Below are 72,089 nucleotides of genomic sequence, written 5' to 3' on the forward strand. Positions count from 1 at the left end.
GGAAGTAAAAGAGAGGAGGAGTTGCATTGCTGGTCAGCTATTATATCACGGCTGGGCTCAAAGCAGTCACTATGGAGTGCTTAAGTAGTGGCCGTTATTGGAGCTGAGAAATAAAAAGGGTGCAGTTACATTGTTGGGGCTGTAGAACAGGCCTCCCAGCAGTGAACGGGAGGTAGAAGAACAATTAGGTAAATGGATTATGGAAAGGTGTAGAGGCAACAGGATTGTGGTGATGGGATATTTTAATTTTCCCAACATTGACTGGGATGCACTTTGTGTCAGAGGTCTGGACGGAGCAGAATTTGTAAGAAGCGTCCTGGAGAGTTTTCCAAAGCTGCATGTCAATAGTCTGACGAGGGAAGGGGCCATTTTATACCTGGTGTTGGGGACTGAGCCAGGCCAGGTTTTAGAAGCTGCGGTGGGGGATTTGAAGTGGGAAAAGTGACCATAATTCTGTAAGTTTTAGAATACTCTTAGACAACGATGAGAGCAATCCGAAGGGAAGTGTCCTAAACTGGCTCATTATATCAAAATTAGGCAGGAGTTGGGAAATGTGGATTTGACACAGCTATTTGAAGGAAGTCCAAATTTGATATGGTGGAAACTTTCAAAGACAGATAGAAGATAGTGCAGGATGTCCATGCACCTCTCACCCTCACAATGCGGATCCCTTCACTCCCTCTCCTTCAATCGAAACCTCCCCATCAAACCAGTGGATTAAGGAGCGCAGTGGTACTTTGGCGCACTAACCTCGACACTGCTGAAGCCAGCAGCCAACTCGAAGGCACCTCCTCTGACCGCCACTCGACTATTACCTCACCCCATCACCAAATCATCATCTCCCAGAGCATACTCAACCTCAAAACATCAGGAGATTTCAAACCGACAGCTTCTGACCTCATATTTCGGGAACGCACACCACCCGATTCTACCTCCCTCCCAAAATCCACAAGCCTGACCAGCATAGCCGACACATTGTTACACCCTTCTCCTGCCCCACAGAACTCATCCCCACCGGCCTCGACACTTTCATACTACCCACTAGTCCAGGAACTCCCCTATACATTCGAAACACCACCCACGGCCAGCACCTCCTCCAAGACTTGCATTTCACCGGCTCCCAAAGCCTTATCTTCACCATCTTATCTAATCCCTCCACACGTCCAGCCGCCATTACCATGGCCTCCAAGCCCTTCGTTTCTTCCTCTCCCAAAGTAAACTTCCACTGACACTCATTCGTTTGGCTGAACTGGTTCTCACCATTAACAATCTCTCATTCGAATCCTCCCACTTCCTTCAGACAACAAACGCTAGCCATGGGCACACGCATGCTCCCCACCTATGCCTTACACTGTTGGCTACGTAGAACGGTCCAACTTCTGTAATTTCATTTGCACCTCTATCCACCTCTACCTCCGCTAGATAGATGACAGCATCAATGTTGACTTGTGCTCCCGCGTGGAGATTGAGCAGTTTATCAACTTTACCAACACATTCCACCCCGACCTTAAATTCACCTGGACGATCTCTGACAACTCTCTCCCCTTCCAGGACCTGTCTGTCGCCATCAATGGCGACAGACTTAACACTAACATTATTTAGAAACACAGAAACTACCACAGCTACCTGGAGTACACCTCTTCCCACCCTACATTCTGCAAAAATGCTTTGACATATTCCCAATTACTCCCCCTCCACTGTATCTGCTACCAGGAGGACCAGTTCCACCACAGAACACACCAGATGGCTTCCTTCTTTAAATACCATAATTTCCCTTCACACGTGGTTGAAGATGCCCTCCAATGCAGCTCATCTACGTTCGCACTTCTGCCTTGAAACTCCACCCTTCTAACGGCAACAAGGACGGACACCCACCCCCACCCCATTCTTCAGCTTGGATCATACCAACCTCTGCATAATCCTCATCATCCGATATTTTCGCCACCTACAAACAGACCACACCAGCAGGGATTTATTTCCATCACCACCCCTATCCGCTTTCCGCAAAGACTATTCCTTCCGTGATTACTTGGTCAGGTGCACGGCCCCCCAACAACCCACTGTCTCCTCCTGGCACCTTCCCCTGCCACCGCAGGAAATGCAAAACCTGCACCCACACCTCCCTCCTCACCTCCATCTCTGGCCGCAAAGGAGCCTTGCACATCTATCAAAGTTTCACCTGCATATCCACACTGTCATTTAATGTATCCATCGCTCTCGATGTGGTCTCCTTGGTATTCTCGCAGAGCACTTTAGGGAACATCTCCAGGACACCCGCACCAATTCAAATAACACCGCCCCGTAGCCGATCATTTCGACTCCCCGGCCCAATCTGCTGAGGACATGCAGGCCCTTGGTCTCCTCCACCGCCACTCTCTAACCACCCGACACCTGGAGGAAGAAAAACTCATCTTCCACCTCATAATATTCCAACCACAGGTCATCAATGTGGACTTCACCAGTTTCCTCATTTCCCCTTCCTCCACCTCACTCCGGTTCCTATTTGCCTGCTCAGCACTATCCTCTGACCTATCCGACATGCCAATCTTCCTTCCCACTGATCCGCTCCACCCTCCTGTCAGATCTATCACCTTCATCTCCACCTCCATCAAACTATTGCACTCTTAGCTACATTCTCACCAGACCCACACCCTCCCATTTTTTCCCTCCACCCCAGCGGCTCCCTGCCTCATTCCTGATGAATGGCTTTTGCCTGAAACGTCGAGATTCCTGCTCCTCGGATGATGTCTGACCTGCTGGGCTTTTCCAGCACAATTCTAATCATGTCATGTTGAAAGCAAGGAATAGGAAAGGCAAAGTTTTTGAACCGTGGATGACAGGAGAAATCGTACGACTAGCCAAGAGGAAAAGGAAAGTACATTTAATGTCCAGGCAGCTAAGAAAAGAACGGGCACTGGTGGAATATCGGGAGACTAAGTCCAGTCTTAAAAGAGAAGTCAAGTGTGCTAAAAGGGGTCATGAAATAGCTTTAGTCGGCAGAATTAAATAAAATTTCATAACACTTTATTCATATATAAGAAGCAAGTGGGTAACGAAAGAACGCATTATCCCACTAAAGGATCGCGGGAAGGCTGTGTGTCAATCTGAGAAAATGGGCGAGATTCAGAATGATAATTTTGCATCAGTGTTCACTGAGGAGAGGGACATGAATGAATGTTGAGAATAGAGAGAGAAGTTTGATTACTCTGGATCACGTGGACCTAAGTAGGAAAGATGTCTTGGGTAAGCTGGATGTTATTAAGGTGAATAAGTCACCAGGACCGGATGGGATCTCTGCCAGGTTGCTCGGGGAGGCGAGAGAGGAAATAGGTATCTCCGCGACATGTACCATTGTAGCATCCTTAAACACAGGTGAGGTGCCGGAGAACTGGAGGATTTCTCAAGTTGGCCGCCTGTACAAGAAGGGTAGTCGTAATATTCCGGGTAACTGCATAGCGTAAACCTGAAGTCAGTGGTGGTCAAGTTCCTGGAGAAGGTTCTGAGCGATAAAGTCTATGTATATTTGAAAAAGACCTGGCTTATCAGTGATAGGCAATATGGTATTGTTCGGGGGAGATCGTGCCTTACCAACTTATTTGGGTTCTTTGATGATGTGAACAAGTTATAAGATGATGGAAAGGCTGTAGATGTCATACATGTGAACTTTAGTAAGGCGTTTGATTAGATGGCCATGGTAAGCTAATGGAGAAAGTGAAGTCACATGGTGCGCAGAGTGCTCCACTTAGGTGGATAAAGAACAGGTTGAGCAACAGGAGACAGAGAGTCGTAGTTGAAGGCAGTTTCTCAAAATGGAGAAAGGTGACTAGTGGTGTTCCAAAGAGATCAGTGCTGTTGTTTGTCATATACATAAATGAGCTGGCAGAGGGCACTGTTGGTATGATCAACAAGTTTGCAGATGACACGAAAAATAGTGGAGTAGCGGAAAGCACAGAGCACTGTCAAATAATACAGGAGAATATACATAGACTGGAGAGTTGGGTGGAGGCGCGGCAGATGGAGTTCATTCTAGGCAAACGTGAGGTGGTGAATTTTGGGAAGTCTCATTCTGAAAAAATATATACAGTAAACCGAAGAGCCTTGGAGAAGGTTGAAGAGGACAGTGCTCTGAGATTTCTGACCCATTGTACCCTTAAGGTGGCTGGCGAGACTAGTCAGTAAGGCAGATGGTATGCTTGCCTTCATCGGACGAGGTATTGAGTATAAGAGTTAGTAGGTCATGTTAATATTGTACAAGACTTTGGTTCGGCTGCATTTAGGTTACAGTATACAGTTCTTGTCACCACATTACCAAAAGAATGTGGATGCTTGGGAGAGGGTGCACTGAACCTTTAAGAGGATATTGCCTAGTATGGAATGTGCTAGCAATGAAGAGCGTTTGAGTAGGCTAGGACTGTTTTCATTAGTAAAAAAGGAGATTGGTGGGGTGTCCTGATTGAGGGTAGATAGTGATAAGCTTTTTCCAGGGTGAAGGATTCAATAACGAGAGGTCACACGTTCAAGTTGAGAGGTGAAACGTTTAACGGGGACAGACGTGGCAATTACATTTCACAGAGTGTGGTAGGTGGCTGGAACGCCTTGCCAGCATAGGTAGTAGAGACAGGTACAGTAGATTCATTGAAGATGCATCTGGACATATGCATGAGTTGGTGGGGAACAGAGGTATGCAGATGCTTAGGAATTGGGCGACAGCTTTAGACGGTGTATTTGGAACGGCTGAGGCTTGGAGGGAGGAAGGCCCTGTTCCAGGGCTGTAGATTTCCTTTGTTCCTTTGTTTTTTGTTCTAACTTTCAAGTGGTTGTCGGTGGGATTAGAATTAAAATGTTGAATCAGACACGATGGTCTAAAGTGCACCCTCAGTGCAATTTGACTCAATGCTCCTGTGTAATTATCAAATTGAGTATTCTACTATAATAACGACTTAAAAGTTTTGGCTTGTCAGAAAACGGTGAACAGAACATGGAAGCCATTGTGGGCCAGCTGTATCATTGGACAATTCTCCTTTTGTATTAAAACTGAATGTGAAGGTTTTATTTTCGTATCCCATCGCATCAGCTGCACATCATCTCTGGGGACAAAAGCTAGAGGAGGGAAGGAGAGGGAGGATTGAAGTCTGTGGGCAGGAGATGACACCGTAAAAAAGTTGGACCACAGTTCAAGAATCGTCTACTAGAATATTACAAAACTGATTCAGAATCTGACGACAATGAATTTGTCTGTTATAAAATTGGACAGAGCCTTATCTTATTTGATTTATATGGTCTCTGCAGATCATTGGTGTTTCACATTTCCAGATCGTTTCTAATGTGTATTTTAGATATTTCAGTAATTTAGCATTCCGATTTTGGTTGTAATTGTGGTCCCCAGTAAGGATCATTATTCAACTGTTTAATCAATTCAACAGATTAAGCTGTTCGGTTGAAGAGACGCCAGACTCGAAACATTAACTGTGTTTTTTTTTCCCGCAGATGCGGCCAGAGCTGCTGAGATTCACCAGCATTTTTATTTATGTTCTTTATATTTCATTTGACCAATTTGCTGCTGAAACACTGCATTTTTATTACTGAATGTCACAGTCAACTAAAGCAGTGAGCATTGTCATTCAAATGCTGCTCGATCCTTCTGGGGACGTTACTAATGAAATTTCTGGGCTCTGTCAGCCAGGTTAACTCTGTCACCCTTGATATCATTGAAGTGTTGGAAAATTGAAACCAATCCCTCTAGATTGACAGCACAAAATATCTTCTTTTTACTTTAGTTCCATTACAATCTCTCCCCAATGGATTATGGCACGATGAGCTAATTTCCAATCTCATTTGACTCCCTCACTCTATTCTTTACTCTGATGTGATGCTGTCAATATTGGAGCCATTGAATCTGGATAGGGCTGTTTGTGTTTGAGGAGGTAATTGGATGTTCTGAATTCTGCGCACGGTTTCATTATTTTGTGTTACCTACCTGATCAAACGTCTGTCCATTTAACCATTCAATAGCTTCTATTCATAAGTATGTTGTTGCTTTTGTTATTGTGTATTGTGTTATTGTTGCATTTTGATTCAATGACTCATTATGTAAAATGCCCTTGTGCACAGCATGAATCAAAATAACAGCGGTGCCAACAAAAAAAAAGTTTACAGTCTTTATGAACACATCCAAATGTAACGCAAAAAACGATTAAGTTTGCAATTAAATACTTGAATGTCTGCGGTGAAATTTGCAGTACCTGCATCAAAGTTTGATCCACACCCATTCACTACCATTGATCGCACGATGATACATATCATTCAGAGACATTGCAAAGGTTTAGGAGATTAGGAAGATTTTGTTCCAATTGTATCTCTCATTTGTGAAGTATGGGCGAGGGTACGCTGTATACTTATAGTTGTTGCTTTAATAGAGAGTATCCTAACATTGAAAACGCTTCGATATGCATTCACTTGGTTAATTTATGTTTTGAATATATTCTCTAATCATGCACATCGAACACCTTATGACTTATTCATTATAGTTCACTGAAAGTGGGTCAGGTGATTGAAACATACAAAGCTCTGAACAGATATGATGGGAGAGATGTTGAGAAGATGTTTCGACGAGTGCCGGAGTTTGAATGGGGAAACCTAGCTACAGAGCCATTGAATGTTCAGGTAAACAGCGACAGAAAGGACTTTCTACTCACAGATTCGGGCCAATATTTGATGCATCTGTCACCATTTTACAGGAAGGATGTGGAGGCTTTGTAGAGGGTGATGCTGCCTGCATTGAAGGTCACGAAGTGAAAGAAGAAGCGCCAAAAATTCGCCTTGTTTTCTTTGCGGCAGTGAGGGGAGCTTGATCAAAATTTGCGAACTTATGACACGCATAGAAAGTGTTGACAGTCCGATTTTTTGGTTCCCAGCGTTGAAATGTCTGCTATTAGAATGCATGCACTGATGGTGAGGGGGGAATGTTCAAAGGAGATGTGAGGGTCAAGATTTATACACAGCGGTCGGTGTCTGAAACATATGGGCAGGGGTCTTGTTGAATGCAGATAGGATAGGTGCACATCAGGAACTTTTACGTAGGCACATGGATATGCAAGGACTGGATGGATATATGGTATGTGTAGGAAGAGGGATTGGTTTAAGTTATGTCCACGTTTGGAACAACATCGTGGACCAAAGGTCCCTTGACTGTGCAGTATTGTTCTATTTCCGATATTGTCACGGAATTTAGTTCTCATTGGACGTAAAGTAAGAGAGGGGAGACAGATTTCCAAAATGTTGGTGAGTTGATGGTTATGATGAGCTTCTCCAAGACAAGACTGAAGACTTGAGTCAAATCAACCAGAATGCAAGAGACAAATATAACACCTTTTGTGGCTTTTCCACCCTTCAATTTGTTCCTCCTTGATGTTGTGTTCGCGGCTGCTCCCTTGCTTCTTGATGACATCATAACCTAAAAATAAATCTATGTCTTTTATGGTGGAGTATTCTAAAGTATCACTATCCTCCATTCAAAGCAACACAAGCCTATTTCATTCATAAATAGTTCACTCCATACCCGAAGATCGTGCCCATGCTCTGAAGTGGAACTTGTTTAGATCGTTGACTACATTTGCAAAGCATGTTGGGTGTGTTCTTTGAAATTTTGTGCAAGTTGTACGTTTGTACTGATGTTTTCTCAAGCCTGCAGGAGCAGAAAAAGAGTAAATCATGCAAAACCACAATCCCAAAATAACTGGTTCCTGTATTTGGATGACAGTCATGGTGCAGCTCGCTGACCGTCAGGGGGCATTCAGATTCCGAGACTGAAACTGCATACTTTGCGATAATTCAAAGATATAAAGGGCGTTGAATTTTGTAATCATGAGTCAGCTGGGTAAACCCCACGTTTTTGGTTTAAAAACACGTTGCAATGCGTAAAATCTTCAGTTCAATAAACTGTGTCTGAAATCACGTCTAAATTCGTATTGGTAATATTTTTACCTACAAGAAATTGCCGTTGCGAGCCGGTCCTTTCTACTTGACCAGGTAAGTGGTCATTGCCTGGGCATCAAATAATGACACCAAACAAGGTTGGCGGTACATAGACTACAGTAATTGCCAATAAAGGTTGGCGCTACCTGCAGTAATTGATGACCTGTCACGAGTGAATGTGAGAGTATCAGTCCCTTCGCATCTGCGTTCAGCACAAATGGACAAGATAGTATTCGTCTCGTGCACATAGCCTGGGCTATAGTTATGAGGGGTGATACCTCACGCAACATCCAGAATCTTGGAGACTGGAAAAAGAACGCCTGGGATATGATACTCAGATGTAAGTTTGTTGGGCTGGGCTGAGGAGTGGCAGATGGAGTTCAACCCTGCCAAGTGTGAGGTTGTCCATTTTGGAAGGACAAATAAGAATGCGGAATACAGGGTTAATGGTAGGGTTCTTAGTCAGGTGGAGGAACAGAGGGATCTTGGGGTCTATGTCCATAGATCTTTGAAGGTTGCCACTCAGGTGGATAGAGTTTGTAAGAAGGCCTATGGAGTATTATCGTTCATTAGCAGAGGGATTGAATTCAAGAGTCGTGAAGTGATGTTGCAGCTGTACAGGACTTTGGTGAGGCCACAGTTGGAGTACTGTGTGCAGTTCTGGTCGCCTCACTTTAGGAAAGATGTGGAAGCTTTGGAGAGGGTGCAGAGAAGATTTACCAGGATGTTGCCTTGAATGGAGAGTAGGTCGTACGAGGATAGGTTGAGAGTTCTCGGCCTTTTCTCGTTGGAACGGCGAAGGATGAGGGGTGACTTGATAGAGGTTTATAAGATGATCAGAGGAATAGATAGAGTAGACAGTCAGAAACTTTTTCCCCGGGTACAACAGAGTGTTACAAGGGGACATAAATTTAAGGTGAAGGGTGGAAGGTATAGGGGAGATGTCAGGGGTGGGTTCTTTACCCAGAGAGTGGTGGCGGCATGGAATGCGCTGCCCGTGGGAGTGGTAGAGTCAGAATAATTGGCGACCTTTAAGCGGCATTTGGATAGGTACATGGATGGGTGCTTAATCTAGGTTAGAAGTTCGGCACAACATCGTGGGCCGAAGGGCCTGTTCGGTGCTGTATTGTTCTATGTTCTATGTTCTATGTTCTATGTTGTGAGCCTGACTAATATAAATTAAAGTGGTATACGGGGAATTAGCCACTCTTCATTTATACATCGCTAAATTCGCCCAAGTGAGAGACAGGGCCAGTGCGAAAACTTGATTACAATGTGGCTAGGGGTTTAAACACAGTCGAGGGATTGGAGGAGATTGTGAGTGTAAACCGATCATTTGTTATGGTGGGACGGGAAGGGCAAAGAGTGCTGAACTGACACCTTCCTGTCGGTGATGTTCGTGCCCTTGTTTTTGCTTGGTGAACTTGATGATTGAGCCACTATACGAGGCACAGAGACTATACTTGGAGGGATAAGTAATATCTCAATTTTGTTGATAAGCTCATGTGGGATACAAGAATGCATGGCAGCCTTAGGTTACCAATGTAAGTGTGAAGAAGCAATTGTCACCTCGGAAGTAACGAGCATAGGTGAAGGCTTAGAAAAAAAGAGAAAAAAAATGTTGCACTGTAGATCTGGCCTTAGACATGTACACCTATTTGACAAATTGATTCGTGAGGCTTTGGAGATTACAAGACAGTGGTTTAGAAGATAAGACATTGACCCTTATCCCACAGAGAGTCTGGTTTTAGAAGAGTAATACTGAGCTGTGGTGATGTGATGGAAACAAGAGTGGGAATCCACACGTTTACAGAACCATCTGGCCCTTGACTACTTGGTAGTGGCACAGGGAGCAGCGGCCTTGTTATTGGTCACGAATGTTGCACATATATTCGGAACAGGGGCATCTATCTATCAACGACCTGCAAAAGATAAATCCCAAGAAGAAGAAAATGTCCATAGGACGATACCAAGAGAAGATTCACCAGCTACCTTGAAATTTGAATTATTGGGAAATATTAATCAGTCATTTTATCGGATGACTATTATAGATGGGAAAATAAACGATATGTTCGAGGATGGAGTTACAAATAATTGTTATTCAAACATGCTCTGTTACATTTCAAGAAATAAATCTGTTACTTTTCTTAATTTAACTAGTTTTTGGCCTCTTTAATTTTCATGGATTATTGCAAGGGATAAATCTTATCTATGTTGCTGATTTTCAATTAAAAGAAGGGGTTTACCAAGTGTTGTAATAGTTTGAGGGAATCTGGTTGTCCGGCATTTGAACGTGTTGGGGACATTTGACCACAACTTGATCGGATTGCGTCAGACAGAAGTGTTCAATCCTGAAAGGATAAGACAGTTGTGACAGCAAGACAAGATGATAGAAGTTACATATGTGGATGCGAACACTGAAAAGAACACAGTGAAAGTTCTGGAGGATTACTATCCGAAAGATAGATTCCGAAGGCAAAAATGAAGACTATGGGAGGTTGTTGCAGAGGAGAAATGATCCGACGTGCACCAGATTGTGTTTCTGGTACCATACACACAAGAGGTGTTCCAGTGTGGACATGACAAAACAAAACACTTTCACTGTCCTGGAATGGACACATGCGGCTACGTTTCACTAAACTTGTCTTACATGCAAAATCGTCGTTAAGCCACAACCGACAACAAAATCAAACCCCGTGATGCCAGTTCCAACATTCGAAGAAACTTTCACGGGAGTTATATTTGTTGTATAGATCCCCTTCTGAGAACAAAAATCGAGAACCAGTTCTTGTTGATATGGAATGCGTCTGCAGGATGTTCAAAGGCAATTTCATTATGGAGTATCAAGGCAAAGAAAGTGTTCGAGAAGGTCATATCTTTCTTTACATGACATGGGCTACATTCAGCGATTCAGTCAGGCAAAGGGACGCATTTTACTGCTCGGCTGTTGCAAGAGGTTATGCACAGCTTAGGTACTCAGCATTTTAAATCGAGTATCATCTATCCATCCATCAATCCATCCATCCATCCACCCATCCATCCATCCATCCATCCATCCATCAACCTTTCTATCTAACTATCTATCTATCTATCTATCTATCTATCTATCTATCTATCTATCTATCTATCTATCTATCTATCTATCTATCTATCTATCTATCTATCTATCTATCTATCTATCTATCTATCTATCTATCTATCTATCTGTCTATCTATCTGTCTATCTATCTGTCTATCTATCTATCTATCTATCTATCTATCTATCTATCCATCCATCTATCAATCTATCTTTCTATGTATCTATCTATCTAACTATCTATCTATCTATCTATCTATCTATCTATCTATCTATCTATCTATCTATCTATCTATCTATCTATCTATCTATCTATCTATCTATCTATCTATCTATCCATCCATCTATCTATCTATATTTCTATGTATCTATCTAACTATCTATCTATCTATCTATCTATCTATCTATCTATCTATCTATCTATCTATCTATCTATCTATCTATCTATCTATCTATCTATCTATCTATCTATCTATCTATCTATCCATCTATCTATCTATCCATCTATCTATCTATCCATCTATCTATCTATCCATCTATCTATCTATCCATCTATCTATCTATCCATCTATCTATCTATCTATCTATCTATCTATCTATCTATCTATCTATCTATCTATCTATCTATCTATCTATCTATCTATCTATCTATCTATCTATCTATCTATCTATCTATCTATCTATCTATCCATCTATCTATCGATCTATATATCTGTTGATCTCTCGATCATTCTAACCACCAGACTAACTGTCTTTATACCTATTAATTTATCTCTTTATTCAGTTGGAACATTAAAATGAATAAGTGAGTTTTGTGGACATTTGCAGCTCAGGTTGAGGTTATAGTTGTAGGTTTGCTCGCTGAGCTGAAAGGCGCTTTCCAGAGGTTTAATCACCCGACTCGTTAACATCTTCACTGGGTCGCAGGCGAACCATTGCTGATAATTTCTGCTTTCTATTTATGTGTTTGGGTCTTTTTGTGTTGGTGATGTAATTTCCTGTGGTGATGTCATTCCCTATAGCGATGTAACATTCTGTTCGTTTTCTCGAGGGGGTGGTAGATGGGGGCTACCTTGATGTGTTTGTTAATAGAGTACAAGTTGGAATGTAATGCTTCTAGAAATTCTCGTGCGTGTCTTTGATTGGCTTGTCCGAGGATGGATATGTTGCCCCAGTCGAAGGGATGTCCTTCCTTATCTGTATGTGAGGATACTAGTGAGAGAGGGTTATGCCGTTTTGTGGCTAGTTGGTGTTTAGGTATCCTGGTGTCCAATTTTCTGCCTGTTCGTTCAATGTAGTGTTTATTACAGTGCTTGCACGGCATTTTGTAAATTACATTAGTTTGGCTTATTGCCTGTATAGGATCTTTCAAGTCTATTTGCTGCTGTTTTAGTGTGTTGGTAGATTTGCGGGCAACCATGATACAAAGGGGTCTGAGTAGTCTGGCAGTCTTTTTCGAAATATCTTTCATGTAGTGAAGAGTGGCTACATTTTCTGGAAGTGTTTTGTCTGCTTGTTTGGGTTTGTTGCTGAGAAATCTGTGTACTGTGCTCATTGTGTTCCCATTCTTTTTTAATACATGGTAAGTGATTATCATCTGCTCTGTGTAGTTGCTCTGCGCTTCAGAGTGTGTTGAATAATTGAAATAATGTTCTGATGCACCTTCATATGTGTATGTTGGGATGATTGCTTCTTTCATTCAATATTTGGCCCGTATGTGTTGTTATCCTGCAGACACTGGTTTGAAGTTTCTGATTGGCTATTCACTATCCTGCGACATCTAGGAATGGCAACTTTACGTTGTTTTCCTCCACTGTAGCGAATTGTATGAAGTAAATTTATTATTGATTGCCATGAAGGTTTTCTTTAGTGTTATAAAAGGTATCATCCATATGTTGGATGCAAAGTTTGGATTTGATTTTTGGCAGAGCAGTTTGTTTGTGTCTCTGCATAACTGCCTCTGCTAAGAAAGCTGATATCGGAGCTCCCATGGGCGTTTCTTTAGTTTATCTGTCGGTTTTGTTGTAGAACATGAAGAGTGTGGTAAGGCATAGGTCCATGAGCTTGATGTTAATGTCCTTGTTGATGGAGTTAGTGGTGTTTGCTGTATGTGCCTTTGGGTCTTCTAATAATGTAGTCAGTGTATCCTTGGCCAGGTTATTGTTGATTAATGTAAACCCGGCCGTTACATCAAAGAAGGCCATTACTTCATCCTCTTCTATCTTAGTATCTTTGATGATCTTCAGGAATTCTTGGGTGGAGTGAACAGAGTGGCGAGAGACATAGTGAGGTCATATGATACATTAGTGAGGCCACTTCTGGAATGTTGTATCCATTTTTCATCGACCATTTATAAGAAGAATTTTAATGATCGGGAGAGGGTTCAGGCCACATTCACAGGATGTGTCAGGAGGTTTGAATGAAAAGCTATGACATTTTACATTGGAATGTAGGAGGTTGAGAACCTATGTGATAGTATTTCATGAATTCCTGAGAGTACAATTAGATTTATCTTTAACGGTGATTTTATTTCCTGTGATGAGGAATTTAAAAAGACATGAGGGAAAATGTCGTCTTTTGTACAGACTTGGTTTCACCTGAAGAATAAACTACCAGAGGAAGTGTTGGATGTCGGTACAAGCAAAACGTTTCAAGCAATTTTGGATAAGTGCATGGATAGGAAAAGTTTCCCGTTCAACATGGTATTAAACAGAAACAAAGAAGTGGGAACAATTTAGTTTGTTGGCATTATGTTCGGCAGTGACTAGTTGAATAGAGTTGTCAGATTCGTGCTTTATGCTTCGATGGCACTATGTCTGGGGACTGGTAAATACTGCCGAGGACCAGGCTCTGTCAAATCTGTTGCAGACCAGTGTCAGTCAAAACTGCTGCACCGCAGCCACAGGTTCAGACACAGAGGCCTCACTGCACGCCCCACACCACCTTTCTAATCAAACGCCATTCCTATAACAATCTGCCTTCCTGTTTTTGCTCGCAAAATGAATAAACACGCACTTACCTACATTAATCTGCATCTTCCATGCACTTGACTTGTCTAAATCACAGTGCAGCATCACAACATCCTTCCCACAGTTCACATTCTGAGTAAATTTTTGTTACCGATATACTTGGGGATATTACATTCTTTCCTCATTTTTCCTCTGTTGTGAAACATATATTAGCAAAAATATTAGTTTGTTCATGAGTTCTAAACATCTAATATGTAGTGTCAAAGCACAGTCCACGGTGCGACTAAACTTGCCATTGCTTGTGACTCACAAATGAGGCATTTGTACCTTCTCTTTCCCGTCATTCGCTCTGTTCTCTAACTGCAGCTCCGCACAACCACCAATCCCACGTGTACACAGAATTTCTCCCAATATCAACAAACACCCCAACTGAGAAACAAGCTTGATTCAACTATTCCTCCACTGGCATTGCCACAGAGTTGTGCTTCGCCCTGTTGTTAGTTTTAAAAGGGTTGACAAATGATTTGCAAGGATCTTGTCCAAGTTTCGACAGTTTGAACTGCAGGGTGAGTTCGTATCGCTTATGGGGCATTTTCCCCTGAGCATCAGAAGCTGTGGGGAAGCTTATGGATATTAACAAAGTCAAGCGGGGCCTGATTAAAGTGATCAGCCAAGATATGTTTTTCCAAGAGTAGGGGAATCAGAAACAATATGGCGTAGGTTCAAGGTGAGAGGAGAAAGATCGAAAACGCTTTTTGAAGTGTACCATACTTAAGTAGAGGATGGCGTGTATATGGGACAAGCTGTCAAAGGATGTTTCACGGGTGGGTACAAATACAACATTTAAAAAGCATCTAGATGAACAGGAAAGATTTAGAATGACATGGACAAGTTGCTGGCAAAGTGTCCAAGATCAGTGAAGCATATGCTGTCAACATGGCCGAGTCAGATTGAAGGGTCTGTTAACGGGCAGTATGACGCTATCATTATGAGGCAACAACTCGATGACTACACTCCTTGGGGTCTCGGTACTGAACAAAATTTCTGGTGTATGTCAAAGTGAGTATAAACACAGCGGCTCAGGGAATGGATACAAAAGAAATTCTTGGACAATTGAGCGTAACATTCAGATTTAATGCTTGGCAATGTTTAGTGCTTGAATTTTCTCAGTTGGTTAACAATTAGAATGAAAGGGAAGATCACCATATTCTTGAACTGTTCTCTGAACCTAGCCTGGGTCACAGCGTAGATCCCAGTGTTCGTGCAGCAACTCAACATCTGGAGAATGAAGCCAATTTCTTGGAAGTGCGGAAGGACAGGAAAAGTACCAGTCAGGTCACGTATCCGCTTAACTAAAGTGTTCACAGTGAACACTGCCCACAGCAGAATGAAATTGACAGAAATAGCAAAAAGTAAAAGTATGGATTGTCTTTGGCTCACCATCTCAGTGTCTCTGGGATTTTCCCCATTCATGTGAGCCCAGAGTCTCCTTCGGGCTCGGCTGCTCACTAAAATGTGTCTTACAGTGAAAATGTTAAGGAGCAGAATCACTGCAAATGGGACACAGGGTGCGAGAATATAATGAACAACTTCAATCGCAAACAATAGCATTAAATTAGGATCAGACACAGGCAAGCACATGAAAGGAGTGAACAGGAAACAGCGGTCCCTGCACAAGACACGATGGAGTTATCCAGAACGCAGGAATTATAAATTCGACTGTGTGGAAATAAGCCATTTTCGCCCAACAACTCCATATTTTCCATCCAAAGAGTAATCCACCCAGATCCATTCTCTGACCCTATTGCTCGACTTTTCCCTGACTAATGCACCTAACCTTCGTATTCTTGAACACAACAGGCAATTTAACATGACCAATTCATCTCACTTGTGCAATGTTGTACTGCGGAAGAGACAGGAGCACAGAAAGGAGACCCACGTGGTCACGGGAAGAATATGCAAACTCCCCGCAGAGGCCCAGGACTGGAATCTAACCCAGATCCTAGGTGCTCTGAGGCAGCACTGCTCGCCACTGAACCACCGTGTTGTCACAAGAGCGGGAAAAATAATCAAGAGGATAAGAAATGTTTGGAACACAATCTGGAGGATTGGCATCAGATGATGTCACTCACGAGGGACACTGACAGCAGCAAATACTGGGAAGTATATCCTCTCGATCTTCTTAAATGTGCGTTGTATGATGGCTCTCTCGTCATATATTGAAACTATAATCGCCAAAAACATGATGCCTATTCCGTCAATGGTTCAAAGGTATTTATGCATATTGCAGCTAGTATGCTTTCGTACCAGTAAAGGGGAATCTTTAAATAGAGCAGAAAGGACAGTTCCTAAGAGACATTTTTCTGGTTTTTGTTCTGAGCTGGCATCGAGTCATTATGAACACCTGAGCTGTGTTACAGAATTGTTCATTGCGTTTCCAGTCACTGTGCAAATAATTCAAAGTAACTTCGTTCATCCAGGTGTATTTTTCTTTTAATGAAGCTGAAATACTCTGATGAAAATTAATTCTGAAACTTGCAGGTGTATCAGTCACTGGTTTAACAAACACGAGTGTGGGAGGGCAGGTGCACAACGTATTTTTTTTAAAAGTGTACATTATTCTGTATATACCTCATATATTGGAATCGGGAGAAAACGAACTACTTTTAAAGACTAAAGATTGTTGAAGATACATTGAATAAATAAGTTACTTCGCACTCATAATAACTGTTGTCTGAACAGCGGCTGATTCAAGCAATGGAGGCTTAATTGCAGAGGAGCTGACGCCAACGGTTGCGGGAGCATTCTAAAATAATTCGAGCTTTGTCCAACAGATTGGATTAGTATCAGAAGGATATGCAATGCAGAAAAAAAGGCGATTAATGCCCAACCTCTATCGTGATCAAAGCTAACCAGCAAATGATATGAATCGTATTTTTCTGTACTGAGCCGTTGTGCTGCATGTCTTGCCCTTGTCCGTTAATACTTGTGAAAGATCTTAAGGATTTCTGCCTCGAACACTTGCAGGCAGTGCCTTCTAGTTCCCGACCACCATCTGGTTGTAACAATTTTGCATCCCATCTCCTCTAAATATCCTCACCCTGAACTTTAATGAATACCACATGTTCACTGACACTCCTTGGTGGAAGTCAATCTACCCTGTCTAGGCCCCTCGTATCTTTCTCATATCCCAATCATGTCCCCACCACCCCAATCTCGTCTGCCATCCAGTAAACAACGTCAGTCTGTCACATCTTACTTAACAACGACATTTCTCCAACACAGGCAATATCCTGATAAATGTCTTCTGAATCATACTCGTAAATAGAGAGTACATCACAGCTGCAGAAAAGGAGGCTGCTGAGGAAGGTTTGTCTACTGGGTGGAATCTAGTAACAGGAAAGGAGCAATCACTTTATTTTGTGTTTTCTATAGACGCCCCAATAACTGGAGAAGAATGGAAGAACAGAATGGACAGCAGATCTTTAAAGCTACAAATGTAACAGAAATGTTGTTATAGCTGACCTTAATTTCCCCAGTATTGTTTAGAACCACCAACGTGCAGATGACCTGAATGGAATCGATTTGTCAAATGTGTCAAGGCGGGATTGTTGACTCAGTATATAGGTAGGTTGACTGCGGTGGAGGCAATCTTGGATTGCGTGCTCGGCAACGAGCCAAGGCAGGTATCAGAACTCTCACTGGGCGTGCATTTCAGTGACAGGGACCACAACTTCCTCACCTTTACAAAGTCATGGAGGGGGATAGGAGCAGACAGGAGAGCAAGGTATTTAATTGCAGGAGTGTCAATATATTGCGATTATACAAGACCTGTAGAAGATAAATTGGGAACAGTTCCTCGACCAGAAAAACAGAACAGAAATGTGGAGGCTGTGTGTGGAGAATTTTTTGCGAGAGTGAAACATCTTTGTCCCACTGAGACAGGCAAAAAATGTTAAGTTGAAGAAGCCTTGGATGATAACGGCAGAGGAGATTTTCGTCAAAAGGAAGAAGGAACCCTACTTATATTTGAGGAAGCAAGGATCTGGCACAGCTCTATAGAATTACACGGAAGCTAGGAAAGAACTCAAAAATGGACTGAGGAGAAATGGAGGGGGTATGAAAAAGCCTTGGTGAAAGGATTAGCTAAAAGGCAAAACCATATGACACATTCATGATTATTGATAGTGCAGACCAATCAGTAATAACAGAGGTAACTTTTGCCTCGAGTCTGAACAGGTAGTGGAGGCCCTAAGTGAGTGTTTTGCTTCAATATTGAATAGAGAAATGGACCTTGCTGTTATGATGTTGGAGGTTTATAATGTATCTTTCAGAGAGAAGGAAAGCTGGCAAGCACTTGTCATGTGACTGACAATGGAAACATTTAACGGTAAGACATAACCTTTGCCTGTAACTTACAAACCACAATTGTTTTCACAGCATTTCTAATTGCACCAATTAATTTAAATTATGGCTCAAGATGAAAAAACCCAATCGAATTGAATTTTTGCTGCTTTGACAATATCGAACCAAAGACACGATCCAATGTTTGTGTTATAAAAAGCAGGTGTTTTGGTTGGTTCGCCAGAAAGAGCACGAGCCATCACCTGAAAGACTGCTATCACCATATTCTCTGTCAAAGGCAACTTTTTCATATGAAACTCCTATGCAGCAGATTTTAGAAGGCGACCCAGGAAGATACAAATAGAGGACGATGCACAGTGGAAATGACTGACATTGTCTGATTTTGAACATTGAATTTCGATAAATTTAATATGCGATTTATTGGAGCAGTATATTGTTACAGTTTGGGAAGTCGATAACATAACTTTAAGAGAAAAGAGATATATACTTTGAAATAGTTGTTGTTTAATGTTCATTTTTAGTGTTAAAGAATAAAATCGATACTTTTTATTAAATCGTGGAATGTTGTGCAGGTCTCTGTCATTGATACTTCAGCAGATTATGAGGCGAAGTGAGATTTTATGTGCATTTGCTTCAATTAGCAGAAGCGTTTACTACCGTGCTGCAACAGTGTAGGGTCTTGGTTACATGAATTGTGCAGATGTACAAAGATCCTGTCAGAGATTGTGACAGATTTGAACAGATTTTTGAGGGGAACGATCCCAGAAAATTTAAACATTTGCCAATTATTGTGCGAGATCTTTAAATGAAAGATAGGTGAGATAATTTCTCAAATTTCAGTTACTTGTGATTAATTAAATTAAAAATGCGAGAAATAGCTCTTAAAATTGCTGAAGAAGTTCTGAGTTTCAAAAATGGTTCCCAAGTTTGCAAAGGACATTTACATAGAGAGCATACTTTTACTATTAGTGAAGAGGGTAGAAATGGTTTTAATCAAGGATGAAAGTAAATCTGAAATTGTAAGGGAATGAATCAAACACTTAGATATGTCAGAGAAATACACAAGTGCAGTAAAGTTAGAAAACACTGAAGATACAATTGAGGAAAATAGATTTCGAAGATAAGTAAAGAGAGGGAGGGAAAAGAACAGAAAGAGAAGGTTATGAACTGAACAAAGAGAGAGAGAGAGTAGAAAGGGGTGGACAAAGTGAGAGAGAAGAAAGGGAAAAAGAAGGAGAATTTCAAATTCAGAAATTGCAACTTAGTCAAGAAAGTCAAGTTAACAGGATGGAGACAAAGTGAGAAGGTAGTGATCCACATAAGCATGTTAAAAAAAACTATGACATGTTGATGAGAAAGTTGTCAAAGCTTTCTTTATTTCATTTCAAACATTGGCAAGGCAAATGGAGTGGTCAGTGGAATTGTGGGTAATGCTGGTTCCGACTAAACTCGTCGGCAGACCCAGTGAGGTATTTGCTACGCTGTCAGATGAGGGGTCAAGAGATTATGAAGAGGTCAAATAGGTTGATTTGAGTGCTTGATACATTGGAACCAGAAGTGTATAGACACCGATACAGAAACATAATGAAGAAACCAGGTCAGACTTATTTTGGATTTGAAAGAATTAAACATAATAATATTGATGGATGGGTGCGGGACTTAAAAATAGAGAAGACCTATGAGGTTCTCAGAGAGATTATTCTGCTGAAAGAGTGTATAAGTATTCATATGGATGAACAGAAAGTTCAAGAAGTGAGAAGAGTAGCAGAGGTGGCAGATTGGTGCATAAGGTAACGTTTAGCTTCTGGAAGAGTTTCATCCTGTGAGCGATAGAAATTGGGAGAAGGGGCGATCCTATACTACGAACCAAAGAGATGAAAACACTAGTAATTGTTTTACCACAGGTTATAAAAAAGAAACCCAAGGGGATGGAAAGTAGATGAAAGGCCCCAGATTTTGTTTTCTATTGTTGTAAAGTGTTCCACGTAGTTACAGTGCTGTTCGTTAAAGCAAGGCACTATGGGAAAAGATGTGGTAAAAGAGGCGAAGCTAGTTACATTAGTGAATATAGTAAAGGAAACCCCAAGAAAGGTCGAGAAGCTGCAGGAGAGTGCACATCCCAGGAAGGGGCTTGGTATGGGGTTCATGCCTGATCTCTATCAAAGATTCGCCTCCACACATAAAGTTTGCTCAGAAAGAACAGAGCGAAAAAGGAAATAAGTTATAATTTTGAGAGATACAGAATCTAACCAGTTTCTAATAGTAAGAGCTGAACGTATTTGCATTATTCCTGACCTGTTACCTGAAAGAGTGGTAATTCTGGGATAGATGGGCACAAATTCAGCGTTGTAAGGTCAGGTTGCAGAGCACACTCAAGACTGGACAAGTAACCGTGGGAGTTATTGACAGATTGTCGGTTCCAGGAATTCAGTTTGTTCTTGGGAATAATTTGGCAGAATCCAAGGTGGGAGTGACACCACTTGTTTTGGAGAAGCTCCATGACGATCAGGAAACGGAGGAGTTAAAAGAAGAAAATGCCCTGGAATTTTCCCAGATTGCGTAGTAATCAACTCCCACTACGATAGACTGAAGCAAAACACCAAGATGAGAGATGATGGAATAGAGGTACCGTTAACAGACACCCGATAACAATTTGACATAATGCTGCAGGAAAATCCGAAACAGGCAGAGGGTCAGGCAGAAGTGCTCAGTCTTGAAAGTCTCTTGGGCTTACAAGAGACAGAGGAGACAATTTAAAAAATGGACACACACTCAGAAAATGTAGCAGAGAACATTCCTGAGTGCTATTACCTGAAAGATAGAATCCTAAGACGAAAATGGAGAAAACAGCAGGTTAGTGCAGAGGAGAAATGCGCAGAAGTGCACCAGATTGTGTTGATGGTAGACTACAGGCAGGCGATTTTTACGGGTACCACATAACCGACCGGCAGGATGTCACCTAGGGGTACGCAAGACTCAGGCTAAGGTACAAAAAAAAGTTGCCTGGAATGCACAAGGATGAGATTAGCTTTTGCCACACATGTCATACTTGTCAAATACTAGGTAAGCCACAGACAGTAATAAAATCAGTAGCTTTGTTGACAATTCCTGCTTTGAAAGAACCTTCCACGAGGGTTATAATTGAATGAGTAAGTCCCCTCCCAAAAACTAAACGTGGAAAACAGTACTTGCTCAACATAATGGATGCGTCTACCAGATTTCCAAAGGCAATTCAACGATGTAGTTTAAGGCAAAAAGAGTGTTCGAGGAGTAGGTAGTTTTCTTCACACGGTATGGGCTACCCAAAGAAATTCCATCAGTCCAAGTGTCTAATTTTATTGACATTCAGTTTAAGGAAGCCCTGGATAGTTTAGGCATACAACACTTTATATCAATGGCACTCCGTTGTGAATCCCAGGGAGCTTGAGAAAGCTGCCATCAGACACTGAAGACCATGTTAAGATCGTGCTGTCAGGATTATCCAAATGATTAGAATAAAGGTGCTCCATATGTATTGTTTGCCATTTGATATACCCCAAGTGGATCTACTCAGTTCACTCCCTGCATTTAGTGAGGGGCCATTTGAATTAATTAATCCGACATTGACAGGATCATAAATCAGAGATTTGACTCTTGGTTTATGTATCAGAAGTGATGGTGAGATTAAATCTCGTAGGAGACGTTGATAAATAACACCTAAGAAAGACACAGCTTAGAATGAAGCAACTGATACATAAAAATTGAAATTCGGACGTCTTCCTTGGGGCATGACGTATCAGTACTGTTACCGAGCGAAGGAGATGCGTTCAAGTCAGGTTTAGTTGTCCTATCAAATTGGGGAAAAGTGCATTCAGTTAAATTGTCTGATAGAGATGCCGTGTAGGAGAAAATAATCTGTATCGCGAATTTCAAGTGAATATGTTGAAAGCTTATTATAATCGAGAGAAGGAAAATGAAAAACAGGTGTTAATTACTGCCCCACTGAGTGAGGAATCAAATCCAGATGATATGGAGTTTTATGTGTCTTTAAATACGTTAAAGTGGAAGTCCTTAAGAAGTGGGATCAGTTTAAACTGACGGTCTTTGAAGTAATGAGCAGTGTTGGAAGATTGTCTTACAGCAATATGAGGACATGTTAAGGAATAAGATGGGGAGGACCTACGCTATTGCCCATGATCTCGACGTAGGAAATGGTGTTCCGATAAAATAACAATCTGACTCCTTGCAAAGCCACACATGTCCACAAGGAAGTGGATGCGATGCTCAATGAAGATAGCATTGAACGAAGTCAGAGCGAGTGGAGTTTGACTATCTTGTTGTTTCCCAAGCCTGATGGGGCTCAATGATTTTGTGTGGACTATCGGAAGGCTAACGCCATAACAAAATCGGACTCATACCCAATACCCAGCTTACAGGACTGCATAGAGAAAGTTGGACAAGACAATTAAATCACTAGGCTGGACTTACTACATGTTTATTGTAAGGTCCATTTATCAAAGAAAGCAAAATAAATTTCTGCGTTTGCCATACCAAATGGGCAATATCAAGACAAAGGAACATAAAGACAAAAGCCATTGAGAAAGAAAGGAGGAAGAGAGAATTATAGACAGGTTAGTCTGACTCAGTGGAGGGAACGATGCTGGTATCAATTATAAAGGATGAAATTACGACACATCTGTATAGCAGGAATAGGATACATCAGAGTCAGCATTGATTTATGAAGGGGAAATCATGCTTGACTAATCTTCTGGAAATTTTTGAGGATGTAACTCTGAAGATGGACAAGGCAGATCCAGTGGATGTAGTGTACCTGGGCTTTCAGAAAGCCTTTGATAAAGTCCCACAAAGGACGTTAGTGAGCAAAGTTAGGGTGCATGGTATTGGGGGCAAAATATTGACTTGGATTGAAAATTGGTTGGCTGACAGGAAACAAAGAGTAGTGATAAATGGCTCCCTTTCGGTTTGGAAGGCGGTGACCAGTGAGGTACCGCGAGGATCAGTGCTGTGACGGCATTTGTTTACAAAATACACTAATGATATAGATGATGTTTTTAAAAGTAATATTAGCAAATTTGCTGATGATACAAAGCTGGGTGGGGAGGATGTTAGGACATGACAGGGTGATCTGGACAGGCTAGGTGAGTGGACAGATGCATGGCAGATGCAGTTTATTGTGGATAAATGTGTGGATATCCACTTTGGTGGCAAGAACAGGAAGGCAGATTACTACCGAAATGGAGCCAAGTTAGATAAAGGGGCAGTACAAGGAGGTCTAGGTTTTCTTGTACATCAATCAATGAAAGCAAGCAAGAGTAGAGAACTTTCAACACAAAAGTAGATGAATCATTGCAATACCAGCTCGGCACTTGCTTTTCTGGACATCCATCTTGGACAGCCGGAGTCACCATCTCAGGCGTGCTGAAGGAACAAAAGCCATATTCACCCCGAGTCCCGAGTCTCTTGATACAGCCATCCAATATCTGACATGTGCCAACCTTTCTGCATGATCGTAAAACAGCAACAAGCTTCTTTTAATTCACGTTTGGACCGGCAGTTTTCTCGGAATTTTTGAGCAAAAGAACAGGTACCCAGTTCATAAGTTCAATACACCCACGGGTCTGCTTCTTTGTGAGAGTATGTAGATGCATGTGAGTGTGTTTCTGTGTATCTATGTGTACGTGTAAGTATGATTGTGTACATGTTTGTGAGTGAGAATGTTTGGTTGATTGAGCTGAAAATGTGTTGCCGGAAAAGCGGAGCAGGTCAGGCAGGATCCAAGGAGCAAGAGAATCGTCGTATCGGGCATAAGGCCTTCTTAAAGAATGAGGAAAGTGTGCCAAGCAGGTTAAGGTAAAAGGTAGGGAGGACGGACTTGGGGGAGGGGCGTTGGAAATGCGATAGGTGGAAGGAAAATAAGCTGAGGGTGATAGGCCAGAGTAGAGGTGGAAGCGGAGAGGTCAGGAAGAAGATTGCAGGTTAGGAAGGTGGTGCTGAGTTCGAGGGTTGGGACTGAGACAAGGTGGGGGGAGGGGAAATGTGGCAACTGGAGAAACCTGAGTTCATCCCTTGTGGTTGGAGGGTTCCTAAGCGGAAGATGAGGTGCTCTTCCTCCAGCTGTCATGTTGCTATGGTCTGGCGATGGAGGAGTCCAAGGACCTGCATGTCCTTGATGGAGTGTGAGGGGGAGTTGAAGTGTTGAGCCACGGGGTGGTTGGGTTGGTTGTTCTGGGTGTCCAAGAGGAGTTCTCTGAAATGTTCCATAAGTAGGCGGACGGTCTCCCCAATATAGGGGAGGCCACACCGGGTGCAGCGGATGCAGTAAATGATGTGCGTGGAGGAGCAGGTGAATTTGTGGCCGATATGGAAGGATCCCTTGTGACCTTGGAGAGATGTCAGGGGAGAGGTGAGGGCGCAAGTTTTGCATTTCTTGCAGTTGCAGGGGAAGGTGCCGGGAGTGGTGGTTGGGTTGCTGGGGGGTGTGGACCAGACGAGGGAGACACGGAGGCAGTAGTCTTTTCGGAACGCTGATAAGGGAGGGGAGGGAAATATATCCCTGGTGCTGGGGTCCGTTTGGAGGTTGGGGAAATGACGACGGATGATACGATGTATATGGAGGTTGGTGGGGTGGTAGGTGAGTACCAGTGGACTTCTGTCCTTGTGGCGATTGGAGGGGCGGGGCTAAAGGGCAGAGGGCCGGGAAGTGGAGGAGATGCAGTGGAGGGCATCGTCGATCACGTCTTGGGCGAGATTGCGGTCTTTGAAGAAGGAAGCCATCTGGGTTGTTCGGTATTGGAACTGGTCCTCCTGGGAGCAGGTGCGGCCGAGAGGAAGGAATTGGGAATATGGGATGGCGTTTTTACAGGGGGCAGGGTGGGAGGAGGTGTAGTCTGTGGCAGCTGTGGGAGTCGATCGGTGTAGAGTAAATGTCCGTGCTGATTCAGTCGCCTGAGATAGAAATGGAAAGGTCTTGGAAGGGGAGGGAGGTGTCTGAGACGGTCCAGGTAAACTTGTGTTCGGGGTGAAAACTGTTGGTAAAGTTCAACTTCCTCGTGGGAGCACGAGTCCTCGCCAATACAGTCATTAATGGAGCGGAAGAAAAGGTGGGGCGTGGTGCCAGTGCAGCTGTGGAAGATGGACTGTTCGACATATCTTACGAAGAGGCAGGCATAGCTGGGGTCCATGCGGGTGCCCAGGGCTACCCCCTTGGTTTGGGGGAAGTGGGAGGATTGGAAAGATAAGTTGTTCAGAGTGAGGACTAGTTCCGTGAGTCAAATGAGGATGTCAGTGGAAGGGTACTGGTTGGTACAGCGGGAAAGGAAGAAGCGAAGCGCTTTGAGTCCTTCGTGATGGGGGATGGAGGTGTATAGGGACTGGATGTCCATGGTGAAGATAAGGCATTGGGGACCGGGGAAGCGAAACTCATGGAGTAGGTGGAGTGCGTGGGTGGGGAGTTCTTGGACTAAGGGGGACAGGACCGTGTTGAGATATGCAGAGATGAGTTTGGTGGGGCAGGAGCAGGCTGAGACAAAGGGTCGGCCTTGGCAGTCGGGTTGGTGGATTTTTGGCAGGAGGTAGAAACAGGCGGTGCTGGGTTGTGAGACTATGAGGTTGGAGGCGGTGAATTGGAGGTCTCTTGAGTTGATAAGATTACGGATGGCCTGGGAGATGATGTTTCGGTAGTGGGAGGTGGGTTCATGGTCAAGGGGGCAGTAGGAGGAGGTGTCCGCGAGCTGGCGTTTAGCCTCAGTGGTGTAAAGGTCGGTGCGCCAAACTACTAAGGTGCCTCCCTTGTCTGCCAGTTTGATAGTGAGGTTGGGGTTGGGACGGAGTGAGTGGAGGGCAGCACATTCTGAGGGTGAGAGATTGGAGTGGGTGAGGGGGTGGAGAGATTAAGGTAGTTAATATCACGGCGGCAGTTGGCTATGAAGAGATCGTGGGCAGTTAAGAGACAGCACGGGGTGTGCAGATGGATGGACTGTGTTGAACGCGGGAGAAGGGGGTCCTCAGAGGTTTGGCGACAATCCTGGTTGAAGAAGTAGGCGCGGAGGCGAAGGCAGCGGAAGAATTGTTCAATGTCTCTCTGCGTATTGAACTCATTTATCCGAGAGCTTAGGGGAATGAAGGTTAGGCCTCTGCCAAGGACTGATCTTTCATCCTCAGAGAGGGGCAATTCTGGAGGGATCGTGAATATACGGCAGGGCTGGGAGCTAGGACCTGATGTGGGGCTGGAGCTGGGATTGGGGGCGGGGTTAGGCGTTGGGGAGGGGATCGGTGGCGGGATGGATATCAGTGCAGGGCTGGGGTTCTGCGTTGGGGCGGGGTTAGGCGTGCGAATGGAGATCGGCGTGGGGCAGAGACACATGCTGCGTCTTCGTCGGGCAGGTGACTGATGTCACTGTTGGTGGAAGTAGCTGCGGTGACGGCAACCCAGGGGGCTGAAGTGGCTGTGGCGACGGCAGAAACTGTATTATTCCCGATAGCCGTGCATCCTGCGGAGGCTACGAATCTATCGGCGATGTTCTTCCTGGCGATTGTGGAGGCGTTTGTCTGGGCGGCGATCGCGAGGCTGCAAGGTCGGTGTGGGCGGAAGTGACGTCATGGTTCGCGGCGGCGGTTGTTGCCGTGGGCGCTGCAGTGGTCACGTGGTTCATGGCACCGGACTGATTTCGGACGCTGACGGAAATTTCTGGGACAGTTGAGGAACGCAGAGAGTGGGGATAAGTACATGAAAGTTTTTGCTACTTACTGTCTTTAATTTCCGATATGTCTAGGAAGAACTGATTGTTTAGTGTCTGGATTCTTCTGTGGTTGATGAACAGTCGAGATCCTTTGCAGGTCTGTGCGAGTGATGTCCTGAGCTGGGGCAGGGCTGACTGTAGGGAATGTAGGTAGCGGCGCGTGGCTGCAAGCGTGGAGCGGAGGACCCAAACGGGAGTCTGTTGCTGGAGGCTTCGGATTTGTTGTAGGTACTGGTTGTCCTGGTTGGGTCCAAATTTCGTTGGTCTGAACATAGTCCAGAGTCCGTGTGGGGTCAGTCGGTTCCATAGGCAGGTGCTGTGGAAGGAGATGTGGCTGTGGTAGCGAGTCTGTTTGAGAACGTGGCTCAAGAGCTTCTGGGCTGAGGAGATGACCTGGTGGGTGCAGTGAGAGAGGGACTCACTGAAATCCTTGTAGTGGGAGGAAGGGAGCTTCTTCAAGGAAGGTGTCCTTGTGTGGTTGACTCTGTGGCTGTGTGTGTTGGTATGTGTGTGTGTGTGTGTGTGGGTGTGCGTGTGCGTGTGTGTGTGTGAGAGAGAGAGAGAGAGAAGGACACTGGCCGTGGCTGGAGCCTCGGCCTTTACTGCTCTGTTGTGTGAGTCCTAAGAGGTAAGTCTTACCAATCCCACTGAGGGGCAATGCATTGAGATCCATTTACGCAATGTGCTCATTGGAAGAGAAGCCACCATCTACTGGTTCTCTCCGACTCTTCATTCACCATCTGGACACACAGCATTGAATTGCAAACAAACAAATGGCAGCTCACTGAAGGCAACATGAATCCAAATTGACTAATTCTAAAACGCTGCGTGCACACAGAGAGAGAGAGAGAGAGACAGAGACAGAGACAGAGACAGAGACTGTGAAGTGTGACTATCAGCAGGGTGGCCAGAGAGAGAGATAACGTGCGTACAGAATTGGGAGAGAGATTGAGGGACAGAGCCAGAATGTGCGAGGAAAGAAAATCGCAGACAGATCGGACATAGATAGAGAGATATACGAGAAAGGCAGAAGGAAAACAAGCAAGGAGAGAAATTGAAGGTGAAGCTTGAGTGGAGTCGAGGTAAGAGAGTGCTGCAATAGAGACGCAGGCAAAGATAACATAACGTAAAGACATTAAGTCACAGAAACAGAAGGGCACAGAGAATGAGGGAAATGGAGACAATGTGGAAGAGAAAGAGAGAGAGAACAATGACGATAAATAAAGACGAATGTAATTGGACAAACACAAACAATTCAAAGACGATGAAATAACTGGAAGAAGCGCAGAGTGAGAGAAACCATGAGAATGTGGGGGACAGAGAAACAGAAGAAGATGGACACGTACAGACGGAGAGTGGCAGAGGAAAGCGTGGAATAGTTAATCCTCTAAATCACAGCCAGAATGTGACACTATCCACACAACCCAGGACACTGTAAGCATCCAGAGATTCATCTATTTCTGTTACAGTAGTTTGACTTCTGTAGCCTTTTGTGGAAGGGAATTCCACATCACCATGCTCTCAGTGAAGACAGTTTTCACCTCAGTTTTACATGGTCATACCTTATGAGATAACAAGACTAACAAGGCTCCTGCCGAAAGATCGTGCATTGACTATGATTATGAAATGTTTTTTGGTGTTTAAGGTTTACGTTCTCAACCAACTCCAGGAATTCTCAATCTGACACTCCATTCAACACAAATCTGGAGAATAAAGCACTGTGTTAACTGGACTTCTAGTCTTTGGATGGTTGCTCAAGCCTACGTACTCAATTTGTTAATTCCAACAAATTCTTCCTTTTTTGTGTACTGCTCCTTGTCCCTTCACCATTTGAAATACTAAACCACAGAAAATCGGGGAAGAGGTAAGTCATTCGGAGCTTCCAGTCTGCAGCACCATTCAACATGCTCACAACTGATCATCCAACTCGGTTCCCTGCTCCCACTTTCCCCCAAATCACTTGTAACCCAAAAAACAACATTCAACACGATCTTGAAAACATTCAATATTTTGGTTTCAGCGACCTTACGTGGCAGAAACTTCCACAGTTTCCCACTCTCTGGATGAAGAGATTTTTTCTCATCTCTGTCCTAATTGGCCCACCATCTATCTTTAGGCTGTGACTCGCTCGTGTATCCTCTATAATTATCCACAACATCCTTCTCGAATTTATCCCGTCTACTCGTGTTATAATTTTACAGTTTTCCATGAAATACCTCATCATCAATTAAACCCATTGAATACAATTCTAAAAGATCCAATCTCATTTCATACATCTGAGCTGCCATTACAATAATTCGTCCATTAAAACTTTTCTGTCCTCCTTTCATCATCAGAACATCCTTCCACAGAAAAATAGACCACAGCTGCATACAATATTCCAGGTTTGGGCTCAAACAAACCCTGCACAATTGTAACAATTTATCCCTTGCCCTGTAGTCGAAGTCCCTTGCTATGAAGACCAAAACACCATTTAGCTTTTCGTCATCTCCTTGTTTACTTGCAGCAAGAGGCGCACAAAGGCACCACCACGTCTTGTTGTAGTGCCTACTGCTTGTCGGTCAACAACTGATGCTTTACTGGACTCGTCACTCTCTTATAGTCCCAGCGCAAGAGTCCCTTTGTCTATCTCGTTCATACTGACAAGGTATCTTGCAGTTAAGTAATGCCACTTGCCTGCTCCTCACCCATACCCCTCCAATAGTTTCCTATCTCTGTATTTGTCCACATGTGTTTAAAGGTTATAATTGTACCCACCGTTCCCACTTCCACTTGCAGCTCGTTCCAGCCATGCACTACCATTTCTGTAAGGAAATTATCTCTCGGGACTCTTCTGAATCATTTCTGATGCACCTTAAACCTAGACACTCCAGTTTTGGACTCCCTACCCTGGGAAAAGGATCTTGGCTATTCACTTTATCCATGCCACTCATGACTGTATCAAGTGTATAATGCTACCACTCCTCTGACACTGTCCGGAAAAAGAAGTAGCTACTTATCCAACGTCTCCATATAACTCAAACCTTCCAGTTCAAAGAATATTCTTGTAAATTTGATCTACAATCTTTCTCGGAAAACAACATTCGTCCGAAAGCAAAAGGACCAGAAATATAAAGCAGTATTCTAAAAGTGGTCCCCCCCAATGTCCATCACAACCACAAAGTGTTGTCCCAAAGCCTTTAGTCAATACTCTGACCAATGAGGTCCCTCGGCAACTTCCTTAGTTCCAATAAAAATAATGTGAATCTATTAAAATTCTGCTCATAGCCAGTACCCTCCATTACAGGCAGCGTCCTGGTGAACCTCCTATGCACCTTCGCCAAAACATCCACATCCTTTTGGTAATATGCTGAACAGGACTGTATGCAGTATTCCTAACATGGCTGAACCAAAGTCTTTTGCAGCTGTCACATGACCATCCAACCCTTGCACTCTATACACCATCCAATGAAAGAAAGCATGCTTGACCACTCTACTTACTTACATTGCCATCTTCAGGGAACAATGTACCTGCACATCCAAATATCTGTGAACATCTTTTCTTTCGACAGGGCTTTTTCAATTACTTCTAAATTCTCTCTTGATTTGGATCATCCAACACATATCATCTCGCATTTGTTTGGATTGAACTCCATTGGCCAAGTGCCTTCCCAAGTCTCTAATCTATCTATTTCGTGCTGTATGCTCTGACAGTCCCCTTCACTATCTGGCTCTCGACCAATCTTATTGTCATCTGCAAACTTGCTAATCAGGCAACATGCACCTTCCTCGAAATCATTTCTGTATACCACAAGTAACTGTCGTCCCAGCAAGGATCACTTTGGAACACTACTATTGACACGCCTCCATTTTGACAAGCTTGCGTCCACTGCTACACTCTGTCTCCTGTTGCCCAATTATTTCTCGATCCATCTATCAAGAGTACCATGGATCCCATGCGACTTTACCTTCTTCATCAGCCTATTATGTGGAACCTTCTCAGAAGTCTTACATAAGTTCATGTGTATGCCATCCTCATTCCTTCCCTCAACAATCAACTTTCTCACTTCTTCAAAGAATTCTATTTGCAAGACATGACATTCACTGTACAAACCCTTGCTGCTTCCTATCACTGACAAGCACAGTTTCTTCCGAATTGTCATATATCCTATCCCTCAGTATCTTCTCCAGTAGCTTTCTACCACTGACGTTAGGCTCACACGTTTGTATTAATCTGGATGAGCCCAACTACCATTCTGAAACAAGCGAACAACATCAGCAAATCTCCATTTCTATGGGATCCCTCTCCTGATTAAGGAGGCTGCAGATATCTGTTGAAACCCCAGATTATTCCTCTTTCAATTCCCTCAGGAAAATGAGATAGATCCCATCCGGACCTGCAGGCTCGTCCATTTAAATGCCTGCGAATACCCAATACTTCCTCCCTCCTCATACCTAATTTCCCTCCAATAATTAAAGATACATCCAGATCATCAACATCCGCCAATTCACTCTCTTTGCTGAATACTGACACAAAGTACCCATAAAGAATCTTACCAATTTTGTCTAACTGTACGCAAATCCTTTCTTCTTGACTGGGCCAACCCTTTCCCTAGTTATCCTCTTGCACATTTTATATGATTAAAAGGACTTTGGGGTGTTCCTGAACCAAGCTCACTAAGAAATTCTCAATACCCCTTTGAGCCAAATGAACTGGTCGTTGCAAATTGGGGATTCACTGGCGAGTGACGATGACTTTCGACCACTGCAGTCTTGTGGGTCCTGAATTGATTAAATCGTTCAAATTTTGATGTGCAATCCCTAGCTTTGATGGGGCAAGTGCTAAGGTAAGGATGTGGGATGCTCGAATTTCACATCTTTACATCTATGAAACGTACTTGTCCTCATTTGGGGTTAGAAGAGATGAACAAAACGGTTGGTTATATCACCGATGTTTCTTCTGCCAGTTAGAGGGCATTGACCGAGAGGTTCTCCCGGTTTCGTGAGGATATTGCATTTCATTTCAGTGGTCATTTTAAATCATGGTCAAGATGGATCAGTGGGTAGCACTGCAGCTTCACGGCAGAACAGATCCGCGTTTAATTCAATCCATGTGCTCTGCAGAGTTTGCACATTCTCCACGAGTCTGCGTGAGTTTCCTTCAGATGTTTCTGGTTGCTCACCCAGCCCAAAGCAGACAAGTCGAGTAGGTTATGCGTGCTAAAGTGGCCGCAGTGTTCGGGGAAAACACTTCGGGAGAGCAGGTGAAGTTGGTTAGCCTTGGGAAAAGTCAGATTACAGGGACAAAGTGGGGATTGATTCTGTTTGAAAATTTGATGTAGACTCAGTGAGGTGAATGGTCTGCTTACGCACCGAAGGGATTCTATCATTCTACATCCTTGAACAATTTCTTCTGCTCTCTTGAATATCACATACCACAAATCTGGTCAGCAAGATATAAATGTTTGGATTTTGGAAATTCTGTGTTTGTCATGCGAAGAACATAACCTGTCAATGCAGCGAATTGATAAGGATGTTGGCCTGAGAGAAGATGCTTAAATTGAAATTGTAAGGGATTTTTAAGGGATTTCAGGGCATGTTATTGGTATTTTTCAAAGAATTTTAATTGCACAAAATGCATTTTCAGAGATGAAATACGGTAGACAAAATAACGGTTGCTTTTAGACAATTCAACAATTGGAAGGAGAGAGGGTGGAAGAGAAGTTAATCTGAGTGACCTGCTCCCGATTTTTATCCTCCGTACAACATTAATGTAAACAGTTGAACATGTCATCGTTAGATCACTGCCCGTGGATCTCAGTGTGCAAGAATGGAGATCTAAATCTCCTCAAGTGTTTGCAATTTGGAAAGTGTTTTACTGGAAATGAAATGCTTTGAGATCGATTTGGATGATCGGTGGCACTCTATAAATGCATGATTCTTTGGTAATCAACACAACTTTTTTTTCCTAATAAATCCTCCAACAGCTGTTCAAAATGAACTGAAACCAGCTTCCTGGCGAAAAGGTACTCCCAGGGTGCTGATCCTGGGAACTTATCATTTTAAGAAGGCCTTGACTTGCTGGCTGAAGAGCTCAGCCCTTGGCACCAGATCCGTGCATCCCCCTAACTACACTCCCAGTAACTCAAGCTGAAATTATGCAGCAGAGACAGTTAATGGACTGCAAGGTTAAAGGTTGGAGAGATATTCTTTTCACCCCAGTGGTGCTGCATTTCTTTCGACTCAGTCATGAGACGACAAGAGTGAAAACACTTCAGAAACACATCATAGAGCCAAATAAATTTCTAAAATATGGAAGTGTTGAAAGTTTCTATTAAAATATTTTTCCCGGATTGTCAATGTAAATTTTCAACCATATGGAGCTCTCCACTCAGAGTTTCTCTTCACAGTTTGTACTCCATGATGTCACTTAGTGGCTGCATACCCTTGTCTCCCTGAAAAACAAAGGGATAGTGAGTACTCTAAATGATTGCGTGTTTGGTCGATAAAATCTTGGCATGGAAAAGGCACAACTGACATTGAGCGGCGGTGCACATGTGACTCTGCTCTTATTGTGCGCAGGTGCATTGTGGTTGTACCGGAGGGATTGTCTCGGTCTGGCTGCTGCGAGTTGATGTCCGCAAAGGGTAAGAATACACCGTGTGTATCAGTGAAGTGGAGAGAACACAGTTTGGGAAGTCTTGTAAACGCTGTGAAATGTTTCCAATTGGAATAAGAAGCTGGAATCCCTGGTTTGAACCTGACCAGGAATGGGGAGCATGTCTAAAGCATATTGGTGGCCTGATTGAAGGCCGCCATGTTCATTGGGGTCAACATGCACACCACTCATAGACAGGCTTTTATTCACAAAGGTCTGGTTAATAAAAATATAAGCACACAGAAAATTCAAACCATGGCAAATGTGCGTTTCTTCAAAATTTCAATCCTGAAATAACTAGTATTATTTTCAGTTGACTTTTTTTGCCAATTTTTCTTCGAGGAAATCATTTGCAAGGGGAACGCAATGGGAGCATGAGGATGGATGTTTACAAATGGGGATGTGGGAGGAGGAATTCATCTTCAGGGAGAATTTGTTGAGTTATAGAACCATAGAATCATACAGCTTCGGACGCTCTTCAGTTCAACGTGTCCACAGTGATCATGTTCTGTAACTAAACTAGTCCCGACTTCCGGTATTTGTCCTATGTCCCTCCAAACCTTTCCTATTCATTTACTTCTCCAATGTCTTTTAAACGTTGTAATATACTTGCATCAATCAATTCCAGTGGTAGATTATTAAAGACACGAACCACTCTCTTTGTACAAATTATGTCTCATGTCTGAGAGTTAGAACATCAGAGTATATATCTCTGGTTTGCTGCCCGAGCCACGCGCGAGCGAGACAAAGAACAGGGAGAGACAGGAGTAGAGCATGTGGCGACACTGATGGTGCATAAAAGAGGGTTTCGGAAACCTGGATAATTGGGGCTCATTCTTGGTTAGGTGGGACCTCTACACACAGGATGGTCTGCACCTGGGCCAGAGGGGTATCAATATCCTGCGAGAAAAGTTTGCTCATGGTATTCGGAATGGTTTCAACTAATCCAGCAGTTGGTTTGGAAACCAACTTGTAGTTCCACTGTCCAGGAAGTGTTGAGTATTGAGGTCAAAATGAGGTTTCAAGGTTGCAGGAGTGCAATGGCAAGCAGTAAGGTGGTTTGTCGTCTGTCTACTTCAATGCCAGGATCGTCTGAATTAAGGTGGGTGAAGGTGCCGCATGTGTTGTTACCTAGGACTTCGATATTGTTGCCATTTTAGAAACATGGATATAGCAGTCACAGCAATGGTTATTGTATGTTCGAGGATTTTTATGTTTTAGTAAGGACAGAGAAGATGCTGCAAGTGGGAAAGGTGTGATTGTTTTGTCAAGGACAGCATTACAGCGGCAGAAAGGACGTTTGTGGACTCGTCTCCTTAGGTAATATGGGCTAAGGTTAGAAACATGAAAGAAGAAATCACACTGTTGGGAGTTTTCTGGAGGCTTCCAAGTAGTTCCAGAGAAGTAGTGAAAAGGAAGAAAAGATCATTCTGGATAGGAGCGAGAGTAACAAAGTAGTTGTTTTGGGGAAAGTTAACTTTTAAAATTGACTGGAAATACTATAATTCAACTACTTTAGCTGGGTCAGTTTTTTTGTTGAATGTGTGCAGGATGGTTTCTTGACGCAATATGGAGGCAAGGGGCGAGGCCACATTGGAATTAGTAGTGGATAATGAACCTAGCCAGGTGTTAGATTTTCAGGTAGTTGAGCACGTTGTTGATCGTGAACACAATTTGGTTATGTTTCAGTAAGTATCGAAAGCAATAGGTATATAAGGCATGGCAAGAGCTATTGCTGAGAGGTGTGCAATTATAATGTGTTAGGCAAAATTAAGGATGCACAGCATGGGAAAGGAAACTGCAGGTGTTTGGGAAAATTTTAAATTTGGAACTTAATCAAGAAACAGATCTTGCGTGTCCTTGATAAGCAGATATCAGTCAGGCAGGTAGCAAGTGGTCGAGTGAGACAGATGTCGTTCATTAAAGAACTCGGATCTCTTGTCAAGACGAAGAAGACTGCTTTTGTTAGGATGCGACGTGAAGTGTCAGTTCGGACACTTTGGAGTTACAGGTTAGCCAGGAAAGTCTGAAGGACAGTGCTGAGAAGAGCCAGGAGGGGTCATGCGAAGTCGTTGGTAGATGGGATCAAAGAAAGCACTCGAGCTTTCTATCAGTACGCCAGAAACGACTAGAGAAAGATTCGAGCCAATCAGAGTTAGTGAGAAGTTGTGTGTGAATTCTGAAGAGACGGAGAAGCGCGAAATGATATTTTTCGTCAGGGCTTACACTGGAAAAAGACAATGTTGTCGAGGAGAATGCTGAGATACAGGCCACTCGGTAAAATGGGAATGAGGTTCACAGGGCAGAGATGTAAGCAATTCTGGAAAGTGTAAAAGTTGAATAAGTCCCCTGGGCTGGATGATATTTATGCCAGGATTCACGGCGAAGCCAAGGAGGAGATTGCAGAGCTTTTGGTAGGAATTTTGTCCGAAGCATGGAGGATAATCATCTCGAGATCAATGATTTGATTACGGAGGCTCAGCACGGTTTTCTGAAAGGTAGGTTTTGTATCACAAACCTGATTAGGTTATTTGAAATGATGACCAAACAGGTGAATAAGGATAAAGCGGTTGTTGTAGTGTAGTTGGATTTCAGTCACGCTTTGGAGAAGCTTCCCCGCGGTAGGCAATGCAAAAAAAAACGCATACGGTGGCAAGAGATTCAGGGTAAATTACCGGATTGGATCAGAAATCCACGAGCTGGTTGTAGATAGGAGGAAACGGTTGAATGTTCATCCTGGAATTCTGTTACTTGTAATGAATTGCAAGGATCAGTTTTGGATCCACTGTTGTTTGTCATTTTTATCAATTCCTTAATGAGGGCATGGAAGGAAGGATTAGTAAATTTGCGAATGACACGCAGTTTGGTGGAGTTATCGATAGTACCGAAGGATGTTGCAAGTTACACAATGACATTGATAAACCGCAGAGTTGGGTTGAGTCGTGGCAAATGGACTTTAATGCGAGTAATTGTGAGGTAATTTGCTTTGGAAGGAGAAACAGAAATAAAGAGTACTGGGCTTATGGTAAGATTCTTGGTCGTGCTGATGAGCAGTTCAGTATCAATGACTGGCAAAAAGATCCCTGAAAGATGCCAACCAGTTTTATAGGATTGATAAGAAGGCATTCAGGGTGATCGTGTTTAATGGCAGTGGTATTGATTTTCGGAACGCGAGATCATTCTTTAGCTATGCAAATTTCTGATGTGTCTGCTCTTGGATTATCCAATGCAGTTCTGGACACCACATTATAAAAATAAGTTGGAAACTTTGGAAAGGTTTCAGAGGAGATTTCTGAGGATGTTTTCTGTTATGCAGTGAGTGTCTATTGAAGAACGGTGGAGGGAGTTGAGGCTGTATTTATTAAATAGACGAAGTTTTCGTGGTGACATGAGACATGTAAGACAATCAGGGGGTTAGATCGAGTGAACAGTGAGACCCTTTTTCCTCTCATGGTGATGGCCATCAAGAGGGGACATAGCTTTACATTAATGGATGATAGATTTCGAACAGCTGTCAGAGGTAGTATCATTACTCAGAGAGTGCTAGGGATGTGGAACGTATTGTCTGCAACAACAGTGACCTCGCCAACTTTAAGTGCATTTAAATTGTCATTGGATAAACATATGGCTTAACGCGGAAGCGATGAACTTCAGATTGCTTCCACGGCTTGGAGAAACATTGAGGGCCGAAAAGCCTGGACTACACCGAAGGGCATGTATTCTGTGTTCTATGTTCTTTTTTAAAACATTATGCTCTCACTTAAAGTTTTGTCTCCTAATTTTGAAGGACACTGCCAGAGGGGAAAAATGCGTTGCCTTTTACCAGATCTCTGATCCTCATAAGTTTAGGAACTCAGTCGAGTCACTCCTCAAACTGCTGCGCTTCAGTAAAAGAAGTCCAAGCCTATCCTGTCGGTTGTTCATAATTCAACCCCTCCATTTCCAGCTAAGTGTTTTCTGAATCTTCTCCGATTTAATATCATCCTTCTTAAAGCAGGGCGATCAGAATTGCATACAGTACTCCAAACGATACCTCACCATCTTCCCGTAATACCTTAACATGACGTCCGTAATCCGTCATGCAAAAGGTCAATCAAACTATATTAAGCTCTGCCTGTGAAGCAAATTTCAAAGAATTATACAACTGACTCCGAGGCCTATGTTTATTACTACATTATGGTCGGCCCTACCGTTAATTGCTTCAACGAGGGTCCACTCTATTGTCAGGTAGGAAACATCGGGCGGTGGGTAGAGAGGATTCGCCAAAAGCCACTTGTGTAACAAGAGAGGCAGAAGTTTATCATAGAAACTGGAATCGCCTGAATTGAAATTTTGTCTTTGGACTAACTATTGTCATTTGATTTTCCAGTGGAAAGAATGGAGAGATATGCATCTTCAACAGAACTCTCTATCAATCTTCAACAGAGTTACTCAATTAATTAGAACTTGAGTATTGCCATGCTTTGAATATGGAATGAGAAACATTAGTTCTGTCCCTTGGCGAAAAGAATACAAACATCACAGCTAAAGAAACACTTAGACAGCCACATAATAAGTGTTCCACGGTACGGTTTGTGGAAAGATCTTCAATCATTCATAGTTTTTAAAAATGTATCATTCGTACAGGGATGGAGTAAATGACTGATCTGTGCGCTGTGAAATTTCCAACTGGTCGATTAAATAGATACACACATATCCACCCTAACGATGGAGAATTGAAGGAGTGCCGAGACTGCGGGAAGCGAATTAATGAGCCAACTCTGCTGGCAATCAGTCAATTCATCACACTGGAGAGGAGCCAATCAGCTGCTCCATGTGTGCGAAATTATTTATGGAGCCAACCGAAATCCAGATAGACTGGCGAATTCACACTGAGTAGAGGCTTTTGAATTGCACCTAAATTTCAAAGAGATTCAGATATGCATCTGACTGAATGTGTACCAACAAGTTCACATTGATGACAAGTATTTCACCTGCACTGTGTGTGGAAATGTATTCTCTCAGTGATCCGGCCTTTGATCCTGCCTCCGAGTGCACTATAAGTAGAAATCGTTCAGCTGCACACCCTGTGGCCAGATGCTCAGATATCCCTTCACGCTCACTGTACACCAATGTACTTGCATTGGGGAGAGGCCATTCACTAGCTCCTTGTATGAGAAGAGATTCATTCAGTCATCTGAACTGCTCATACACTGACAATTTCAGATGGTGAAGAAAGATTGTGCATATGTTCTTCATGTCGGTAAGGACTGACTATATCTTTCACATGTCTGTCTCACCAATTAGTTCAAATGGAGGAGAAGCTACTCAGTTGCTCATGCGTGACGAATGCGTTTCAGATGTTCACCCATTCTCTTGCTGACTAGCGAGTTCACGCCGGAGAGGCCACTTGTCTTCTGAGTGTGTAGGAAGGGGGTTCAGTCAGTCCTTGAACCGAGGGCACATGAGCGAGTCCAGAAATGAACCATATTACGCCATGGAATGCAACAGTTCATAAAAGCAATTGATCACCATCTTCTGAAGGGCGATGAGAGATAATCAATAAACGCTGGCCACACAGTGCAATAATATGTAAAAGAGGGGATACTGGCGCTGCATTCTGCTCTTTTTGCTGCTCTTACTTCACGACACTTTTCTTTAAATACAAGAGCGATCATATGCGCAAAAGCGAAGGTTGCAAAGGGCATTACAACACATTTTGTGTGTAGTAAAACTCATCAGTCTGATCTTGTTGAACTGGGGCGAAGCCATTCGCCTGGGTCGTAAGACAGAAGTGATTTTCTCTGACAGTTCCCTGATACTGTACCAGATAGTTTACAGTGCAGATGGGACGAGCAAATGCATTTATTGTGAAAATAAATTAAACAATACATCCACAAGGAGTGACTGCTGTCCACCTCTGTTTGTGGAGGGGGATTCACTCAGTTGTTCATTGTCCTGTAATTTCATTGAATTCACACTGAGGGGAAAGAATTGAGCAAATCTCCTGCTTCAAAGAGTTTCAGGCAGTTATTGAAATCAGAAGCAGAACTTGCTGGAGAAAAGCAGCAGGTCTGTCAGCCTCTGTGGACAGAGAAACAGAGCCGACAGTGGAATTGTCATGCTCCTTTTTCAGTTACTGTACAATGCCTTTCTGTTTTACTGTTACCTAAAAAATTAAGAATACTGCAGAATCAAACTTGCCCTTTCAGTTTTTATTAAAGGACAAACTTTCAGTAAACTTTAGCTGTGACCAAACTAGGCATTGTAAAAATGCCCTTTATTGGAATTATTATTTGAAAAGAACCGCCTATTTACAGAAACCCGATCAACTCCTTCACGTTTCTTCACACTGAGAAATTGATCATATCCGGTTTAACTCAGTGGCATTTATAAGTCGAACTTTGAGCACCTGCTGTTCATCAGTGTCAAAACCCTGTCGACTGTCTTGCCTTTGCTAAAAAAGAAGACCCAGGCAACGTTCTTGTCTACTTCGTCGTCGGCTGGGAAAAAAAAACATCCCCCTCCTGGTACAAACATCGAGATATACTCACGACACCTGCTGTTTTAGGGAATGATGTAGTCCTTCAGTTCACATATTCTCTGTGTCAGCACTGTTTAATACACTATTTGCTCTTACATACTGGTATCATTACAATAATCAATATAACAAACACATTTGTACGAATGTTAGAGATACTTTCCAGGTGTTTTTGGGCATTCAGTACCACTTTCACATCTGATGCATCCAATTGTTATTAATACCTGTCTTTTTGATCTTCATGAGTTCATTGGATGATGAAGTTAAACCCTGCTCATCTTGCTGAGTTCGGCAGCCACTCTCCATTTAGTGTGTTGCTCTGTGTCGGGCTGTTGATAGCAATATAATGTCCATTGATGTTGTGCCACATCAATGCATTCTGCTAGTATCTGACTGCTGTGGGTAAATAATACGTTTCATGCTGCAAGAAGGAGCTGCTCTTCATTGGAATTTAGATAATATATAGTTGTTATATGTCACAAAACTGCAACTTCTTTGCTTTGTTTGTTCATGTCATCTCGGTATGGCCAGTGATCCCCTCCTCAGAGACAACTTGTTAAATCGTTTTTTATAGTATTCATTCTCATCAGATGAGTCAAAGCGGTTTTACTGATATCCAGCGACTTTCATGGTATCTCCCATTGTCGTGAACCATTTTTAGTGAGCACGTGTGTCTGCCCCCAAGTTTGTGTATGTGTAAAACTAACCCAAACTAACGTTCCTGTTCATCACCATTCTCAGTACCCAAGCTTAAACTTCTGAGTTTTCAGACACCTTTTTTCCTACCCATTCTCTCAACATTCTTAACAGTCACCCAAACGGGGATTTGTTGAACATACATTTTCAGCAGGTTAGTAATGATCATTGTCTGCAGGCAGGTGGCATAAGTTGTGCGTGTTTCGGCAATGTGTTCTTCCTTAGATATATCAGCTAGTCAGTCAATGAGCCAATTGGTCACATTTTGCTGATGATTCAATATTCCCGCAGTTTCTAACGTAACCTGCTCTGACTATTTCTAATCGTCAGCTCTCAGCTCAAACACTTGAATCCTTTCTGCCAATAATTTCTGAAATTGTTTGACCCTATCCTTCTCATATCACTGTCTGGGCCTGAAAGTGACTTTAAGTGTCAAAACATACGATCGTGCTTACCTGCATTTTGGAATTATGCAGGCAATCAATTTCTGTTTTCCTAACATGGTACACAAATGTGTAATCACTTTCTCACTAAACTGTGTCCATTGGTCAGAAGCTGTCTGCAAAAGTAACACCACAGCACTCACCTGTCCACCTCCTCCTGTCCCAACGAAATCTCATTATATTTTCTTCTGTCAGTATTCTTGCAACTGTTCGTGCTATCATATCTTTTCTTATCTCATCTCATTCTGCTATAAGTTCATTAACGTTTCAGTACTAAACAATTCTGACTGACCCTCCACCGTTCAGGTTTTTAACTGCACCATTACAACAAACACGGGGTCCTCTAACTGAACCTCAACTCCTTAATCATTCTATTTGGTTTTTGCTTCGTTCTGAGACTTATGGTCATGGAATATTTTTACTTTGCAGTCCGGCAAAATTCCAGGATCGTTTTCATTTTACTCCAAAGTTACCTGGTCTTCTTTTTGCTTTCCACGATGAAGGTTGTCACTCCCAACTTGGATCGCGCTAAACGTTGCAAATCCAATCTGTATTCTTGAAACGGACACTGTTACTTCCACAGAGTTGCTTTGGCACTCCATCCTAATCGTATGTAGGGAAATGTTAAATTTCTCTCCATCTTTCCCACAAATGGCCACGCTCTGTGGTAACAGATCAGAAAGATTGCAACTTTTATTTGAGAAAACAGAGACGAATTCTTGGCACAGATCAGGCACTCTACTCCGTACTCAGCCCCCTGCCGAGGCCGTGCACTCGAGTTTTTGCATATCCTTCACTTCTTTCACTAATGCCACTGGCTTAGCCTCTTTTAGCAATTCTTTCCCAAAAGTGTTTCTTTTTTTAACGAAGAGCACGTTGACTCCAAGTGTCCCACCTTCTGGCAGTGTAAAAAATTGTCCCATTGCCAACTGCATTGCAATAAAAATATTGATACCTATCAACTCCCTTTCACTCCATTGGGTTCCTTTTTCACCCTGTGGCAAAACAAAACAGTGGGATCTCCTCTTTGATATGTTGTGCAGGACCTCACCTTCTCCCAGATTCCTTCTCTCACAAGACGAATTTGTTGCAGGAAACTAAACATTGCCTTAAGCAACAAAATATATTCATCTGTTGTCTCTGCTGCTCCCCTCACTTCTTGAACTTTCTGTTCTTCCAGTTGAATTCTTATCACATCTAGAAGTGGGTTGTTGATGTCCTCCAGCAGAATAATCTCTCTTAGAGTCTCAAGAGCCTTACCTTTTTTTTGCCTTAAGGTTCGTGCGCATCTCTCAATATTACTATGTTTAACACTGTCGAATTCTACATAATAATGACCGGATTCCTTCTGTTTGATTCCGAACCCCTGTCATCTGGTTACAATTCACAAATACTCAATCTAGCCTATTTGTCATCTTTACAATCGCGTTCCCCCTCATCTGACATCACTGCAAATACCTTATGAGCTCTGCTGACCAGCTCAGTCTGAACTCACATTGCCGACAACTTCTCAGCTCACTCTGTCTGCCTATCCCATTTCTCAAATGGAATAAAGAGGGCTTTGAGATGTTCTAATTAAAAGAGGCAGTGTGTGAATGTATTTTCTATAACAGTACCTTCGCTCTTCATCTTCATGCTGTTAACTTAACTTTCCTGAATAATTCACAACTTCTGAAGTTCAAATTCACTCTCCATTTCCTTTTCATCACTCTCTCTTTCTCTCTATTTTTCCTACCATTCTCTCTCTTTCTCTTTTGCTTCTCTTTCTCTTTGCTCAACTTAGAACCTTCTATCTTTCCTTTTTACTCTCATGGCTGTTCTTTCACTTTGTTTTTCCACTGGCTCCATTTTTCTCAATGGCAATTGAATTTTCCTACATCAACTGCACTTACTTGCTTGTCTGAAAAACCCAAATGCTTTTTTCAACTCCCTCACATTTTCAGATTTACTTAGATCCAATTCTAACCGACTTGCTCGTTCTAAAGGTATGGCCTTCTTCTGTCTTTCTAAAGTTTCCTCTCAAATTTGGAAATGATCTTCAAACCCCAGAATCTTTTTACTAATTTTGAAGCAATTTCTCTCACGTTAATGTAACCAAACATAAATAACCAAAATTACATAAATTATTTCACCTCCGGTTTATTCAAAGATCTAGGACATCAATTGGCAAATGTTTAAATCTGCTGGGATCTTCCGTCCACTTCATCTGTTCAAAACTGTCGCAATCTCAGACTGAAGCTGTTTAATTCTGTTCAAATCTCATACATGAGCCTAAAGACTCCTATGACTTGGTGATGAACATCTCTGCTATTTAAAACAAGTATGCAGAACAGCTCACCATATGTTAAAATATAAATTACAATGAACTCCCAGATTCCACTAACAAATGGAAACAGTATCATGTTATTCTTTAGATCTGAATGTAAACATTAAACTAAAGCTATTTTAATCTCTGAGCCTCCTTTCTCTGCAATGTTTGCTGTCTGTCTCCAACAGTATAAAAATATACTGCTCCAGTAAAATATCAGATTTAAAATTGCATCAACGAGAGAGAGAAAGAGAGAGAGAGAGAGAGAGAGAGAGAGAGAGAAATCCACAAATAAAGACTTCCTTATCTCTGTAACCATCGCCAGTGACTCCGACCCTCTTATCACGGTAACCTCTTCCAGTCACTCCAAACCTACTGATCTTCGTAACGTACCCACCAACTCGTTCTGCATCACGGTCAACTCCCCACACTATACAACACTCTGTATTACTGTAAGCTCCGTGATCGCCCCGAACTTCCACATCACTGTAACGTCCTCCATCACTGAAAACATACCTATCTCTATGACAATTGTGATTTGGAGATGCCGCTGTGGACAAGGGTGTACAAAGTTAAAAAATGCAAAAAATAACTGGTTGTAGTCCAACAGGTGTAATACATTATCTGGGCTGACAGACACTCTTTGTGAAAGATCACGTAAGAATGTATTTAATAAAAAATATTGTGATATCCATATGAAAGAACTCAAACCGATGTGGTCATTCTAACAGACGCAAGACATAACTAACAATCAAGGACTTTTTCAATACATAATTTCTGTTACGTCATACTGTAATCTTTTGCCATATTATCTGTGTTTTACAATCTTTTACTCCACAACTACCCCATGAAGGAGCAGCGCTCCAGAAGCTAGAGCTTCCAATTAAACGTGTTGGACGATAACCTGGTGTTGTGTTTTTAAACTTTATCTATGACCACTACGAGCAACTACAGTATCAAAACATATGGGAGAAAGCAGGTGGAAGGCACTGAGTTATATGATCAGTTGTAATCAGAATGGATATTGGGGCATCCTCGACGGGCTGAATAGCCAACTGCTGACCCTCTCCAATATTTGTATGTGACACTCATTGTCTCTGTGATGAAGAACTTGTGCTTGACATGTCGATTCTCCAGGGCCTCGGATGCTGCCTGCCCGGTTATGCTTTATCAGAAACACATTCTTCGACCTCCTTCAGTTCCTACTTTCCTCCATTTCACTGGAACTTTTTCAGAACACAAAATACTCCCTCTCTGTCAAGCGTCCTCGAATCCCTACAATCCGCACAATCTCTACCCTCCTCCTGCTGGATCACAACCCTTCCATTGGTAACGTCCTTGAGCTGCTTGAACCCTCGCTATTTCTGCAGCACCGTGTCCGACAGGGTCCCTAACTTTGTGTGCTCCTCTAATCCCTACAGCCGCCCTGATTCTGTGACCTCAGGACACACACGGACACCTCTTCCAAAACTGCAACCTTCTCTTTCTCTGGTACTTCCTCCTCCTCTAAAAATATTCTCTGCTTGTATGATCGTCTGCAGTTCATCAAACCAACTGTGCAATCTATATCAGCCGTCATAGCCCTCCTTACATCTGTAAACGTCTCCAGTCTCTGCAATAACCTCGATCTCTGTAAATTCGTCCAGCAGAGTGTCGTCCTCTGCCAGCGTCTGCAGCACACTCTCTCTAAGCTCCTTCAGCAGCACAAATATCCCTAAAATCCCTGCACAGGTAAAACAAGAATCCACATTTCTGATTGCTTCCCAATTCCTACAGCCCTCTCGCATCGCACGCAATTTAAAAACCTTCCCCTGTGTTTCACATTTCTGTCCCTAACATTTTCCTTTCTCTCTAAACTTCTGCAACTGATCCTAACCTCCCTATATCTGTAAACGCCGACAGCTGCACTATCTCTGCGTAGCTGCTGCAGCCAATTGACGCTCATGGTACCCTTCATATGTCTCTCTGAATTGCAGTGGTTGGATGCATTCAGGCACTTATCATCATTCCAATCTTTGTCATCTCTTCAAGCCACTATAACTCCCCATTGGTATACTCTCATCCAGCCCTGAAAATGTTCCTTCACTCTGTGCTTCATTCTGCACTGCAGATCCTTCAACACCAGCAAATTTTACAATGGTGTATCAGTCTTTCTGCCCTCCAGTCAGTACAAGCCTCCAAACTCTGTGACATCCAGTGGTTTCCAGTACATTTCAAGTTCCCTGTCTGCCACTTTGCGTTCAACTGAAGTCTTCAAATCTCTCTAACCAAATCACTACAAGCCTTTTCAGGTGCTGGGACTCCTCCATCGCTTAACAAGAACCAAATGTGCATGGAGGAAGAACGCCTCATCTTCCCGCTGGGTCACTCCAACCACAAGAGACTAATGGGAATTTTACCAGTTTGTCATGTCCCCTTCCCTGTTTAACCAGATTCAATCTTCCAACTCAGCACTGCCCTTATGACCTGTCTTACCTATCCACCTTTCTTCCCACCTTGCCGTTCTACTATCTTCTAGGACCGATCGTCATTGTCCCCTAGTTCATTTAACGAACGCCCTCACAGCTACCTAATCCCCAGTACCATTCCCGTCCCATTTATATCTCTACCCCCTTATTTCACCAGGCTCTTTCCTGATCAAGAGTTTATGCCAGAAACGTCGATTTTCCTGCTCCTCAGATGCTGCCTGGCCTGCTGTGCTTCACCAGCACCACTTTCTCGACTCTGATCTCCAGCAACTCCAGTCCTCATTTTCTCTGTAACTCAGACCATTTACTCCTGGGAAACTCCACTTCTTTCTTCCATACATTTGCCACTTTGATAACAGCCATGCGATTGCAAGGTGAACACAATCAAAACTGAACAGAATACGCCAAGTCCGGCCTCGTCAATGTCCATTTTAATATCAGTATAACTTGCTCACATCTTGACTCAATGCCAACAAGAAGGCAAGTGTTGCAAAAGCCTTCTTGACTGCCCTCTCTACTGATGATTCCAGTTTCAGACAACCGTGCACCTGAAATCCAAGGTCTCTCTTTTCCCCTACAACCCCTAAGGCCCTCTCATTCACTATAAAACTCTAGCCTTTATTTGACTTTCCAAAATGCAAGACCTTACATTTATCTATATTAACAGAATTTGCCATTTCTTGGCACTGTTCCTCAACCAGTCAACGTCTTGCTGTAATTTCTAATAACCCGCACACTCTACACAATACCTCATGTTTTCCTGTCATCTGCAAACTTACTCATAATAATTTGTAGATTTCAAATCAAATCATTGATACACATAACAGACAGCAATGGATCCAGCACCGACCAGTGAGTTACTCCAGTCGTCACAGGACTCCAATCCGACAAGTATTCTTCCATTTATTTCCCTCTGCTTTATACCATCAAGCCAATTGTATATCCTCTTGTATTCCATGTAACGTACCGTTCCAGAGCAAACTAAAATATGTCAGCATATCAAAGGCATAATCGAAATCCATAGAGACGATATCCACCTCACTGCCTCCTTCAACCTTCCTGGTCACTTATTCAAAGCCGTCGAACACATGTTCAGGCTTGATCTGCCATGCTGAGTATTTCTATTGACACCCTTTCTTTCCAAATGTATGGAAATCTTATCTCTCAGAATCTTCTCAAAATAATTTGCCTGCCACAGGTGTTAAGTTTACTGTTCGAATGTTCCCAGTCTTTGCAGCAGTTCTTGAGTAACTTTAGAACATTCTCTTCACTCAGAGATCAGAAGCGTAGCTAACAGTGATGCAAAAATATCAGGGAGGGTGCTGCAATTTCTTGCCTAGCGTCTTGCTGTGTTCTTGCATATATCTGGTCAAGACCAGATGACTTATGCACCTTCGTGCATTCTATCACATCCAACACCAATTGAACTTTGTTATGGACTGGCGTCAAATTATCACCACTAACATTACGAATTCCCAAGTCTTCAGGTCTTTCTCCACGGCAAACAAAGTGGAGAAATATTCATTGAGAACCTCGCCCATGGCCTGCAGTTCTACACATACATGTTCACTTCCGACTTTGCGTGTCCTATTATCTCTCTAGTAATTCATTTCCCTTTAATACACTCAAGTAACATCGTCAGATACAGCCTAAACTTCTCAGCCAATTCAATCCTGTGCCCACTTCTTGCCGTCATGATATCCTTCTTCACTAAATGCCTGCATTCCCAACATACTTCCAAGTATTCCCCTCAACCTAGCTGCCTGTACTTGAGCCATAGTTTTGAATCTCCTTCACCCTCGAGTCCCTGATTATGTTTAACCCCATTCAGTAACTCCATCCGCCCATATGTCTGCAATCTTCTGCAGGAGGAGGACTGCATTTTCAAACCTGGGGGCATTGTGGGTTTGTAGGATGTTAAAAATGAAGGAGTGATTGTCGGAAATTTATACAAGTGGGTAGGGTTACAGAACATTGAGGACAGTGAGTTTTGAGAAGATTTGTAGATCAGGTTGAAGTTGTAGGTGTAGGTTTGCTCGCTGACCTGAAATGTTCGTTTTCAGTCGTTTCGTCAACATACTAGGCAACATTACCAACGAGCCTCCAGATGAAGCACCGGTTGCATGGCCCGCTTTCTATTTACATGTTCAGCTGTCCTTGGGTTATCAAATAATTCCCAATTGTGTCCTCATGTCTGAAGCGAAGTTTTTTGCTGTTCTTCTTCTCATGGGGTGGTAAATGGGCTCCAAATCACCGTGTTTGTTGATCGAGCTCCAGTTGGAATGCCACGCTTCTTGGAATTCACGGACATGTCTCTGTTCGGCTTGTTCTAGGGTGGATGTGGTTTCCCAGTCAAAGTGGTGGTGCTTCCTCATCCTTATAGAAGGAAACGAATGAGTGTGTCATGGTTCATGACTTTTTGTGGCGAGTTTATGTTCACGTGTCCTGGTGTTTAGTTTTCTGCCTGTTTATCCAATGTAGTGTAGTTCTTTCAAGGTATTTTGTAAACGACATTAGCTTTCCTTGTTGTCTGAATAGCGACATTCAAGTTCTTTAGCAGCTGCTTTAGTGTGTTGGTGGGTTTGTGGGCTACCATAATGACAAGTGTGTCTGTCTTTTCCGAGATGTTTTTGATGTAGGGGAGAGTGGCTACTGTTTTTGAATGTGTTTTGGCTGCTTGTTGGGGTTTGGCCCAGAGCTTAGCAATTTTTAGGCGCAATGAAAATAATATGCAATTTGTCTGGTTGGTTTGATTTCCAGAAAAATAATGCTGTTGTGTTGTAAATGAGTTGGCCCATTATCAAGCCTTGCATCTTTCTGTTGTGAATGCGAAGGTTCCGACTCGAATAGGTGCCAGCAGCTGACTCTGCATAGTCGGGAGAGAGGGTCGGTGACCTCCCTGATCGGATTTTGGAGTACGTATCCACGATCCGTGAGAGGGGCAGACGCTGCTAATGAAAGAGAGGGAGACTGTAATTTTCCTGAACTTTTTGTGGGACTCATTTCTAGAATGGATTTGAGGAGCTACAACTGCCGAACTCGCTTGGGCTTGATCAGTTCATAATTTAAACAATTATTCTGTATCTATACCTGAATGCGAAACTGAACTGAAACAGTTTCAACGAAAATGACTCTTTGAAGACATTTACATCTAGGTATCACTTCCTGATCAGTGATCATTTCAACAGTGCCTCAGATTAGAATATATCTTGTTGTCAAAAAAATGTGTTTCAACTGGTGTGAAATGAATTTGCAACATTGACCATAATCTGTTCAACAGATCAGTTCACCTGTCACAAGTGTGGGCTACGGTTGTATACCTCCTGTGCCCGATTCTCTGTGCGGGCCCCCCTTTAATTTCTGGATGAAACAGAGAGAGATAAATCATGTGATAATTCCTCCAGTTATCACTTTTGTCAAGCTTCGTGGAGGGCATTTTCTCAGCGTCTGCTGTGGCCAAAATATTGATTGAGGTGGCTCATCTGACTTTTCACTTTAACCAAAGCATAAAACTATACCTGACTTTACAATCTTCTTCAGCACCTCGAGCATCCATATCCCTTTAATATCCCACAACCTGCACAAGCCTTCTTCTCTCTGCAAACTCCTCCTAAAGGACAGACACGTTAATCTCTGGCACTTCTTGCCATCCCGAATTTCTTTCTTTTTTTAATAAGGTAAATAATGTGACAGAACAAACCAGGTCAGATATACCTGTCATTATGGACATGCAGCTGTCGAGTGACCACGGGGTTTGGACATTTACACAGGATAGATAAATATGTAGTGATGTAGCATTCTGTAGAAAGTATTGGATCATTTATATTGTGGTGCTAACCAATTTACAGACTGTTCCTTCTTGCCCTTTCCCTTCAGGACAGTACGTTGTTCATATCTGATTTATGAATTTCGAAACTTCAGACAATTACACAATGCAAGCAAGGTCACAATACACTGTCTTCAGTGGATTCTCAGAAGTGGTATTGAGCTTAATTTCTCTTTTTTTGTAATGCAGTTGTTCTGACTCCATGTCGTTCATCAGATTTCCAAAGTATATCCCGGAAACTTCTTTTAAATGGTTTGAGAGTTTTCTTGTTGTACCCCTCTTCCAGGTAGACGTTCCAGGTCCCTGCCTTACTTTTGGTAATATAACAACTTTCCTCACTGTCCATCTAATAATTCAACCAATTACTTTAAAACTTCGCCCCTGGCAGCTGAGCTGCAGACAAGAAAGAAGATGTCCTCTCCCTCTCTCTATCTGGCTCCTAACAACGTGTGCACCCTTCTCTCAGCATCCTCCATTGCTAACGTTTCACATAACTTCACTTTTACTTTCACAAGGCAACAAATCTCCTCTGTAAATTCTCCAGCTTAGTTCCATTCTCCCATGTGATGTGCTGACTAGAAGATGTGACTGAAATAATTAATTGAGCAGTTACAAGATGAGCTTCTTGCTCTTGTATTCTGTTAATTGACTGACAGAGAAAATTATGCCATTTACGAGCTTTACTAAATTATTGATGTGTCCAGCTATGTTTCGGGATCTGTCCACATTGGAGTTTACTAAACGAATATTATCTTATCTAAAAACCTAAACACTCAGAATAAGCATCTCGCCTCGCAAAATGTTATAAAACGATAGTGCCTAAATGAAATGAAATCCTTACACTCTCTTTGTAATGGACACATAACAATTTATATGTCCACCTCTAAGAGTGCATAACTGCCAGGATCGACAACTTTCCCTCTGTCCGCGAAATATTCCCATATGAAACGAAATCCTAATGGTACGCCCTTTCTGTAATTACAAGTCGCAGCTGAATAACGAAACAATAAAGCTTAATCGAACAAACTTACAGCTACGAAAAGGCTTTCAGGAATGCTAACTTCCCATTATGCTAATTCCCCACCACGAACGCCATTCTCTGTCGCGTTCTGGTATCTTAAACGACTCCCTTTCGAACCCTAGTGTCGGGAATGTTAGTTAATAGTGCAGTAATACCTTTTAGATCGTGCTTAATAAGAATGCTTAAAGATTTCTGTGAGTGCCAGATATTTACGCTTCAGCTGACATTTCGCTGTCACACCAAGTATCAAAAATCCTCTTCTAATATAAGCTTGATCACTTTTTGATTTGTTTTCAATCGGATTGTTTCAAGGTACTCAAATTCACACATTTAAATAGCACTCGGTTTTGGAATCTAGTGCCTGCTTTGAAATAATTGGTTAATATTCAAGGTGGCTGCCATAACATCAAAATGTCTGCATCTACACATGGTTTATACTGTTTGTCTTTCATGTTCTTTACTGTGTTGATTTGCCATTCTCTGCGTTGAGTAAGAAAATCTGCTGAAGGTCTCCGTGATGTTCTTGCCAACATCAAATAGCTGGACACATTTACTTTGCAAAAACTTGTTTTCTTCGAACCATTTTATCCTCTGCTCTACATATTTAGTATTACACTGTTTCAGATTAATGTTCTCATTGTTATTTCCCGCTTACTTCAACGAAATTTCTCCTCAGCTTTTTAAAATCAGATTGACTTAAATTAACATTCCAATTGTGAGTCTATCTTTGGCCTTTTCACAAATATTGTTAGAATCAACAGAATGACGAACACCAATCCCGAAGTATTGTCCTTTATTTTCAAATGGCAGCGGTACTGAGTGTGGAAGATGCTGTCAGAGGAGGGTCAAGGTACACAGACCTGCTGTTGAATTTCAGTGGTGGCCAGGGTACGTGAGTGAGGATAGAGACTGATAGAGTGGGCTGTTTGATCTTTGAAAGGGTCTAGCTGGTTGAGTACTTTTAGAATTACACTCATTCAGAGAAGTGGGGAGTATTTTATCACATGTCTGACTTGAGCCTCGGAGATTGTGGCAGGCATTGGTCTGCTGCTGTAACTTTAATAGAGTCTTGAATAAACCTCAGAATATTAAGACCAAAAGATTCAGCTATGGCAATGACATTAGATGCAGAATGGCGATCATGCAATTTTCCATTCTTCAGGATGGTCATTGTCTGACATTTGTGCGGTATGAATATTAATTGCCACTTTTCAGACCAAGCCTATACATTTTGCAGATTTTGCTGTATGTCACCATGGACTGCATCAGTATCGAAAGAGTCACAAATACAGCGGAACATTGTGTGGTCATCGGCAAACATCCCCACTCCTGGATTTATAGTGGAGGGCAATTAAATGATGAAGCAATTAAGAAGGTTCGGTCTGGAACAAATCTCGCAGAATACCAGAAGCTGATAAAACTGGCTTCTAACAACTAAAACCATCATCCTCTGTGTCAGGTAACACACCACCCAGTGGAAATAACTCCATCCATTCCCAGAAAACCATAAGAGAGACGATCAGGAGTAGGCAATTCGGCCGCTCAAGCCTCCTCTGTCATTAAATACGATCATCTCTTATCCGATATTGCTCACTTCCGCTTTCTGAGATACCCATGATTCCACATCCTGGCAAGAGTCTGCTGATACAAGCCTTCAATTAACACAAAAGCTGTTACTAGATAGCTCTCTGTGAGACACTCTACAGTGACAGAAGAGGGTCATTCTCACCTCCACTAGAAATTTGCGTTTATTTACTGTGTAACTATATTATGTGTTCCTAGACTCTCCTAAGAAAGAAAACATCTTCTCAGCATGTACTATGTCAATCTACTTAAGAACTATTAACTTTCTCTATTTCATGTGGACACACCCCAAAACCAGTTTTCGGCAGAAATGGTTAAGTGTCTTCTACCTTTTACGATTGCCTTTTGCAAAACTGCTGAGCTTGTTCTTCTTGTCTATCCCCTGCTGCAACGGTTTAATCTTTGATTCCAAGTCATAACCTTCCGATGTATCATCTGCACTCGTCCCTCTCGTCATTATTTATCCAGTGTTTAGAATTTGCTTTATTTAGGGGCTTGCAAAACGTGTGCATATCATGTTGTTGATTGTGCATGCAATTCTGGCTTAAGCCAGATCACTCAAAACATTCTGTACCAGGCAGCCCCAGACCATAACTTTGTAATTTGTTTTGGTACGTGCCCATTTGAAAATAATCCGGTTAAGCTATTTGGAGTGACTACTAGATTTTAAAGCAGACAAAACATTATTGACACAATGGAACAGAAAGAACATAATAAAGAAACCCTACAGAACTCAACCTATCCAACACGACTTAATTGTACTCTTCCCAATTAACACTCTCCCTTAAAAAAAAGCTTTAATGGAACACATACTTACATGTTGACTTTGAAGGGCAGAAAAGAGAGATCGTCTCAACAGAGCTCCCTATTGAACGTCCCAGTACATGACCGTACTAAAACATGCTCAGTCCAGCTGTAGAACTGATCATTCCCCTTTCATTATCGATGTAACTTATAAAACATGACAGCCTTTTGTCCGATTTCTCATTTGTTTTCATATAAACAAAAGGACACTCGAAATCCATTTCATATCTGCACCTAATCAGAGTGATCGAAGCCAGGCCCGGATTATTCCCCCTCTGAAAGAAATCAAGTACAGAGTCTCCTTGAGCCAAGGAACTGGTTTCAGAAAAAAATGGAGTACCATTGTGACAACACTGTTGCTAGCATATTCAGCTGGTGAAGGAAATGTGTGTTTGGTAATGCGTTACCTATTGAGAAGGCTCCTTGGTCACGGATCGTATCAACCTTTTTGAGAGTTGCTGGAGTTGTACATGTCCAGGCAAATGGAGAGTATTCCAGCATCCTCCTGAATTGAACGTGGAGTACAGACTTCGAGGAGGGAAATGTTCCAATTACTGAAGGATAATAGTATTTAATTTGCTCCTGAACCTTCGACTGCATATGCTGAGTTCAGTTCAGTTTTTGTAGAAATGGTATTTCTCAAGATGTTGTTCGTGGGCGGTTCAGTGATGACGTTGTCAATGAATATCAAGTGGCCAGCATCTCTCTCGATGGAGATGGGTATTGGTGGCAACTTTTCTGAAGCAAACCTGATATTTTACTTGTCAGCTCAAGCCTGGCTGCTGTCCATGCCTTGCTGCATTTTCTGCTGGACTGAATTTATGATGCGAGGAGCTGATACTTGTGAAATCAAAATTGAACTCCATCACATGTTGCCATATGAAGGAGTGAGCAATTCGATGGTTGGTTTTCCGCTCTACCTGTTGTCTTTTTCCTTGTACGTGTTCATGGGTTGGAAAGTGTTGTCTAATAAGTCCTGCTGCAGTTCATCTTGTAAATGGGATACAACGCTATTACTGAGGAGTGACGATGAAGATAAATGTTTGTGAATGAGCTAGAAATTAACTATGTTTCATTTGTCCTGGTTTATTACTGACGTGTAATCCGTCACACTGTTGACTTGTTCAATTTGAGATATACTGATTCATGGGATCCGAAATCAATATTGTCCAAGCCTCTCGCTGCTGTTGAAGACAGAGTTAGTTATACAGATAGTAAGTCCAATATCTGGTCAATACTAAGATGTAGGATGCTGGCAAGCACTGTGTTGTGGACTGAATAATGATAACATCATTGACCAGCAAAGAAGGATGGTTTCATTCTCTATTTCTCTAGTATTTATGAAAGGCATGAATATCACTTCTCAGTTGTCAGTCCAAGCCTGGATATTTTCAAAACCTTATTGGGTTTAAAAATGGACTGCTTCAGTGTCTGGAGAATGGTAAAACCAGTGAACATTCCCATATCTGACCCAACTCTGACCCAGGGAAGGTCATTGAAGCAGCTGAAAATGGTTGCGCATTGGACATGCATTCTCCCGAGGAATGGCTGCAGAGAAGTCCTGGATTTCGATTTATTGACAGGAGCAACAACATTCTTTTTTTGATGATGATGAATCCAAACAGCAGTGAGTTTGCCTCAGATTCCAATTAAATATTACTTTACTTGAGCTCCGAATGTCACGCTCTGACAAAAGATGCTTTAATGTTAAAAACCAATTACTCTCACTTTCCTTCCGGAGTTCCACACTCTTGAACTAAGCTTGTAAGGCATCAGGAGTACTGAATCTATTAGAATGTTCACTGGATGACACCGAGCAGATTATTGCTGATTAGTGGCATTGTTGCTGACACGTATCTCACGTTCACATGGTCATCTTTCCGCCGATGTGTCAGTGCCTGGTCACAATTGCAGTATTCTGATTTTTGTGTACAGGGGATATTTGGGCTCTTAAACATCTTGATGGCAGATGGCAGTGCTCTTATTGCACTGGAATAGCTTGGCTTTGGCAGCCACAATTTCTGGAGTTGAATATTGTCAAGATCCACTCCCTTTGCTGTGTCCAATGTCTCCAGCCATTTCTTCCTATCATATGTAGCGTTTTGAAGTGTCTGAAGATTAGCATCTGTGTTGCTGGCGAACACTAAAAGGATTTTTAAATGTCGTCAATGCTAGCTGAAGATTATTATAATTTTGCCGGGATGTGCTGGGCTCCACCCACAGCTGAGGATTTATGTTTTGAAGAGCAGACTCCTCCCCCAAAGGGTGTGTTTCAGAGTCCACTGCTTTTAACGACTAAGTGTGACATGGCTGTTGACTGTTTATTTCGTTGTGGGATCGGTTAGCTCTGTTCATTACTTGCTGCTTCTGCTCTTTGAATGCAATTCATCCTGTTTTGTAATTGAATATTACAAGAACACCTCCAGGTTGCCACTTGGTAACAAGGTCTGGTGTGTGTGGCAACTGAACCATGTCCTTCTGCACTCTTCATTGATCCAATCTCGATTGTAAGTCGAGTGAGAGAAATGCCAGTCTATGAGGTTGCAGATTGCATAAATTTTGCAGATTGTGATTCGACTGCCGTTAGATTGATGCCTATTCGTAAATGGTTATGTTTGTTGAGAACTGTCCGTCCGGCGTCTGTTGGATACATCCTTTTCAGTCCTCTGGTGGCTCGGTTAGCAGGTGGTGCCGTGGAGACCCCGTTGGTGATGAACTTTGAAGCCAGTCACGCCGAGGACTTTCTCTTCACACGCTCCATGCTTTGTTCAAATTGAGATATACTGATTCATGGGATCCGAAATCAATATTGTGTACTATTTTGACTATACTTCACCTCTGCCAGATTATGTTCTTTAAGTAGGAAAATCGACGTTTCAGGGGAAAAGCCTCATTCTTGATGAAGTGTTTTTGCCAGCAGCGTCGAATTTCCTTCTCCTGCGAAGCTGCCTAACCTGCTGTGCTTTCCAAGCAATATTGTCATTTTGACTCGGATCTCCAGCATCTGCAGACCTCACTTTCGCCGATGTTCTATCAGTAGGACAGATCCCACAAATAATGTACGAGTATCATCGACAGACACGGGTGAAGATCACAAAGATTGGATACTGGCAAATGCTGTCTCAGCATTTAAAAACAAATGGAGGTAAATGCCTCAAAATTGAGGCTAACATTTCTGCCGCACAAGTTGCTGGTGGGGATTCTGAGTGACAGGATCTGCAGACATTTGGAGAGACAATAAGTTATTTTGAAGGGACATTTAGCAAGGTGTTAGGTGTGGGAAATCATTGTCCACAAGGCCTTTGTCAAGGGTTTACTTTGCATGTTGTTGCGTAAGATTACATCTATCGGGATTCAGGGAGACCCATTTGGATATGGAAATGATTTGGATAACAATTTTTGTATAACACAAAGATTGTTGGTGTAGCAGGAATGTAAGAGGTTTATCATGGAATTCAACAAGATCTGATCAGCAGGGACAGTGAGCAGAGAAAGTCAGATGGAGTTTACTTTAGTGAGATGCGAGGCATTGTATTTTGGTAAAACAAAGCAGGGTAGGACTTACAGATTGTTACGAAGTTGATGGCGTGTATTGTACATGAAGAGAAACTGAAAGCTGAAAGCTGGCAAGCACCTGTCAGGTGATTGACTGGCTGTCGTAGCGTGCTCTGGTAAATGGAAAATATATAAATATTGGATTTGAACTAGTTCATCAGCTGTTTTAACAACGATTTTAATTGAAACAATCAGTGTATATTCTGCCTCATGATACTAAAGATCAATCGAGTTTAAAGTTACTGTTTTGATAACATTGAACAAATGAGACGATCCGATGTTTGGGGGTTAAAAGAAGGCATTTGGACTGTTGGCCAGAAAGGGCACCGACTGCCATTGAAGCATTGCCATTGCCTACACTCTCTGTCAAAGGTCCGTTTTTCATCTGAAACATCTGTGCAGCCAAAGCCCAAAGATGGCCCAGGGAGATCTACAAACAGAGGAAGATCGACACGGGAGCCACAGCCATTTTCTGGTTTTGAAAAATAACTTGCTGTAAAGTTAATTTGGAATTTATTGGATCAGGATATTGTCATAGAATGCCAGGTAAATAGTAAACCTTCAATAGAAAGGAGATTTAGAGTTATAAAAAGTTGTTGTTTAATATTCACTATTAGCGTTAAAGAATAACATTGATATTTTTGTTCAATAGTGCAATAGTGATAAATACTGACTGATAGTTCCCTGTCACTCGAACTTTAACAAATTACGAGGCAAGGTGATATTTTATGATTGTTTGCATTGAAAGGATAGAAATTTACCACCATGCCCTCACATTTTGGGGGCTGAGGTCCTTAGTTTGGACGGGTTTAGGCAGACCCAGTCTGAGATTTTGACACATTTGAACAGATTTGGCGTACGGAAAAACACAACACATTTAAACGCTTGCCAATGCGTGTTCTATAAATTTAAATGTAATGTAGAGTAGAGAATTAGATTGATTTCGGTTATTTGTGTTTGAAGAAATTAAAAGAGAAATAAATGGCTCTGAAAATAGCAAAATAAATTCTGGGGTTTGACGAAGATTCCCAAATTTGCCAAGAATGTTTCTAAAGAAAGAAAACATCGTACTTTTAGAATTGGAAAATATGTTAGAATTGGGTTTAATCACGGACAAAAGTAAAGCTGAAATCGTACGGGCGTTACTCAAGCAATTAGGTACGCCAGAGAAACAAAAAAGTGCAGTCGAGTACAAAAAGAAAATTTACATTATAATTGAGGAAAATTGAGTTAGAGATGAAGAAAGGGAGACATAAAGAGAAGAGATAGAGCACAAACAGAAAAAGAAAGGGCCAAGGTACTTAGCTGAGTACAGAGACAGTGAAGAAGGTGAAACAAAGACAGAGAGCGATGAAAGGGTGAGAGGAAAAGAGAGAAAAGAAAGAGAAAGGGATAAAGAGTTTGAACTTCAGAATTTGCGATTTCATCAGCAGTCAAGTTAACACGTTGCAAATGAAGAGAGAAGGAATGATGTGTGTGTGTGTGTCTGGGTCTGTGTCTGTGTGTCTGTGTGTGGTAAATCACTGCCACAGATTGATGTGAAACACTCGATCCTTCTTTATTTCATTTGAAAACTTGGTTGGGCAGATGGAGTGATCAGAGGACATGTGGGAAATGCTAGGTTAGATACGTCAGCTAGCCAGAGCTAGTGGCGTACTTGTGGACCTGTCACACGAGGGATCGAGAGAACTATGAAGATGTAAAACAGGCTATTTTGATAGCTTATGAATTGGTACCAGAAGCATTGAGGCAACTCTTCAGAAACAGAAGAGTGAACCAGGTCACACCTTTGTTGAGTTCGAAAGAATTAAACATGGTAATTTTGACAGATGAGTGAGGGACAGAAAAAAAATTATTATAACCATGTGTCTTTAAGAGAGATTATTCTGCAGGAGCAGTTTAAAAACTCTCTTCCAAAGTTAATGAGTATTCATGTGAATGAAGAAACACATTCAAGAAGTGAGAAGAGCAGCAGAGATGGCAGATGAATATATATCAGTGCATAAGGCAAATATGCTTCCAGCAAGAATGTCATCCTACGTTGGTTAGAAATTGGGAGAAGGGAGGATCCTCCACTACAAAACAATGAGAAGAAAACACTGCCAAATGTTTGAAAAACATTATAAAAGAATTGTAAAAGAGTGGAAGGTGTTGTGGAGAAAATACAGAGAACAACAAGGAGATGCAGAGAGTTCTTCAAGAAGTAGGTCTTTTATTTGCAAACAAAAAACCGTGACACTGAGAAAACAGATTCTAGAATGCCGCCGAACCTCAGGATCCGTCGATTTTTTATTTTTTTTAATTTTAATCATGTTTCTGTAAGCTTATCAGCATGTCCAACTATATCAAAGTATCTCACTCTGGCCACACAATATTGTCTCTTCAGTTGTACATTATCCTTAACGTTATTCTAATATTTCGGTTAGATATTTATTGCTAACCCTGTTACAGTGATCTTTCCATTCCAGACTAACATGTCATGACAGATATTTAGCTATTCCATCTATTGCAATAGTGTCCTGTGCGATGCTGACACTACTAACTATGAATTAGATAATTTAATGTCATGTTCCAAATATTTACGGTCCCTATCCCGTCTACATAACGCTTAACAAAATAACTTGCTTTATTACTTTAGTTATCTCAACACGACATAGTGACCTTTCAGCCTTAACCTTACTCTGCTAATTGGTGTAAGAACGTTCTACTATGGCTATCCCATCCTGCCTTTCACAGAAGACAGATTGAGAGTTGTCTTCATGCTTTAATCCTTCCCATGCTTTCTGTCTTTTCCATATTCCTCCTCTTTGAAACCTACTTGTCCCACCCAGAGAAAGAAGACAATTAGCTCAGCCTCTCTCGTGCCCAATACAAACAATATCGGTCCCAAAACGGACGAAATAAACTTCGGAGTCTGGGACTTAAATGATTCTTCCTCCATGCCTGAGGTCCCTTGGGCCAAAAACCTGTCCTCTAATAACTAGACCAGGTAAGAAGACCCAAGATCCCTCAATCTAGGCCCTGCGCGTTCTTCAGAATTAACATTGACGTCCCCACGTGAGCAAATTCCTTGCACCGTGGTGGTTGTTAGATCATACTAATAGAACGGTAGGGTTCCATCTGAGGAGTAAGCACTTCCCGGGGTTGCTGAAATGACCACAATTTGCCATGTAATGGCACGAACTGAAAATGAATTAATAAAAGGTAAGGCACAACAAAGGATGAAGGCAACAACAAGCAAAACCGCACCGACAATAAGACCAATCTTGACTAACCATTCTCCCCAAGACAGTGAGATTTTATTCAGCCTATCAAATGTCTGATGATGAAAACACACATTGTCTTAGATACTTTAGATTTTACGTTGCTTTAGTAAAATATCCCCCAGTGCTAATGTTGTTTGGTATAAAGGTACACTGTGATATTTGTTCCCCAAACATCACACAAACCCGCCTTTTTCTACCAGTATCCAACCTAAGGACTATCTTTTTGCCACGTTATTTTGATATTAGGATCCAATTGATCTTCCAAGGCCACAAGGTCATCATCAGTACAGTTGGTGAACGTCGGTTGGTTGTAATAAATGTAATTAATCCATTCAGCATTCTTGTTAACACCTATCACAGGGGTGATAGCTTCCCATCCCGCGGCAATCTCATTGCGGGCCTTAAACTCATTCGGAATATCTCTTGGCTGTCCTCTGCTATCAATCCGAATTGTCGGATCAGGGACATACTGTCACTTAGTTGGGGCAAAGCTGACTGTGACGTGGCGTCAAGCTGTGCGTGTGGCGATATAACTACCTCGTGTAGGAGCATTACACGAGCACAGCTGCCACACCAGTCAGCAGGCAGCGTCGGGAGCAACAGTCCTTTATACCACAGAGCCACCAAGTCTCTGCCAGTGGGATGCGTTGAGAATTTAACACAAACCCAAACGTGGTGTGCACCTCAAGTTCAATCGTATTCCCGCAAAGACCCTTAAAATAACCTACGAGTGTGGAGCTATTTCGCTGAAGGCATTCAAAACTCAAATCCTTCCAGAACCTGAAAGCAACCATGGGGAACGTGTAATTAGTCTTACTTGTGGATCACGGGGTGCTATAGCCACACCACCATTGGAGTTGCTGCCTGCCCACATCATCCTGCTGATAGAACGTAGAGGCCTGAAGTAGGAGTCACCAAGTGGCAATGCGATTGCTTGTAATACGGATCATCCAAGTTAAGAGTTCGGCTGGAGTGCTGCTAACACCAATGAGTACAGGTGTTCCAGTTATAAGGGATATGGACAACATAGAATGTGGGGTTTGCCTTTGTACACAAGAAAAAGTCCTGTCTAGCCATCATTAGAACCGTATTGTTTGCCCATTGATACCAGGCATTGTCACAGGCGCATGTCCATGATAATGCAGCGAGGTCTGCACTTCTCATACGTCTTTACCCCCCCCCCCCCCCCCCACCCCAGCATGATAGACGCTGGCATTACAAGTCTAGGTCTGCCAATTGAATGGTGTCCAAGTTTGAGTATGCACGTCTGGCATCAGCAAGGTGTGTATCAGGGGCATCCCCCATGTCTTGCCACTCCCCGCTGCCAGGAGTACTATGCTCCACATCTCCATCACAATCATTTCGAGAATGATGTGTATCCCCAATAACCTGTACCTTGTTTGAAACCCTGCTGAGGAGTACTAGCCTTCTGTGTGTCCTGCCCGTGTCCAAGTTCCTCAGCTTCAGCTCCACTTAGCTCTGTGTCAAAGTTAGTTTGTGCCGGTGGGAGAGACTTATTAGCATGATTAAGGCATATGTGCCGTCCTTCCATTTGGATGGCGGTAGGTGATACCTTAGTCACAACGAAAGGTCCCTCTCTCCTCGCCCCATTCCAGCGTCTTTGAAAAACCCGCACGTACACCCACTCCCCGGGTTTAGTAGGCCCTTCCTCGTTGACATGTGGCGGTTCCCTTTGTGTTTCCTGCAGGTGGATATTCTCAGGTATCACAGTTAGCTGCTGCATATATTACTTAAGTTCGAAGCTTAACTGCTCCAAGCTCGGCCTTTGTATGGGCCTCTCCCCCTGGGCACTGGCGAAGGTCTATCTGTGAGCATCTCACGCGGTGTTAGATTGGTCATGTGATTAGTCTGCATGCGATAACTCATTAGTGGCAGCGCATCAACCCAATTAAGGTTGGTGCTTGCGCAGATCTTGTTTAATTTGGCTTTCAATTTCCCATTAAACCTTCGCACCATACCCTGTGACTGGGGATGATTCATGCACCCAAACTTCTGTTTGATTCCCAAAGACAGCAGCACCTGCTTAACTACTTTCTGAATGAAGGCAAACCCATTTACTGAACTAATTTTCGATTGTATAACTAACCTTAGGATAACTCCATTCGTCAGAAATTTCACGAATGCCCCAGCTCCTGGTTTGAAACGTATTACCACGGGGCTAACTGATTTCAGTGTCCCCACATCTGTATCATGCTGTGACCACAAAGTAGTTAGTAATGCATCCAAACGCTCATCACCATGTTGATAACCTTTCTCCACTATCACTGGCATGCTCCGCTGGCGTGTTACCTTGGCTTACTTCGGATTCCCTGTCAAGTTGAAGCATGTTAGGATTTTAATACAGCTGCCATCCCTGGAGTCCCAAATCCCTGTCGTGCGCATATGCCATTATCTAACTGTTTCGCCAAGCCTGACCAGAGCTCTTAAGTCTTTAGATTAATATCCCTTATTTACCAGTAAGGGTATATGTGGTCTGGCGCCTGATTTACCACACCACTTTTCCAGGAACGCATGTCTCTCTATTTTCAGAATCAGTCCCTGTTCCCCTAAGAGTATTGCTTCACTTCTCAAATGCTGGGGAGCAGTGACTTCCTGCTGCCACTGCCTCTATAACACCTCATCCTGAGACTCATCAAATATCACTGTACAGTGCAGCTCAGACTTAGGTGGTCCTGCTTTCGTCAATATTGTGAACACTTCTGCTTCCCACGTCTCCCAAATGTCTTGAATATTACTTGCTATATCCCCTATCCAATACACATGAACATCTTTAACTTTTTGCATCATTAATTGTGTATTGGCCTTTTCTATGACCAAGCCCTGCTGTGTGCACTCCAACCTTACCTCTAAATGTAGTAAAGCATCCCCTCCTAACAAGTTAATTGGCATCTCTTCAGACACTCATACTTGCAGAACTGTCTCCCTACCTTCAATTTCCAATCACACTGGAGCTGTAAATCAGGTTAACTGTGATTTCCCTGAGAACCCTACGGTAATGCAAAAACTAGAACAAACAGCCCGACCAACCATCAAACCAAAAATCTTTATCCGCTATGTAGATGACACCTTTGTCATCAAAAAACGAAACAAGATAGAAGAGACATTTAACATCATCAACAACACCCTCACAAACATAAAGTTCCCCGAGGAGGTAGAAACCGACAACAAACTCGCATTCCTGGATGTCATAGTCGAAAGAAAGGACAACGGAGAATGACAAACCTGCGTATACAGACAATCAACTAACACTGAACAAATACGTACCTACACCAGCAACCATCCCAACACACACAAACGAAGCTGCATCAGAACACTATTCCAACGAGCCACGACACACTGCAGCACAGACGAATTTCAGAAAACAGAGGAGAATCACTGTAACAACGTGTTCAAGAAGAAAGGATACTCAAAAAATACAGCCTGCAGATTCCTCAAGAACAAACCACGACAAGCAGACCAAATACAGCCAGAAACCCTAACCACCTTACCATACATCAAGGAAGTTTCAGAAATGGCAGCCAGACGACTGAGAACACTCGCAATCCCAGTCGTGCACAAACCCACCAACACTCTCAAAGAAAAATTAACAAACTTAAAAGTCCCTGTACAACCCATGGACAAAACCAACTTAATCTACAAAATTCCATGCAAGGACTACCACAAACACTACGTATGACAAACAGGAAGAAAGTTAACCACAGGATACAAGAACATCCAGCTGGCTTCAAAAAGAGACGGCCCTCTGTCCCTCACAGGATACAAGAACACCAGCTGGCTACAAAAAGAGACGGCCCTCTGTCCCTCTTAGCCCTACACACGGATGAAAATAAATCACAATTTCGACTGAGACAGCACATCTCTCCTGGGACAGGCTAAGCAAAGACATGCCAGAGAATTCCTAGAGGCCTGGCACTCCAACCACAACGCCATAAAATACACATAGATCTAGAAACCATTTATCAACACCTCAGAAAACGAACAGGAAATATAATCACCACACACCCCAGGAAGCCCATCCAGGACCAACATATAAATAGAATGCAGGAGACAACAGCTTCGCTTCACTTGGAGTTCGCCACTAATGATGTGGGTAATGAAACGTCTGGATATCAAACCTACATCTCAGCGAGTAAATCTACACCCTAGATAGATACATGGATAGATAGATAGATAGATAGATAGATAGATAGATAGATAGATAGATAGATAGATAGATAGATAGATAGATAGATAGATAGATAGATAGATAGATAGATAGATAGATAGATAGATAGATAGATAGATAGATAGATAGATAGATAGATAGATAGTTGGATACTCATAGAAGGTGCCCGACAATATTTTGAGTGTTATTATCTCAAAGATTGAATCCTCAGACGGAAATGGAAACCACAGCAGGTAAGGGAAGAGTACAGATTGGCTGAACTCCACCAGATTGTGTTGACAGTAGCATGCAAACAGAAATTGGTACGGGTAGCACATGAATTACCGGTAGGAGTTCACTCAGTTGCACAGAAGTCTCAGGCTAAGCTGCAAACACATTTCTATTGGCCTGGAATGCACAAGGGTATTGGACGTTAATTTTGGACGTCAATGTCAAAATGCCAATAAGGCAGTAATAAAACGGGAACATTTGTTGCTGATTCCCACTTGCAAAGATCCTTCCACGTGGTTTCTGTTTGTGTGTGTCGATCCCTTCCCGATACCGAAAAGAGGAAACCAGTACTTGCTAACGATAATGAACGTGTCTACCCTATTTCCGGTATGCTATTGCAAAGTATTAAGGCAAAGCGTAGAAGAAGAGTTATAAGCTTATTCACGCGCTATGAACTACTCAGAGGGATTCACTCAAAACAAGTGTATAATTTGACCGTTGAGGTGTTCAATAAAATTTATGGATATGTTAGGCACACAGCAGTTTAAAATCAAATGTGTTCCATACTGAATTCTAGGGAGCTTTAGAAAGGTGTCATCATAGTCTGAAGGACACGTTAAAAGCGTGTTGTCAGGATTACTTGAATGATTGGCATAATGGCATCCGACTCGTGTTGTTTGCCATTAGAGATGCCCCAAATGAATATACTCAGTTCGCACATGACGTGAGAGGCCCTTTTAAATTATTTGAAAAGAAATGGACAGAAAGTAAGTCAGACATGTCACACTTGGATTATGTATCGGAGGGAATGGAGAGATTAAATCAGTTATGTGTGGTATTTAAACAGCACCTGAAGAGGGCACGGCATAGAATGATAAAACAAAAACTCTGAAATTCGGACGTTTTCCTGTGGGCATGATGTATTAGTATTGTTACTAGTGGTAGAAATCCATTCAAAGCCAATTTTAATTGTCCCTAGCAAATTGAGAAATAGCTGAGCAGGTAATCTATCTGGTAATAAAGCCAGGTCGGAAAAAATACTTGTTTCGCTTATGTCATGTGAATATGGTGAAATCAGTAAGAAGGAACTGGTGAAATTGGTGACACGCCTACTGAGGAATCACATTGAGACGTTCTGGACTTTGATATGTCTCAAAATTCGTTAAGCAATGAGGAAGTCCGTTAGTAATGTTGTTGTTTATTGAACTACCTTCCTCACGAGCAAAGAACCCAGATGACAGGATGTTGCAGCAGTATGAGTACATATGGAGAAGTATGTTGTGGAGGACGAATGCTATTATGCCTGAGGTAGACGTCGGAAATTCTGTTCCCACAAAGCAACACGTCTACAGGCTTAATGCTTTCAAAACCACACAGGGCCAGACCGAAGAGAATGCGACATTCAAGAAAGGTATCATCAAATGAGTCAGACTGGGTGGGGTTCGCCAATCAAGTTCGTTCAAACTTGCGGGGATTCAATGACTTTGTGTGTATTACCGGAAGATTAACGTCCTATCAATATCTGACGTATACACAATACCCATTTTGGAGGACAATTGAGAGGATGTTGGACAAGCCAGTTGAATCACAAATGTTGACTCCCTCCGTGGTTATTAGCAGGTAGCTTTATCCAAGAAATTGAAAGGAATGTTCACATTTGTCAATCCAAATAGACGATATCAATTCAAAATGATACTCATTGGAAGGAAGGAAGCACCAACCACATTCCAAAGACTCATGAACAGATTTGTGACTGCATTAACAACGTAAGCCTTCTGTCTAGATTATTTAGTGATCGTCAATGAGTCCTCGAAAGTCACATGGTGCAGTTGGCAGATCTCTTTAAACACTGAAGAGAAGCAAAACTAGTAATAAACCTAAAGAAAACAGAATTCGTAGAGGCAGCGGTGACATCCTTGGAACATAACTTTGGTCTTGGTAGATTGGCCCAAATGCATGCAAAGACGAAATCCATCGCTGAAATACCACAGCCGACCTGGAAGAAAGAAGTGGTTCAGTTTTTTTTCGAACTGAGCGCATTCGACCGCATATTTTTGCAAACTTCAGGAGCACAGTAAATCCATTAACAGATTTGTTGAAGAACAACACACAAGTTTGGTGGACAGAGCAATGCCAAAATCAATTTGACAATGCAATAGCATTATTAACGACGGCATCAGCTTTCGCTGCACCAAACGTTTCAAAACCCTTCAAAGTTACATTCGATGCTAGTGATATAGGAGTGGATGTATACTGCTACAGGTAGATGATGATGGAATTGAACTGTCATTTGGTTGCGTTTCAAAGAAACTCAACACCCACCAGCAAAAGTACTATGCCATCGAAAAGAAGTTACTGAGTTTGCTTAAGGCCATAAAACATTTTAATGTTTAGGTGATGAACAATGTCTCAGAGGCGGTTTTGTACACGGATCACAAGCTTCTTACATATTTGGAACGATTTTTAGAAAATGAAATGAGACTATGACATTTGGGTCTTAAGTTACAGAAATTACTTTCCAAATCTCACATGTTGCGTACAGTATACATTGCGTATACATTGTGATAGTAGATGCGTTATTGCGGACTTAAAGGAAAGAAGTGTATATAACTTTGAACAGATACCTATATATACTATATATATACAAATTTTGAACACTGTCCAACGTATTTTATGCGAATACGATTAAGAATTCGAGAGAAAAGTGAAGCCACCTTTTCATTATGAAGGTTTTTTTTCTTAATGGTGGAGGTGTTATGAATTTGACGGTATGGGTTCGAATTTTAAGTTAGTGTGAAAGCCTAAAACCATAAAGCACCTATATGTAACTGTATTGGAAAGTTGAAAATATGTAGCAGTTGGCTGTCAACTGGATACCTCAGTTGTTTTAACCACCATTTGAATTTACCAACAGTTTAAATAAATGCCCCAGAATACTAAACACAATCAAATGTTACTTTGAATCTTTGAGAATATCGAACCACTGAGATGAGCCGATATTTTTGTTAATCAGTGGAATTTGGTGAGCTCTCTATTGCTTGAATAGATAACGAGGTGAAGTGAGTTTTTTTGTGTGTCTGGTATAATGAACAGAGTGGTTTCCCGCTGTGCGTAGTAACAGTCAATGATACAGCACTGATGAGTGCTGCAGAACAAAGGGATCCAGGGGTGTCGATTCACAGTTAATTGAAATTGGAATCAAAGGTCAAGAGACTGTGAAGGAGCCTTTTGGCATGCTTCGTTGGTGAAACCATTGAGAAGACGATTTGGTTCGCCTTTTTACAGTTTTGCAAAACATGGATGAGGCTACATTTGGAGAATTGTGTTTAGTACTGGCTGCAGAGAGGATATCATTAAAGTGGAAAGAGTGCAGAACAAGGTTATTATGATGCTAACTAAATTGGAAAGCGAGTACAATTTTGTCTGAAAAGGAAGGTTTTGACAGGTACATGGATCAGTTAGGGATGGAAGGATATGAATTCAGCGCAGTCACGTGAGAGAAGTTTAGCTTTGAAAACTGACCAGCAACGACATGTTGGGCCGAAGGGCGTGTTGCCATGCTGTAAACCTTAATGATATGGTGATGGCGCTGTCTGGTAAACACTCAAGATGACAGAATGTGACACTGCAGACAATGGTCCGACTGTTGCTTAATCTCTCTGGCAGAAATATTCAGGAGTCCAGTTTTACACTTTCCACGATAGAGTTAATAACACTCTATTGCAGACTTATTTTCAAATAAAACGAATTTTTTTGAACTTTTCAGTTGAAGGTAATTACAGTGATCAATAATTAAATTACTAGAATACACAGTGAATTATTACAGAAGTTAGCCAACACCGTAAACAACTGATTCATGTTCAGATCAGTGTACACACCATTTTACCATCAGCAAATACATTGAAAATCTATTTTAAACAGATTGCATTCAGGTTCAGTACAACTGGGCTCCACCACTGCCTCCAACACAGGGGGCATATCCCATATTTGTCCAGAAAGCTTCCAGACTTGTTCTGGACGATTATTCACACAACCACTCGCAACCGATCAGTTAAGGACATCCCTGAACAACTGGGAAGTGTATATGGAAGACTGGAAATCGACTGGCACTGGGACCAGTTCAGATTCAAACATAGTCTCACAGTCATACAAATGACTTTCCAGAAAACCATGCTTCACACGTTTATTGCTACTGATGACTTCTGTTGCATCACCTAGGCTCTGCAAATTTGCACCTTGGATCCGATCCTAAATGAAGGTGGTATGAAGGTGATAGACCCGTTCAGCGAATTTTTACTGAAGTTGTGTTCCTCATAAACAATATCCAGTGCACGTCAGGTCGGCAATGTCAGTGTCGAAACAGAACCTCGCAGCCACATTCATGGCCAAGCATATTGCCAGGTCAACATCCTTGTTTCTGACTCAAGATGAAATTTTATAAATAAATGTGTTCAGTATTGTCCTAAATATTAACAGCAAAATCACATCATTTATGAATTTAAAGAAACAGAATCCCAATAATGTGGAAACAGGCCCTTCAGCCCAAGAAGTAGACATCAACCCTCCAAAGTGTAATCCACCCAGACGTGTTTCCCTATCTTATCCTCTGATTAATGGAGCCAAGCTACACAATTCTGAACACTATGCGCATTTTAACACGGCCAATTCAACTCAACTATACACCTTAAGATTGTGGGAGGAAACCCGTGTAGACACGGGGAGAATATGCAAACTACACTCAGGCTTGCATCGAACCAGGGTCCTGGTGCTGTAATGCAGCAGTGCTAAGCAGTGGTCCTCCACACCACCGAATGGCATGTCATCTTTGGATAATCCCTCATTTTTGCTCATCCAAGGTCAAACTAATATTAAATGCATGGATTTGGAAACGTACCATTACACATTCCTTGTATAACAGTAATGTGCTAATATTGACATATAATAATTTTCATGGCAATATTACCATTGTAACCAAATGTTCTCGAATCCAGGTACGAATACCTTTTACATTCTCCTGTCCATCTCACAGCTCAGTAATGTGGTAAATGATAGTCAGTGTACATGTCATGCTCGGTACTTAGTTCTTTCCTCTGCCAGACTAACAGAATAGTTCAAAAAAAAATATCCTTTTCACTGTTCACAACAACCAAGGAACTGACTGGACCCGATCAGCCTTAATTCTCGAAACCCAGACCTGTGTCCGACATGAGAAATGTTTGCTCTTTTTTTATTTCTAACTAATTTATGAGACGAAGGCATTGCTGGTTAGACCAGTATTGATCATCCTTTCCCTGGTTTCCCCTGAGAAGGTGATGGTGAGTTGCCGTCTTGAACTGTTGTGGCCTGTAAGCTATGGGAAGACTTAGAATGCGATAAGGGAGGCTATTAAACAAGCGACATTGATTGAACAGCGACATATTTTCATGAAAGGATAGTGAGTGCTTTGGAACAGAAAGTAACCATATAGTGTGCCATTAAATTGAAATGTGCGATGGAAGGATCCTTGATGAATTTCTGCAGACCACGTGATAGAACGTAGTCATTGCCACTACTGAGCGGTCAGTGGATCAGGGGTGAATCTGCACTCATACAGGTAAATGGAACTGATGTATAAAATGGTTAGATGCGGAACAATTCTCACACTGCACTGTCTCCATCTTCTTACTAGGATATGGACAGTACCGGTTTCGATACACGGAAAAGCCACACCTAAATGAACCTTTCTCGAAGTTCTGACCACGTTCAGCATGAATAAATCAGATCAGCACTGTCTGCAGCAAGGACTCCCAGGACAGGAACAAAACTGGATAAGTTACAAGTTAAAAATACATCTAAACTCTCCGACATGAAGCACACTCGGGACAAGTGAGCCACAGCATCTGAGTTAAATTGAAACTCACTCTTGCTATGGACCAAATCAGAGCCCCACAAAACATTACAAGAAGATCGCCCAGACCTGAATTGTTTTAGCTTTTTAAACAAATGTAAGGTGGCTATTCCAAGAGTAATGTGGGTTGTCAAGCTACTCTGGTTTATAAAAGCAGCAGAAGGTATTTACAAAGTAAAGAATGACACACATGTAAAATTCAGCAGAATATAGAATGACTTAAAATATATAAAAACAAAATTGACTCTATTGCAACGTAATGGTGCTGTTCCAATTTCTAGCATACACACTCCTTGGAAAAAGGGTATATTCAAAAGCAGGATCTTACAGGAGAGAAATGTAAGAGAGAATCAGTAAAAAAATCTCTGTTAATCCAACAACCTTTTTCCAAGCAGCTTTCCTTGACCTGGAGCATTAAACCTAAACCAATTAAAAATAAAACGCTGAACTGGGAGGACTGGTCACTATTCTTTCATCGCAGAAATGTTTAAAAAACAACCAAACCTAAAAAAAATCCTTGATTGTTTCCTGAGGTAGAATCTGTTAGTCATTATTAAAGTCGCCAATTCAGATATTTCGGCAACTCTGTCATTGGGACACTACTTCAAAAAGACGAGAACAAAAAACCCTCTTTGACGGAGCAACATCATCACGTTCTGCCCTGTCCACATCAAACGCGAAAGGACAGTTACATCACATGGTCAGGTATTGAATAGAACTTATGGGGCATAAGTAGCGCACCTGAAACCGAGTACTTTTCTAATACTCGGAACATGTCCAGCCTCTAAACCTTTATTCTGAAAGTAAGACTACTTTTATGCTTTTAAACTGTCAGTACATCTCTGTCGTCTCTATGCCCCACCGAATACTCCTAGGACATACGCAGCACAAATCTCAAATTAAAACTCCCTTCATACTTGCCGCATCAAATCTTCCCAGCACAGGTACAATATATGTTTGGATCATCATCTACACTGTGATTAAACAAACACTCCAGGACAGGTACAATATATGTTTGGATCATCATCTACACTGTGATTAAACAAACACTCCAGGACAGGTACAATATATGTTTGGATCATCATCTACACTGTGATTAAACAAACACTCCAGGACAGGTACAATATATGTTTGGATCATCATCTACACTGTGATTAAACAAACACTCCAGCACAGGTACAATATATGTTTGGATCATCATCTACACTGTGATTAAACAAACACTCCAGGACAGGTACAATATATGTTTGGATCATCATCTACACTGTGATTAAACAAACACTCCAGGACAGGTACAATATATGTTTGGATCATCATCTACACTGTGATTAAACAAACACTCCAGCACAGGTACAATATATGTTTGGATCATCATCTACACTGTGATTAAACAAACACTCCAGGACAGGTACAATATATGTTTGGATCATCATCTACACTGTGATTAAACAAACACTCCAGCACAGGTACAATATATGTTTGGATCATCATCTACACTGTGATTAAACAAACACTCCAGCACAGGTACAATATATGTTTGGATCATCATCTACACT

This window comes from Chiloscyllium punctatum, chromosome 43 (genome assembly GCF_047496795.1).
Source record: "Chiloscyllium punctatum isolate Juve2018m chromosome 43, sChiPun1.3, whole genome shotgun sequence".
NCBI classification, from domain to species: domain Eukaryota; kingdom Metazoa; phylum Chordata; class Chondrichthyes; order Orectolobiformes; family Hemiscylliidae; genus Chiloscyllium; species Chiloscyllium punctatum.